At 30.3% G+C, this 72,089-nt stretch overlaps 4 protein-coding genes across 9 annotated transcripts in view; 3 read left to right on the top strand and 1 right to left on the bottom strand.

Moving 5' to 3' along the window:
* Positions 1 to 3,352: 3,352 nt before the first annotated feature.
* On the bottom strand, positions 3,353 to 6,856 carry CPN60A (chaperonin-60alpha). Its single transcript, XM_020359074.3, has 8 exons — positions 6,697 to 6,856; positions 6,421 to 6,601; positions 6,202 to 6,323; positions 5,898 to 6,105; positions 5,604 to 5,749; positions 5,028 to 5,334; positions 4,287 to 4,738; positions 3,353 to 3,892 (listed from the first exon to the last, which is right to left on the bottom strand). Exons 1-8 carry the CDS (start codon positions 6,751 to 6,753, stop codon positions 3,605 to 3,607), a joined length of 1,761 nt encoding a protein of 586 aa, XP_020214663.1. The 5' UTR covers positions 6,754 to 6,856; the 3' UTR covers positions 3,353 to 3,604.
* Positions 6,857 to 30,276: 23,420 nt separating this feature from the next.
* ABCG28 (ABC transporter family protein) lies at positions 30,277 to 37,125 on the top strand. The gene is made up of 14 exons (XM_029269583.2): positions 30,277 to 30,742; positions 30,869 to 30,945; positions 31,257 to 31,532; positions 31,786 to 31,849; positions 31,934 to 32,080; positions 32,282 to 32,316; positions 32,704 to 32,777; positions 33,219 to 34,108; positions 34,487 to 34,783; positions 34,938 to 35,432; positions 35,502 to 35,650; positions 36,042 to 36,331; positions 36,413 to 36,549; positions 36,636 to 37,125. The coding sequence occupies exons 1-14, from the start codon at positions 30,525 to 30,527 to the stop codon at positions 36,790 to 36,792; spliced, it is 3,306 nt and encodes a 1,101-aa protein (XP_029125416.2). The 5' UTR covers positions 30,277 to 30,524; the 3' UTR covers positions 36,793 to 37,125.
* A 6,571-nt stretch (positions 37,126 to 43,696) lies between these two features.
* Positions 43,697 to 50,113, top strand: LOC109790068 (electron transporter, putative (Protein of unknown function, DUF547)). Its single transcript, XM_020349165.3, has 10 exons — positions 43,697 to 44,195; positions 44,744 to 44,794; positions 45,782 to 45,898; positions 46,351 to 46,800; positions 47,392 to 47,831; positions 47,968 to 48,067; positions 48,191 to 48,250; positions 48,648 to 48,737; positions 48,822 to 48,941; positions 49,590 to 50,113. The coding sequence occupies exons 1-10, from the start codon at positions 43,815 to 43,817 to the stop codon at positions 49,896 to 49,898; spliced, it is 2,118 nt and encodes a 705-aa protein (XP_020204754.2). The 5' UTR covers positions 43,697 to 43,814; the 3' UTR covers positions 49,899 to 50,113.
* An 18,690-nt stretch (positions 50,114 to 68,803) lies between these two features.
* Positions 68,804 to 72,089, top strand: part of LOC109790062 (uncharacterized) — a 7,436-nt gene continuing 4,150 nt past the window's right edge. Inside the window, exons 1-3 of one of the 6 annotated variants that reach the window (XM_020349157.3) lie at positions 68,804 to 68,959; positions 69,161 to 69,286; positions 69,947 to 71,202. In XM_020349157.3, the coding sequence (XP_020204746.2) occupies positions 70,003 to 71,202 (1,200 nt within the window). In that variant the 5' untranslated portion in view covers positions 68,804 to 68,959; positions 69,161 to 69,286; positions 69,947 to 70,002. Of the gene's footprint in view, positions 68,960 to 69,160; positions 69,513 to 69,946; positions 71,203 to 72,089 lie in introns of all 6 variants that reach the window. The other 5 variants (XM_020349155.3, XM_020349156.3, XM_020349159.3 and 2 more) reach the window with 5 other exon arrangements.

The following is a 72,089-nucleotide window of genomic DNA, read 5'->3' as shown; positions in this document are numbered from 1 at the left end:
ATTAAATAATGCCAACGTAATTCTAAATTATCTATCATAAATGTAAACAAAATCAGAACGTGGATGGACTTGTCATTAGATCACCGAGTTTAATCTGAAGTGAATTGTTAATATATTATATAGTTGAATAAACTAATGGAATGATAGTCTAAGATGATTTGATTTTTTAAAACATGGTACAAATATATGATCAGTGTCAAGTGGGTCTCAGAACTTAAATGCACCAATAATGGAATCTCGTGGCATTATATTCAAATGGGGACGACGACCCATCAACGTTGTTCACGTTGACATTCTGGATATTGGGTTGGGCCTATGATTAAGGGAACATTTAACATGGGAAAGTAAAAAAGAAAAAAAAAAACTAAAAGGGAAGATAAGTAATTTTGTAAATTATTGGGTAAAAAAATAAAATAAAAAATTAACTATATACATATATGTGAATAAAAAATAGACAAAAGTAAAGTATTTTGTTCAATACCATTTTCTTCCCATTTTAAATGGAAAAGGAAATATGTGACTTCACTTTTTTTTTTTTAAAAAAAATTATCCACTTGTCAAGTAAAATAAAAGAAGAAAGATGATTTCTTACCTTTTCCTCTACTTCTTTTCGAAAGACACCTTAATGTAGAAGCATATTTTTGTTTTATGTTACATTATATAATTATTGGTCAACTTAACTGCTAATTTTATCAAAAATTATAAATTTAACTAATTAATTTGTTATTAATCGAATACATTGTAATTTTGATCTTTCTATTTTTGTTAGTTCATAATTTTGATTCATCGAATTTAAAATAAAGATGTAATTTCTTTATTTTTAAAAATACAGAATTTTAATCTTAATATTAATTTTATGTTCATTGATCGTTGAATTTTGACATTTTTAATTGTATCTACTTTAACAAGTGATTAGTATTTATTTGTTAATAAATTTTATTTATATTTTTTTAAAAAATTTTATTTTTTTTATGTTTAAACGTTAAAATTTAATAATTACTTGATGTTAATTTGATGAAAAAAATCAAAATTTGACATTTTTTAAATCAGAAAGACTAAATATCTTTATTTTAAAATAAAAGATAAAATTATAGATAAAAAAATAAAAAAGACCAAACTTATTAATTATATATTCATTCAATTATAAATTATTCGATATCAACTAACTTATCCACTATTTGGAAGTTTTTGTTAAATCAAGCTTAAAGTACAACCCACAAACTTGACTACGACTTGATTAAGAAATTATGTCACTGTCACTTTACATAAAAAATAAAAATCAGAAAAGTATACTCCAGTAACTTGTAAATTTTATTCTTCGAAAAGATATAAAAGAATTCTTGCAAAACCTTAAAAAATATCAAAAGAAAATTTCAACACATTCATTTCAAAATTTGCTACTCGACTATGCTTAAATAATTTTTTTTAAAAAATATTTTATAAGAAAAAATATAAAATAATTTTTTTGTAAATTAAAAATGACTTATACGTGAGCTAAAATTGGTTTAAAAAAAACTAATAAAAAATATTTAATTTATGTATAAATTAATTTTATTTTCTCTCTAACTATTTTTAAAAAATATTTATAAAATTGAATCAGATTCTCTTATAGCTGTTGGTCTCTATAATGAAATTGTATTGAGTTGGTATCCATAAAGATGGCACCTAAATAAAGAATCTGATTGTGTTCTTGCCTCTGCGTACACGCCAGAATTATAAGAGATCAACCATAACAAAATAACAAACCCAACATTTTTGGAAACCTTTATTAAGACTATTGTCACAATAAAGTGTAATCAATCCTACTTACTTGAAATAAAATTCTTTCAAAGTTTTTTTTTTTTTTTTCTCAATATATGTTGCTTTCCTGCAATTTATCTTCGTAGGTTCTTTACTTTTCAAATCACATTTCTTCTTCTTCTTTTTACTTCTTTCTTTAATATCGATTCTTTAAATTCATACATTTATATTTTCAAAACATTTACATTTTTTGTCTAATTTAGATTTACGCATATTTACATTCCAAATTCCAAGTATTTCATTTTAATTTGCATTCTTCTCTTTATTCTTCTTAAACTTTCTTTTAATTTGGATTGCTTTTAATTTCCTTACAAAAATTTACGTTTTTATCATTGTAATTGCCTGAAATTTGATTGCTTTTCTTTAGATTTTTACATTTACTTTTCAAAGTTCATTTACATTTACCAGTATATGATTTATTTTCATTTTATCATTTAATTTCAATTGCATTTTAAGTTTCACTTTCGATTACAGCAAACAGTTTATCTTACCAATTTTTGTCAATTAATGTTGTCAATTTGACATGTAATTCAATTATATCAAAATTAAATTGAATAAATACTTTGTTAACAAGTATTTATATTTATTCAAAACAACAGAACAGAGTTAAGTCTACAATTGAAAATGACTACTCAATAATCAAATCAGATTTTATTATTTATTCTTATTTGTGAATCTAAAGTCATGGTCAAAATATTGAATTATGTTTTGGACTCATACTCGTATGACTCAACTAAAAGTTAAACACTCATAATCCAAAATAAATTTTGATTTCAAGTCTTGAATGCTACCATTTTGAATTTCAAGTCTTCAATACTATCATTTTGATCAAATAGTGAAAGTTTTCCTAGACTTCAGGTAAAAATACATTTCTAAACCACACAAGTCTTCGAACAAAAAATCTAATTGCCTTCTGGGGTTGTGTAAACGCAGAAACAAGAAGGACGTTGCGTCGCTTATTTTGCTGAAAAATCAAACTCTATTCAAGGCCGAATGCAGAGAAGACATCAGGAATGAGAGTACTGGGCTACACTGCTACTATCTAGTTGAGACACCAAAAAATCTAATTAAGACACTAATTATTCGACAAAAACATCTAATTAAAACACTAATTTTGGCACCTTTAGGCCCTGGAGTTAATTTTACAATGACATGGTTTATGATTTGAAAACTAAACGTTTTTGGAAAATCATACAGACACCATCTATTACTCTCTATATAGATCCATGTATTACTTTCTAGAAGCACAATGTTAATATATTTCAACAATAATTTCATTAAACTGCACTAATATTTTATGAAAACGATTTCTTTAAATTAAGACATGAAATTATCTAGTTTTTCTTTCAGAAAAACATGCTTCTACTATTTGTGCAGTTTGAATAGCTAGGTACTTCTTTTATCTAACCGTGATAGTTGATCTCACCATGTTATCATAGAATCGTGTCAGCTGCCATATCATATGAAAATACCATAATTGAGGACCAAGGTAAATAACATTTTTCAAAATGAGAGACTAAATGCGATTTTAACCAAAAAGAGAAGACCCAAATAACCAATGCTTACAACATTAAAATTTAGAAGAAAAATATCAGAAGACTACCTTATTTCAATCGTAAACCATACCATGACTAGGATCCAATGACTTCCCTTTTCTCACGTGAAGCCGAACAAATCTAAAACTATGTTTACAGAGTAAATTTTTTTTTTTCGATTGAACAGACATTACGAATACTAATGCTCTTCGCTCTTTGAATTTTCTGCACAAAACTGTTCTTCGCCTTAACCCTAGTAGCAATCTAAATCAAACAGTAATGCCTTGTGGGGCAGCAGCAACAGGTGCCTTGGGCTTAGGCTTTTCCACCACAATGGCCTGCGTGGTCAACACCATTCCAGCAACTGAAGCAGCATTCTGCAACGCACACCTTGTTACCTTGGCAGGGTCAATAACTCCAGCCTCCACTAAATTCTCATACCTGTCTACCATTGCATTGTAACCAACCTCCCATTCACCATTCTTTATTTTCTCCACAACAACTTCACCTTCTATTCCTGCATTTTGAGCAATCAATGCTGCAGGAGCTACCAGTGCCTGCATATATGAAGGCAATATGATCAGCTTTAGTAATGTCTTCTACATTCATATCACGAGATTCTAAAATAAACATAAATATAAAATACATTGGCCCAAATTATGTATACGAGGGGCAAAGACAAATTACAACTTGCTTGTGTATCACAGTACTTCAACTTTTGGTAACACTGTCAAATTGGCCACCCAATTACAATTTTCCACGAGTTATTGAGGCCAGAAGGGATTTTAAACAGTATCCAAGCATGTATTTTTAAGGTCGAATGGGATTGTTGCTTGACATTTGACTTCGTGTAGTGCAATTTCATGTTAGTATAATTGTGGAACACGTGCTATGAAAGCAAAAATTATACCATACTAATCAAAATACGAGTGAATCGATCAGTATCCTCACCTTTTGCACAATGTCGGCTCCAAGCCTCTCATCTGCATCCTGGAGCTTCTCCTTGATTGCTGGGACCTGAGTAGAGAGATGAACCAGTGCAGTACCTCCACCAGGTACAATACCTTCCTCAATGGCGGCAAAAGTTGCATTCTTGGCATCTTCAATTCGGAGCTTACGGTCCTCGAGTTCAGTCTCTGTAGCAGCACCAACCTTGATGACTGCAACTCCACCAGACAATTTAGCTATCCTCTCGGCCAGTTTCTCAGTATCATAGATCGAGTCTGTCTCTGACAACTCCTTCTTTAACTGAGCAATCCTAGCTTGCAACTCATCCTTTGTTGCGGCATCAGCAATGATGGTGGTAGAATCCTTGGTGATGGTCAATTTTCTAGCCAAACCAAGCTGCTCCACTGAGGTGTTTTCAACAAGCAGCCCCAGATCACTAGCTTGGAACTCAGCACCTAGCAGTTAATTGTACAAAGTTGTCAACAAAGTGTCACATGAAGCAACTGAATAATAATACTACAAACCCGTGTTTCTCATTTAGAGATGTACTTTATCATAATCATGGAAGATGTACCATTTCATCAAATTGAATGAAAAAATTTCAAGGGTAACTTGACAAATGAATACTACACACCTCAAAATAAACTAGAGTAAATTTTAATCAGGACTAACCTACTTTTAACATGACCAACACTACGCAAGTTGTTCACATTAAAAGTAAAACAGACAAGAAAATTCACATACCTGTCAATATAGCAATGTCTTGAAGGAGGGCCTTTCGCCGCTCACCAAAACCAGGAGCTTTGATGGCAGCAACATTAAGGATACCACGCAGCTTATTCACAACAAGGGTGGCCAAAGCCTCACCAGTGATATCTTCAGCGATGATAAGCAAAGGAGCTCTCAACTGAGTGGTTTTCTCCAACAGTGGAATGATATCTTTTATTGCTGAAATCTTCTGATCCGTAATCAACACCCTCGCATTCTCAAACTCAACAATTGACTTCTCTGGGTTTGTAACAAACTGAGGCGAGATATACCCTCTGTCAATCTGCAAGAGAGCAATGCCACACAATTAGACTCAGAAACTAGACAACTCTTTGTAGCCTTGTTCAGATAAACTTCTCAATAAACACAATTTAAAATAAACTTAGGCAACTCAACTACAAAAAAGTTAACCGAGATAGCTTCTACAAAATCTGAAGTGTATGAGCTGATTTTAATTCATTTTACCTTCTTATTTTGTTTAACTATAAATATATATCCAAACGGGACCTTTATCTCTTACACTACAACCACAATTCTGCATAGAACCCATACCTCCATCCCTTCTTCCACTTCTACCGTGGTCTCGAACGAAGACGAAGACTCAATGGACAAAACACCATCAGGTCCAACCTTGTCAATCGCCTCGGCAATCATTTGACCAATCAACTCATCATTCCCAGAAGAAATAGAAGCAACAGCTGCCACACCACCAACAAACAAAACCCATCAAAAAACCTCACCCACCCCCAAAAAACAAACAAACAAACAAATCATAAACCGCAACAAATAGTCTTACTCTTACATCAATATCAAATTAACTAACAACAAAAACAACAATAGTCACACCTTTGATATCATCTCCACCCTTAACAGGCCTAGCCTTCTTCTCCAACTCCTCCACCAAACCCAGCACAGTTTTATCAATCCCTCTCTTGAGAGAGACAGGGTTAGCCCCAGAAGTCACACTTAGAAGCCCGAGCTTAATTATCTCGCGCGCAAGAACCGAGGCCGTGGTCGTCCCATCACCCGCAGAGTCATTCGTCTTACTAGCAACCTTAAACCAAACATAATTTCAAAAACACCATCAATACACAAAAAACCAGACAAAGCTGCACAAACACAAAACAAAACAACATTAACCTTCACACACCTCTCTAATAAGAGCTGCACCAGCATTCTCCATAGCATCGGGAAGCTCAATAGCGCGAGCAATGGTGACACCATCGTTAACCACTTTAGGACTTCCAAACTCGTCCAACACAACGTTCCTCCCTAAATAGAAAAAGAAACATTGATAAATAATAACGCTTAATCTAAGCGCAGAATAAGAAGAAGAAAAAAATCTGGAATGGCTAAGGCCCAGGCCCACCTCTGGGCCCAAGAGTGAGGCCAACGGCGTCGGCGAGCTTGTCAATGCCGGCCTGCATCGCGGCCCGGGAATTCTGGTCGAACGCAATCTCTTTGGCGGAGGCCTTGACCGCGAAACGGTGGTTCTGTTGGCGGTAATTGACTCTTCCGTTGTGGTTCACTCTTCGGGTGAGACTCTGACTCTGTTAAGAGAATAAAAAAAAAAAAAAGGAAAAGAATGAATGAGACGCAAATAGAGAAATTGAGATGAATTAGGAAGATGTGTGTGTGTGTGTACCTGGCGATTGGGAGAGCGAAGAATGGAGGCTGAAGAGAGAGCGTTGGTGGAGGCCATTGTGAGGAGTGGAAATGGATAAGGAAATGGAAACAGAGTGAAGAAGATTAGGGTTTGGGCTTTTATGGAGAGCCTCGGGGTTCTAGAAAATTCTAACTATTCCAGAACCCTTGAGGTCCTTTGTCTCATCAAAATTAATTTATTTTTAGTTTTTCTTTAAGTACTTTTCTTTTTCCATGTAACATTTTTTAAGACAGTTTTATTGTAACAGGACCATCTAACTTTTTTTGTATGTCGCAATAATCATAGTTTAATCTTTTTATATATAAATTAAAAATAATAACAATAAATATAATATTTTTTTAATAAATATATTGTAATGGTTGAATAATTTATGAAATAATAATTTAAAAAATAATTAATATCGTATGAGACCATCGTTTATTTTCAAACATTTAAATTTTAAATGTTAAAACTGTAACAAGTGTGACATGTATAAAATAAAAGTTACTGTTGTGTTATGATGGTTTATAACTTTAATTACAAGAAATACTTCACCATCTTAAAATAAATGTAATTTTACCGTTTAGTTTTTTTAAAATAATTTAAGTTCTCCGTTTTTAATGAAATATTATTTTTAAAATTATTTTTTATAAATTTTTCAACTATTACATATAAGATCTATAATTAAAACAATACATTTATAGGAAAAAAGTGAAGCTATTAAATTGTATAAGAAAAATTGTTATATTTATTGTTACTTTTAACTTGTATATAACTTAAAATTATAGTTATTTTAAGATAAAAAAGTATTATTATTATAATTATTATAAAATACATTGTATATTATATAATATATGTTAGTATCATAATATCGTATAGTTATTAACGGACTTAAGACCTTTAGTATGTAGGGATAATTTATTTTAAAAATAACTATTATTACATATGAAAATAAAATTTTTAGATCAAAAGATTATTTTATATTCCTTAGTCATAATGTTGTAATAATAATAAACATAAATATTTTGAAAAAAGTTTTTAAAATCATTTAATAAGAAGAATGATATTTGTAAGACAAATGTACTAAGACAATCTATTATCTTAATATAAGAGCCTAATAAACAAAATAATTCATCTGCAAGGCATTTATTTTAAATTAATATTATTTATGATGTTTAATAATTAAATCAATCTTTGTGTATAAATATTTGTTAACAAATTGAAGCAAAACAATTTTACTGGTACCTATAATGACAAAAGAGAAAAAAAAATGTGTTTTCCGTTAGAAGAAGACAAGTGGATCTCATGAATCACAAAAATCTTAAAAAAAAAGTTGTTTTGAATTAACACATGCATAACTCCACTTGTCCAATACTTAAAAGGTAATAAGTAATTTTCTTAATCAAATAAAAAGTAAATGCACCAACAGACACTTCTCTCCATGAGAAACAAAGATAATTAAAGACAGACAAAACAAGTTTGTGAAAAATCCTTAAGGATTTGCAATAGTTATCTTCATTAAAATCCTATAAAATGAAGTTTGAACTTTAGAAAGACAAAGAGATCAATTTATTGTAAAAATCATATTATTTATTTTTGTAAAAAGTTTCTACACTTAATTGGTTGTATCACATCTTGATAGTAAGATGAAACAACATAGTTAGCTTACCCAACTTTAACTTTGTGTTATTACTTCAAACATAGAGAGACTTGATTGTAAAAAAATACTTGTTTACTTTAAGCCTAAAAAGACTTGATTATAAAAGAATACTTGTTTGTTTTAAGCCTAAAAAGGTTTGTCTGTAAAAAGAATACTTGTTAGTTTGAGCTTCAAGAGACTTGTTTATAAAAGAATATTTGGTTGTTAAGGTCTTGAGAGACTTTGTGTTGAAATAATACGTGGATAGTTTGTGACACCCTCTACCCCAACATTAATACACAATAAATGTAAACCATAATTTTCTGAGTGAATAAAATCTTTCATAGATAAAAACAAGCGTCTCAAATATCATAAGGTAGGAGATTCACATTCATAATTCATAAATCATAACTCCAATGCGAAAATTACACAAGAAAATAAACTAAGGTTTTCAAAACAGTTTAATGGAAACAACATCCTAAACTAGTCCTATCTACGCCCCGATATCACATATCTTATCAGAGCACGCCCAACTGAAGGCCAAGCTTCGTCACCAACATCCTCATGCTGATGGTCACCTGTAACACAATAAAAGACATACATAAAGCAAACAAGGGAGTGAAAATCATCTCACTTGGGTTCAGGTGTGATAATAACTGTTAGATAATACACATATAATCATAACAAAGCACAACACAAGTTACACATCACTCAAGCACAACTCAAGTCATACATTCACTAGTAAAACATACACAATTACTCATCATGCAATGACGTCATGGACTCGACTCATAAATGCATGCATGTGGCACCAATCATGTGTCTCATCATATATCACTGGTGTGCTGTCGAAACAACACACTTGGAGTAGTATAGGAGTACATGTAAGGAGCTACTCATACACTCTCAACTAGAAGGATGCACTGTTAGGGTCTCATTGGGATAGGGAAGCTATGCAAGTTATGTCTCGTGCACACAAACGAGGAAAATCGAGACATCCAAATTACAATATCCCCTTGGACTCCCCCAAACTCAGTACTAGAAATTTGCAAAATAGCGACTGAAATTTATCAATCGCTATTTAGCGACCGATTCTGAATAATCAAAATAGCGACTGATTTAGCGACCAAAATAAGTCGTCGCTAGAAAATCGGTCGCTATTTCGGTCGCTAGCTACTAAATTGTAAAAAACGTTGCGACCGAATTAAATTTGGTCGCTAAATAAGAAATTTTGATTTTTTTAGCGACTAAATTGAATTCGGTCGCTAAATATTAGTTAGAATTAGCGACGAAATTGAATTTGATCGCTAAATATTAGTTAAAATTAACGACAAAATTTAATTTGGTCGTTAAATATTAGATAAAATTAGAGAAGAAATTGAATTCGATCGTTAAATATTAGTTAAAATTAGCGACAAAATTGAATTCGGTCGCAAAATAAAACTTAAAAAAAATTATAAATTGCTTAAAAGTGATGATAATATTGTTGTTGAGTATCAATCCCATTTTCTTTTTTTGCAAGAGCAAGACATTAATTTATAATAAAAAATATATTTATATGCACTCTTACATAATTAATACCAATAGTTATTTATGTGAAAAAATATTTAGAGGTTTTTTTTTACGATTGGATTTTTAGACATTTTTTTAATTAGAGATATGAATTTTTTAAAATTTCTTATTTATTTTGATCCATATTTATAATATATATTTCTAACTTATGATAACTTTATTTTTAAATATATTCTTATATTTAAATTTTATTGATAGAAGAGATGTGATATCTTGAGGAAAAAAAGAATTATAACATCATCTTTCTTTCTAATAGGAAGCGTGTTGAGATTTCCGTTGAAACACTTTTGTTAATATTTGTAAATTCGTTTAATTCTATCAACGGTCTCAAACACGGCAAGTATACCGGCCGTTCAAGTAGTAAAAATATCGTATCCACAGGGATTAGAAGGTAAAATAAGCATTTATTGACTATTTGTGACTAAAGAATAATTCCAATTTCATAGTTTGTCATGTGAATTCAAAGTTGTGACTATTGGAATGAAAGCTATAAATAAATATTGGTTTGTGAGTGGAAAAGGATAAAAATGGTATAATGGTTTTGTGAGGTTGTGGGGGTTAGATTTCACCAAACGTCAGACTAATGAATCCTTAATCTCTTGTTACACTACAAGAAAAATGATAAATTGCGACGGGCAAATTGCGACGGTTATCTAGAAATCGTCGTCGCTTTGATATTGCGACCCTTCATACGACAGTTTTTCAAAACCATCGCAAAATTGTTCAACATTGCGACGGTTTATCGTAAATCGTCGCAAAATTTGTTTAACATTGCGACGGTTTATCATAAACTGTCGCAAAATTTGTTTAACATTGCGACAGTTTATGATAAACCGTCGCAAGTTTAACATTGCGACAGTTAATCATAAACCGTCGCAAATTTAACATTACGACAGTTAGTCATAAACCGTCGCAAAATTTTCAGCATTTTTTTTATTAGAATTTAAAAGTTTTTTTTTTGAAGTATTATGTATATTATCTTAATGAACTTATATTTTATTAACAATTTTATATATACTTTCTTTAACATGAGGTACACGATTTTTTTTTCTTTATATAATTTCAAAATCGTGACTAGAATATAAATTTATCTTTCAACAAACTTATGAATTTATCTTGTATGTAAGATGTGTTAGAGTATATAAATAAGTATAATTATCATTTTATAACTTAATTTTTGAGTTATCACATCACATATTATTGAATAATTTATAATGTTAAATTTTATAAATTTTATTTTAAATGTCCATCTTTTTAACACTATTAAAAATATAAAAATAAATATGTTAAATTTTATAAAAATCCAGTTTAATTTATTTATGATATAAATATGTTTTTAATATTTAATATATATTTTTAGATGATAATTTATTTTAAAATATATCTTATAATAACAATTCTAAATGGAACATAAATCTTCTGATTTTTCTTATTTTGATTTTTTTCTTCAATATATACAATTTTACTATTTTGATTTTTTCAATCAACGTATACAATAAATAAAAAACACAAAAGATAAACATGCATGGTAAAAATTTTATTTTATCAAAAAACTTTTTATTTTAATATATTACATTATATATGTGAATATTAAGACATATATATATATATATATATATATATACAAATATATATTATAATTAAACTTTTTTTAAAAATTAATTCATTATTAAGAAATTTTTTTTATTACATGAGAATTAATTTCTTTCAAAAATTTGACAAATATAAAATAAATAAACATTTTTTCTGAATCTATATTTTTATTTTATTAGAATATAATTTTTATTTTTTAAAATATATTATTTTTTTAGATAAAAAATTATGTATATGTCAAATAGTAGTGGGGCAAGTGCCCACTATTCCAAACGTACATCCGTCCCTGTATATATATATATATATATATATATATATATATATATATATATATAATATAGGGGGTTATAATTATACCAATAACTTTTATTAAGTATTATGCTGCTCAATAACTTTATATTAAATGTGTATTTTGTAAATCCAACCGTTAAATTGAAAGTTCATATCACTTTATAAGTGTATATCAAATTTTGTTAAAATTGAACAACAACTGGAAGGTAATCAAATTATTTATATTTTAGTGTATTTTGAAATGAATATATTACATCAATTTTGTTTTATAAAAATGAAGTATCAAATCATCTTGGGTTAATATAAAGTTTTGTATATATAATCTATGAGAGATATGAACTTTCAATCTAACAGTTGGATTTACCAAATTCACATTTAATATAAAGTTATTGAGCGGTGTAATACTTAGTAAAAGTCACATTTAATATATATATATATATATATATATATATATATATATATATATATGAGGGGGTTTATAATTACATCAGTGTAAATTTTACTAAGTGTTACACCACTCAATAACTTTATATTAAATGTGAATTTTGTAAATTTAACCGTTAAATTGAAAATCTTTTACTGTTATATCATATATACAAAATGTTATATTAATCGAAGATGATTTCTTATAAAAACAAAATTAAATCTGTCGAAAAATTTATATTTTCGATGAGAAATGTTTTGTAGGAAAAGCTATATTATTGATGGAATATTTCAGAAAAATTTATATTTGTTGAAAATGTAAGAACTAGTTTTAAATTTGATATGAAAATATTATGATATAATTAGATAAAATTTTAAGTTAGTATTTTATTAATGATTGATAATTAAAAAATAAAACAAGGATAAATACATTTTTTGAATTTTATATGTTTGATTTAAGATAACTTACAAAATAACTCTTGGTAAAGTTATTCCGCTCAATAACTCATCGTGTGTGTTGAATTTCATCGATCCAATTAATTGTTAATTTAAAAATTATTAAATTTTACTAATAATTAATATAAAAAAATTAATTAGTTTTGGAATAAATTATTTTCTAATTAACAATATAATTGAAACATTAATTATTTTAAATTATTTAACTAAAATCTTATTGACAATTTACTATATGATCTTAATATTTTTGTATAACTAATATCTGGTTTTAAATTTGATATGAGAATATTATATATAATTAGATAAGATTTTAAGTTAGTATTTTATTAATAGTTGATAATTAGAAAATAAAACAAGGATAAATAAATTTTTTTTTAATTTTATATATTTGATTTAAGGTAAATAAATATATTAAATTAATTAATAATTTATTTAAAATATTAAAATTTAATTTATAAGTATGTAATAAATAAATATTTATAATTTTATAAATTATATTGTCATTATAAATTAAAAATTTTAAATAATTTAAATTATAATTTTAAATCGAAATAAGTAGATGTTAATTATAAAAGTAAGTACATATAAATAAAGAATAACTAAATATATTATTATTATTATTATTATTATTATTTGTAATATAAAATTATTATATATTATTATTATAGTACAAATATGAGATTGTATATTTGAGGATGACTTAAATGAATTAATTTGTACAAGTTATACTGACAACATACATATACATTTCGGTAGCTTACTCATCAGAACTTCATAGTTAAGCATGCTTGACCTGGAGTAGTACAGGGATGGGTGACCTTCTGGGAAGTTTCCCAGAAATTGCACAAGTAAGGATAAAACATGCTAAACAGTGAAATATCGTGAAATAAAATCATTGAAAGGCCAAATATGAGGATTGTTACATTAATAAATTTATTAAAATAAAAAAAAATTATAATTTCCGACGGGTAAGAAAAGGGTTGTAATATTAATTTAGAGGCAGTTGGTGCGACAGTTGATGAAAGGGTCGCAATGTTAATATAGAGGCATTTGGTGCGACAGTTGATGAAACGGTCGCAATTCCAATTTTGCGACGGTTTGTGCAACGGTTCTGATAACCGTCGCAAAATTGCCTGGTGACGGACGATTCTGCGACGGTTCCCAAACCGTCGCAATGTTGTCTTTGCGGCAGTTCTAACCGTCGCAATGTAGGCCATATAACCGTCGCAAAATCGTCATTTTCTTGTAGTGTTACATACATTGCTTAGTCAACCCATAAGTTTACTCAAACCTAATCCCTTAGAGAAAGAGCCTAGGTGCGGACATTGAATATCAATCCCTTGAGTACCCAATATCTACACCCGCATTACGGGCTAGGGTTTAAGACTACTAATGCGTCAAGCTCTATCCCTAGATACAATCTCCACTAGGCATATGTTCCAGAACTAGTTTCAATGGTATTTCCCAATACTCAATGGAACCTTAAATCATGCAAAGGGTGATCAATCCAAAGCAAGCATTAAACGTAGAAACGTACACAACAAAGAATGAAACAATACATATATATATCATTAAAAACGTAAGGATTACAATAGAGTATGTTGGTTACATCTAACCCCACAAAAATGGGTAGAACCACTCAACAATGATGGTAAATACAAAATAGAGATGAAAGGAGAAGTGAAGAACCGAAGGAAAGATCCACACACGAACGTTCCCAAGCTCTGAGAATTCCTTCTACAGCTCCATGGAGGCGCCCCTGCGTGAATGAGGGTTTCTCCCTCGAAAATGGCTTCAAATACGAGCTTGGGGAGATCAGATTAGGGTTTCGCGCCTGGCGCGTAAGTCTTCGCGCCCGGTGCAGGATCTTTCAGAGACTCTCTGCCTTAGGACACACGCCCGGCGCAATTCATTTTACGCCCGGCGCGATGGCTTCCATAGGAGTTCTCTGTCTCGATCACGCCCGGCGCAGGTAATGTTGCGCCCGACGCATTCACTCTTCTCTGCTCCTTAGCTTCTTGGATTTCCAATCCTATAGGTCTTCAATCCTCAAGTCTCTAGCTCAATACCTGCACAAAAATGAGGTGTATTAAGGTATTGTTAGATGAATTTGGGTTAGTTATATCTGCATACAAAATGAACCAAAAAGAGAACAATTATATTGGAATGGTTCAGAGGATGAGTGGAATTGTTCAATAAGTCTCATCCAAAAAGAGGTAAAATTGAGACTTAACAACTCCCCTAAACTTAGAACCTTGCTTGTCTTCAAGCAACAGGTAATAAATCTAGCAGATAACAAGCAATGCATGTGTGTCCAATTCTACATCATAGTTCACTTGTACTTTCCTTTCGCAAGCATGAACCTAAGATGGATCTTCAGTCACAATTATTGCAATGGAACATGACAAGGTGCAAACAAAGGTTTCAAAAGAGATCAAAGAGCTGAGAAGAGTAATGACTATCTGTGTATGCCTCCTCACTAGGAAAGTGTTTCTCTCTATGCACACTAGTGTATCAGGGTGAATGTTTCTCTCTAGTCTACTACTCACGCCACATGATTCAACTTTGTTCTTCGTTTCCAAATGAAACCAGTGGTAAAACAAATGCAAGCACTTATCACAAGGTCTTTATTAGGGCAAATCTGGGTTAAGCAGTAGCAATCTCATGGTATCTCATGGTTTTTCAAGGATTCAAAGTAAAGGTTATGGTTAATTTTTCATGGTTTGGGACAAGTGGAAGGTGTGGTGTTTAGGCTTAGGAAGGTATGAGTCAAGTGAAAAGTGAAAATGGCTTTTTGGCTTACAAGGTTAACAAAATAAGGAAAATATGAATGCCTTGATCACATAAGTACACAACATAAGCAAACCACCAGGGAAACTCAAGCAAAGTTTATCATGCAACTTAAGCGTAGTTCGCTCATCAATATTTAGGCTCAAACCTCACCCGACTATGCATCCACAAACTATCAAACTCAGCTCAGTTTTATGATCAACATTGAAACCCGTATGCAACTAGTCCTGAATTAAAGATCTAACGTGACTTGAAAATGTCTAAGGTACACGTACCACAAACATCAAGCAAACCACAATCCAGAATCGACCACAAGCAAAGCGAGTATCAACGAGATTAAAAACCGTGCTAAAGCAGACTATTCACAAAAAGAACCAACAGAGTAATCATCAAAAAAGAACTAAATATAATAATAATAGAGTTCAAACACAAGAACAATTAAACAAACTAAAATAAACTGCAACAAAAACATAAAAATGGCCTAAGGCAGGCTCCATATGTACCCATCACGGGGCCTGATCATCATCATCAACAGCTGGTACTCCATCCTCCTCAGTAGCATCTGCAGCAGCTCCACCTCCCCCAAAGAAAGGAGCCTGGTCCCCAGGCCAGCTAGTATAGGCATGATAGTCAGCCGTGGTGGGGAACTGGTAGCCGGGAGCGGAGTGCAGGGAGAAACTCCTGAAGGCATCCAATATGAACATCTGCCCGCGGTGGAGAGACTCCATCTGGCCTTCGTGCCTCTGCATAAAGGTCTCCGGGCGGCCCTCCAGTGCGTCAAAACGCTGAAGGATAGTGAGTGGAGGGCCTGGAGCAGCAGCATCGTCCATGGGCACATCCTCCTGAGGGGCAACGGCATGAATAGGCTCGGGGGCAGGGACGGCCGGCTGGGCGCAGTCCTGGCAATAGGCAGAGATGTATCTGCTATCAATGGCCCTGCCAGGACCCTCAAACGGAGGCGAATGGACATCCACGCCTGCAAGCTGGCATAACTGCGTGATGAGCGAAGGATGTCCAAGGGCGGAGCCAGGTGTAGAGTTGGCGCAGCCAGAGATCTCCATACAAATGATGTCGCCCAGGTCCATGGTCCTCTGTGTCATAATGCAGTACATGAGCATGGACCGAGTCCAGTACAGGTCTGAGACATGTGAGCACGGAAGGATGTTGGCATGCACCAAGGCAGACCAAATCCTGACCACTGGAAGGAGATCCCGGCGCTTCACGTGGAGAGGCTGCTGAGATCGGTTCCTGTGGAACCCATGTCCAGGCATGCAGATAGCAGCCTCTACTACTACAGGATCCATCGTGTCAATTGTGTAGTTGCCATTCTCAAACACCTCATCAGCCCTCAACTCAGTCCCCAAAAATTGATTAATCGTCCTTGCATCATAGGGCACTCGCACACCCCTAACATAGCTGGTAAATGGCGCAATGCCCTCCTCCAGTCTTAGGGCATTGGCACAGAACTCCTTAACTACTGCTATGTTGGCCAGGAGTGGGTAGGATCCAAGCTTGTCCCATCGGCGCCTGTGTAACTCTGCTTGGAACTCCGGGGCCTCATTTTCTTCTAATTCAACCCTCCGCTCCAAAATGAACTTCCTGCTACTGATAGACTCAAAATGAGTCTCATTCCGCTCGGTGAGGAAGAGGTTGGAATAGGGCTGATTGGGCTTGCGGGGAGGTTGACCCGATTTGCCAGCATGGGTACGTTTGCTAGAGGAGGCCATCTGCAAAATTAATACAAGAAGTACTAGGTAGCAAAATGAGCATAACAAGATAGACCAGGATGACCAATTCAGGTAACCCAAAATGAAAACTAGCCTTAGACCTAAAAAGAAATAAACACAACAAAAAGAAAGGGTTTAGAGGTGATTCGTGCCGGGCTTATGAATCATGCACCTGGCGTAGAGAGTATAAAGAACTTTCTGGAGTAACTCACGCCGGGCGCAAAACAGAATTGCACTGGGCGTACGACACATAAAAAGCTCTCTGGAGCTTGTCGCGCCGGGCGCAAAACAGAAATGCGCCGGGCACAAGTAAACTGATTTTAAAAATTGCCACAGAAAGGGCTGTTCCAAGATCAGAACGGGCCGTTCTTAAGTTCGAAACGGGCCATTCTGGAATTGGAACAGGCTATTCCAAAGTCCGAAACGGGCCGTTTTGGAATTGGAACAGTCTGTTCCAAGTTCCGAAACGGGCCATTCTGGACATGGAACAGTCCGTTCCAAAGTCCAAAACGGACCGTTCTGGAATTTGAACGGGCCGTTTCGAAGCTTCATTCAAAGGCACCGCGCCTGGCGCGATTGCACCCCAATGGGGGTTAACAGAAACCCCATGAAATCCCAAAAAGAAGAAGAAAAAATGCAGAACCAGATATAACAGACAAGAAAACGTTGAGTGTGAACCTACTTGAGTTGAACTGTTGTAGAGGAGGAGAAATGGCACGCGTGACCTTGAGATGGAGAATGCTGAGAGTGAATGATGAAGAGAAGTTGAAGGAGAAGAGGTGGGTAGAATGAATGGGAAGATGAAGAGTGTGTGAGAGGGAGTTCGGAGTGGGAAGTTGAGAGAAAGGGGAAGGGAGTTGAGAGGGTTAGAGTGAGTGGGAACGTGGGAGAGGAAGTTGAGAGGTTAAGGCATCTGCAAGGTCGCGCCGGGTGTGAAATTACCCACGTCGGGCGTGGTATCAGTAGAAGCCCAAAGGTTAACCTAATCTGGTGTGGCGCCGGGCTTGGCAGATACTCGCCCGGCGTATTTAAGGCTCAGACCTACCAGTAGTTAATGCACCCGACGCCCCAATAAATGCGCCGGGCTTGGTCGTTCCAGGGACTTTAATGAAGGCTGGGCCGAGCGCAATTAAAAATTGCGCCCAACGTGGGTCTTGGTAGAGGCCCATTTACTCTAGGTGCGCTAGGCATGGCTAAGTCGCGCCCGGCGTGGTTAACTCTGTGAAGCTTCCACCTAGATTTTTCCACTCCTCACACTCTTAACATATTCTAATCTATATTAACCCACTCAAGCAAGATTCACACGATTAATACCTAACACAAAACACATATAGCACAACACAATACAACATACATATCACAAAACATAAACAATCACAAAACAAGTCCCATAAACAAGTATAGCATACAATTATAACACAATCATAATAAAAGCTAAAACACAAGTAACTGAAAAACACATAAAAACACAGTTCAGATCTCTGGGTTGCCTCCCAGGAAGCGCTTGTTTACTGTCCCGAGCCTGACGGTGACCAACTTGAGGTGCTCTGATTCTCCTTCTCCTCCTGTTGCTCTTGTTCCCCTTTGCCTCGTGTTCAAACTCATGATTGCTCAACAACGGCTCAGAAGGATTGGTCAGTCTAATTTGAACAGTACCTTGCATACAAGAGAAAGCTGAAGACTAGAGTACACAGGTTAGCTCCAACAATTCATTGCTAACATAAAAATAACAAAAGCAATAAAGGATTAAATCACAAATAGCTATAAATACTAAATTGCCTTGCTAATCCCCGGCAACGGCGCCAAAAAACTTGTTGAGATTTCCGTTGAAACACTTTTGTTAATATTTGTAAATTCATTTAATTCTATCAATGGTCTCAAACACGGCAAGTATACCGGCCATTCAAGTAGTAAAAATATTGTATCCACAGGGATTAGAAGGTAAAATAATCATTTATTGACTATTCGTGACTAAAGAATAATTCCAATTTCATAGTTTGTCATGTGAATTCAAAGTTGTGACTATTGGAATGAAAGCTATAAATAAATATTGGTTTGTGAGTGGAAAATGATAGAAATGGTATAATGGTTTTGTGAGGTTGTGGGGGTTAGATTTCACCAAACGTCAGACTATTGAATCCTTAATCTCTTGTTACATACATTGCTTAGTCAACCCATAAGTTTACTCAAACATAATCCCTTAGAGAAAGAGCCTAGGTGCGGACATTGAATATCAATCCCTTGAGTACCTAATATCTACACCCGCATTACGGGCTAGGGTTTAAGACTACTAATGGGTCAAGCTCTATCCCTAGATACAATCTCCACTAGGCATATGTTCCAGAACTAGTTTCAATGGTATTTCCCAATACTCAATGGAACCTTAAATCATGCAAAGGGTGATCAATCCAAAGCAAGCATTAAACGTAGAAACGTACACAACAAAGAATGAAACAATACATATATATATCATTAAAAACGTAAGGATTACAATACAGTATGTTGGTTACATCTAACCCCACAAAAATGGGTAGAACCACTCAACAATGAGGGTAAATACAAAATAGAGATGAAAGGAGAAGTGAAGAACCGAAGGAAAGATCCACACACGAACGTTTCCAAGCTCTGAGAATTCCTTCTACAGCTCCAAGGAGGCGCCCCTGCGTGAATGAGGGTTTCTCCCTCGAAAATGGCTTCAAATACGAGCTTGGGGAGATCAGATTAGGGTTTCGCGCCTGGCGCGTAAGTCTTCGCGCCCGGCGCAGGGTCTTTCAGAGACTCTCTGCCTTAGGACACACGCTCGGCGCAATTCATTTTACGCCCGGCGCGATGGCTTCCAGAGGAGTTCTCTGTCTCGATCATGCCCGGCGCGGATAATGTTGCGCCCGACGCATTCACTCTTCTCTGCTCCTTAGCTTCTTGGATTTCCAATCCTATAGGTCTTCAATCCTCAAGTCTCTAGCTCAATACCTGCACAAAAATGAGGTGTATTAAGGTATTGTTAGATGAATTTGGGTTAGTTATATCTGCATACAAAATGAACCAAAAACAGAACAATTATATTGCAATGGTTCAGAGGATGAGTGTAATTGTTCAATAAGTCTTATCCAAAAAGAGGTAAAATTGAGACTTAACAAAGCGTACAAATGTATTTTCTTAACTATTAATATTTTTTTATTGTTGTGTGCTAAAGTTAATTATTTTAAATTATTTAACTAGAATCTTATTAATAATTTACTATATATTTTGATATTTTTGTATAACTAATATCTGGTTTTAAACTTGACATGAAAATATTAGGATATAACTAGATAAGATTTTAAATTAGTATTTTATTAATGGTTGATAATTAGAAAATAAAACAAGGATAAATATATTTTTTAAATTTTATATCTTAGATTTAAGATGAATAAATATATTAAGTTAATTAATAATTTATTTAAAATGTTAAAATTTAATTTATAAAAATAATATTTTAAAAGAGAAGGGTTATAATAACATCGGTGTAACTTTTACTAAGTATTACATCGCTCAATAACTTTATATTAATTGTGAATTTTATAAATTCAACTGTTAGATTGAAAGTTTTTTACTCTTAGATCATATATACAAAATTTTATATGAATTCAAGATAATTTGATACTTCATTCTTGTAAAACAAAATTGACGTAATATATATATTTCAAATAAAATATGAGCACTTTGATTACTTTCAAGTTGTTGTTCAATTTTAACAAAACTTGATATAAACATATAAAGTGATATGAACTTTCAATCTAACGGTTGGATTTACAAAATTCACATTTAATATAAAGTTATTGAGCGGTGTAATACTTAGTAAAAGTTATACCAGTGTTATTATAACCCTTCTCATTTTAAAATATATAAATAATTACTTAAACTTTTAAATTTATAATAAATAATTTAAATTGTATCATAATATTAATTTTAAATAGAAATAAGTAGATTGTTAATTATAAAAGTAAGTATATATATAAATAAAGATTAATTAAATACAATATAATTATTATTATTAGTAATATAATTATTATATATTTTTAACGGTCCTGATACACAAAAATGAGAAGGATCCAAAGATAGTATAAGTATGAGATTGAATAGTTGAGGATGACTTAAATCAATTAATTTGTACTACTTATACTAACAACATGCATATGCTTTTCGGTAACTTATCTCGTCAGAACTTCATAGTTAAGTGTGCTTGACTTGGAATAATATAGGGATGGGTGACCTTCTGGGAAGTTTCCAGAAATTGTGTAATTAAGGACAAAACATGCTAAAAAGGTAAGTATTGTGAAATAGAATCCTTGAGAGGCAAAATATGAGTGGTTCGTAGCGACCAAATTTGCGACGTCTATAAAATTTAATAAAATAAAAAATAAATATTTAGCGATCGATTTATTCGATCACTAATTTGGTCTCATACACTTCAGCAACCAAAATCATTACAACCGTTTTTGCAACCAAAATTTTCGGTCGCTAAATAGCGAACAAAATTTTTTTCGTCGCTAAACAGCTTTGCGACTAGGGTTTTAGCGACTGCTTAAATTCGGTCGCGAAGGTAAATAGCGACCGATTTTGGTGGTCGCTAAATGCCATTTTTTTTTGTAGTGACAATTACATAAGGAGGGCCTTTTCTAACAGTGTACTCCACATTGTGCCCGTCACATAAATGCACATGATGCATGCCACACATTCAAAATACATAGACTCATCACTTTGCTTGTCACAGAATCTCATGTCTCATATCACATTGTCACATTTCGCATTCTCATATCATGTTCACATGGTCATATATACATAGAATTTCTCATTGTCACATATCTCATAATAACACATAGGTCATACTAGGAAAACAACCGGCAACATTCACATTCGATACACAATTCATATCATGCAAGACATGAAAGTCATAGACTAGGGTCACGCCTGACACGCCCCAGTTCGCGCCTAAAACGTTAATTGTCACACCAAAATCGAAGTCTCACGTCTAGCACGTCCCTAAGCGCACCTGACAACTTTAATGGCATGCCTAAAGCGAAGAAACTCGCCCAACGCAGCTCTACACACGCTTGGCCTAGGGCCTTCAGGGACTCACCACGTGCCCGACACAAGAGTCCTTGGGAACCTAGTTCCGAAACCCATGAATTTGCGCCTGACCAAAGAATTGCATTCAACGCTAACCTGTATTTCCAGAATTCACAATCACGTGATTTTCACACTCTAAGGAACCTGTGTCAGGCGGGACTCACCACCTACCCTGTGTAAGAGTCCCTAGGAACCTAGTTCCGAAACCCATGAATTTGCGCCTGGCACGAAGAACCGCACCCAGCGCCCTCGACGCAAACCTACATTTCCAGAATTCGCAATTATGCGATTTTTCACACTAAAGCATGAAATCATACAATTCAAATAGCAAAAATACTTCATATAACACTTAAAACATGAATCTATACTCAATTTTGCATAAAACACCTCGAATCTCATCAAAAGATCATATTTGTAATTGTTCCTCATAGGGTTTTCCACAAAACTCACAAAGCACTCTAATTCATATAAAAACTTATATATTTTCAAAATTAAACATATATTCACGCATCGCCTCCAACAAGGGACACAATAGAAATCTCAGACATCAAAACAAAAAATATTCATATTTTCCTTGTTCTTAGAAACATATATCAGGCAAGGGATTGGTGGAATTTCAAATATAAAATTATTTATTTTAAATTATTTTTTTTAGTATATTTTGTAAATTAAAATATAATCTCTCTAATCTAGATAATAAATCTTATATTAAATTTTAATTTATTTTAAATAAGATTTTAGGTATGATTTTGCAATTGAAAGAAATTGTGGTTAAACAAGAAAATCCTATTAAAAGTGATCAATTATATTTTTTTTATATAAAAATCAATATTCGATCAATATTTTTAATTTTGGACTAGTAATTGAACTGATCAATACATTGGTTCAATGTTTAATAGTTTACAAAAAAAAATTAAAATAAAACATTCTTAACTTTTAAAATACATCTAAATTCAAACTAAATGTAACATAATATTTAAGTTTAAATTTAATAAAATATAATAATGTAAATTAAGAATAATGGTTTACAATGAGAGTAAAATATAATAATATAAAAATCAATATATAATTAAAGAATTATAAAATAATTTTACACTATCATCTAATTATATTTCATTATAAATAAAATTTGTTAACTTTTACAATGATTACTTCAAAATATAAATAATTAAATTATATTTTTATAAGAAAAGTATTAAAAATATTTGATTGCAATTTATTATCCTTATAAACATGTGTTTTTTTAAGAAAAAAATCTTATATATATATATATATATATATATATATATATATAATACCGACTTATAAATCAATTTTCTACATTGATTTTGAACCAATTCTTGATAGATTTCCATATATTTGCCTTGATTTTAGGATGTCTCAATTTTTGTTAGTTAATAAATCATTCTTAGGATGATTTTTTATTGAATTAGTCGAATCAATCAATTCAATTTTCCAAACAATATTATTAATTGAACTTGTGATACTTCATACTAATAAAATAATTATAAAAAATATTAAAATGTCGGCATAAGTTATGAAAAAAACTCTAATCTTAATTAATGAACTATATAAAAATAAAAAGAACTTTCTCAACATACATAAATGTGTGTAAACAAAAGTCAAATAAAATACTAGATGCATCATTATTTTTATGTTTATCTCTTCATTACATCATTTGTTATATTTATTAATGATAGTGAATAATAGAAAAAAAATGATGTTATACAAATTATTCTACAAATTATTGTATATGTATCATTTCTCTAATAAAAATTGTTAAATTTGAACACAAGTATGAGTCACGGCCTTTACATTTTTTCCTTTTATTTATTTATTTATTTATATATCTTGCCATTTTCATTTTTTTTGTAACAATCATGAAGAGAGGTTATCGATGACAAGATTTACGTTTCTACTTGAAAATGATGAGAGCAAGAGTAGACTATGAAGCATGTCTTTTTGTGAGTTCTTACAAGTTTTCCCTACTTATATGTATGATTATGAGTTGTCAACTTGGTTTTTTACGTGCCCTTAAGAAAAGACAACTAGGATAATTAAGGAGTGGAAACGTTTAAAACTCTTAAGTTGTATCTCGCATAGAAGACAACTAAGCATTATGCTTGAAAACATTTAAGAGAAATTCTACGGTACCCATTATAATCGTGGGGTACTGGAACAGTCATTTTATTTTTATTTTTTTATTGTACTTACTTCTTTTATTTTTATTTTAATTTTAATATTTTTAATAATTTATCTGTATAATTTTTTTATATCTTTATATTACTTTTATTTTTTAATTTATATCTTAATGTAGCATTTATTATAATTAAAAAGTTTAATATTAATATTTTATTAATATGTTTTAGTTTTTCTTTGATGATAATTTTTTTGAATTTATAGTATAAATTAGTTTTTTAGTTGTATTATTTGTTTTTTTTTATTTTAATGTTTTTATAATATTATTATAATTTTTTGTTTTTAATTTTTTAATTTTATCACATATAAACAAAATTTGCTATGAAAATTGACCTTTTGATTTTTTTTTAATTAGTCTTTTTGATTGATTCATCTTATACAAATTTTTAATTTAAAATTTATTTTATTTTGAATTTATTTTTTAAAATTAATTTATTCACATAATTTGATGTACCAAAACTCTTCAATTTTCATGGGTACTATAGCAACTTGTCTAAACTCAAGTGCTATAAATCTGACTACAACTTAATTGTCATCATGACTTCTGCACTTGCATATTTAACAACACAAAAAAGAGAGTTAATATTACTTGGCTTCTAAAAATGCACATGCTCTCCTTTGAATAACAACAAAGATTGGAGTCAATTTCAAACCTTTGAACTAATAACACTCAAAATGCTTATTTTGCTAAGGCTTTATTTTTTCCTTTTTGGCACTATGGGAGGAGGCATTAATGGTTTTACCATATTTAGTCATTAAGCCAGAAATTCAAGCTCAAATCAAGCACATACCTCTTCAATTAAAACTTAATTTGATGGCAAAAATATCGTGATCATCTTCTATCTTATGAACATTGGTGTGTTTAATAAAATTAGTTTATAAACTTATCGAAAATTTATAAATTATAAGTCAGAAGTTGTAAAAGTTAGAAGCGTATAATTAAATTAACTAATTAAATTGAAATTATTTGATGAAATCGATTGATAAGCTAGTTAATTAAAATAAAGTGATATATTTATTTATTTAATAATGAGAGTGAGAGAATAACATGCAAACAAAATAGGTTCTAATTTGAAAAGAGTAAAAAATGATTTCAAGTAAATTAATAAAAATAAAAAAGTAAAAAAAGTAAGAGTTTATAAACTATAAACTACTTCAATTAGCTTATCAAAATGATAAGCTTATAAAATAAACTTGTATAAATAAATTTATTTTAGTTAAATTAATTTATAAGTTATTTAAAGAAGTCTATAAACTATTTAAATGTCTTGTTAAACATATTTTTTTAATTTTTTTTCTCTTAATTATATAAGTTGTTGTATAAGTTATTGTACATATTATCGTCGTTGATATTTAGTACCAAATTTTATTATATGAACCGTTGTCCTAAAATCCAAATTTGCGTAAATACCTATTTGAATAAATTTCTCTAAAAATACTTCTAAATAAGAAGAAAAATTAAAGTAAATTTTTTCGTATGTTAAAACTATTTTATACATGAGTTAATTTTTTTTGAAAAAACTAAATATAAAATAGTTTATATATAAGTTAATTTTAACTTTTAAATAAATTTATTTAATTTTTTCTTCCTATATTTTCTTTAAAGGTAATTTTACAGAAGTTTATCCAAAGCATTGCAACGAATACCAAAACAATATACGTGAACACTAAACTCTAGTTTTGTCTTATTAAACAACGTTACAAAGCAAGGGCCTATAAATATTGTTACAAAAAAGAGTCTATAAACAAATCGTGCTTGGTGTTGATCAGTGAAAGATGGTTCAGTCCACATCTTGTAATCCTAATTCTCTTGTGAACCATGGAAAAGCCATGAATTCTGAGACCCCTTCCCCTCTTAAAGCCACAAGCACAAAGCTACCACCTCAGAAAGGCAACAAAGACCGTCACACCAAGGTTAATGGAAGAGAGAGACGTGTTTTGTTGCCACCTTTGTGCGCTGCACGTGTCTTCCAACTCACACGTGAGCTTGGTTACAAGACTCATGGTGAAACCATTGGGTGGCTGCTACGTCAGGCTGAACCCGCCATCATTGCTGCCACTGGTAATGGTGTATCACTATCATCTTCCATGGTGGCATCCACATCATCCTCTGAGGGCAAAAACATTGCTGGTCCACGTGAGGATTCGCTTGGCAATAATGCCAGCAATAAGTCTCAACAAGACTCTCTGCCATTGGATTTTGATTTGCTGGCAAACTACAATCTGGAGTTTTCTGCTAATGAGATTGCAATGATCCAATCGTTGATGACTAGGTTGGCTTGAAGTAAAAGATTTGGATGAAATAAAAGATTTTATTTTAAGTGTTTCATGTTTGTCTTAATTGTTTTCTAGTTATCTATTGTATCGGTCCATGGTATTAGCATAGATTGTTGATTTAGGGTGTTAAATTGTGGAAAATCCATGGTTGTCTTCATTGTTGAATAGGTTGTGCTGTTCGATTGGGATATTAGTAAGTGTTTGAATTGCAGTTTATAAAATGAACTTAATTTTGCAAATGGAAACTTAGTTAAAAGTATAGATTTAGTGAAACTTGATTTATGTTTGATTACTTTTTTTTTTTTTTTTTTTTTTTTAATTTTAAAAGTTTTTTTTTTTTTTTTTTTATCGAAATGAAACTTGTTTCGATAATTGTAATTAAAATTATTTTCAAATATATAATTATTAAGAGTATGAATTTTATAATATAATATTAATATTATTTATTTCATTAAATATATTTAAATGAATTGTATGTTACTAGTATTATTATCATTACATTTTTTTTTTTATAAAAATGTGATGCTAATTTTATAAATTAAAAGTAATAAATCTGAAAAACGTATACACATAAAAATACAATTTTAATTAAATTCTACTGAACATGGATTGCTTCCCGTTAGTATTAAAATAATGACTGCAATTAGAATAATCGCTAATTTAGAGAAACTATTGTCCCAACATTAAAGTAACGTGTATTTTAATTTAAATATAAACCATGCGGTTATTGTTTTCAATTAACGTTCAATGTAAAAGTTTAAATCCAAAGCTTTAGAATCAAAGGAAATTTTGATTGAAATGTTATCTAACTCAACATGAAATAAAAGTATAGTTAAGTCAATTCCCTGCTTCATGAAAAGTAAACAATAAATCAAACACACTTTTAATAATAGAAAATTCATGATCATGTTTTAATATCTTTTTCCGAGTAAATTATGCCACCCTCAGAGAAAAAAAACATTACACTATACTTTTTTTTAATAATAAAATATATAATTTAATTCACTTAAATACTTAACTAAATAAAGTTAATATAAATTATACTCTCATTCTCTTCTTTGAGAGATATATAAATACAAATATTACATTATTCATCTTTCATACATTAAATCAAATAAATTACACTTTTACTTCTTAGAGATATAAATATTATGTCACTACAACAAAATTCATTTTTACCGACAATTATTTACCGGCAATAAATTAATTGTCTTTATTTTATTATTTAATAAAAGTATTAGTGACTAATATATAATGGTCACTAAAACTATATTTATATCACACTAAAATTTATTATTAGCGACAATTATTTATTAAAAAAAACTTTAGTCTCACATCGACTAAAAATAAAATAATTAAAGAGTATATAAATGAATAATAACGCTCACCTTACAAATTTGTTATGTAAGATTGAGTTACAACTTATTATTCTAAATTAGTATGAGATTACTCACTATTATCAAACTCAATAATCCTTAAACTTAAGGGAGTCGACTATTGATCAGAAAATAATATATATATATATATATATATATATATATATATATATATATATATATATATATATAATTAGAAGACAACCTTCATCTTAAAGTCTCACATCAACTAGAAATAAGGTAATTAAAAAGAATATATAAATAGAAAGACAACTCTCATCTTACAAGTCTCACATCAACTAGAGATAAAAGTCTCATATCGACTAGAAAGTAAAAAATGTCACAAAAAGATATACACTTTTTCGACCATTATAAGGGTTTTTACCAGCATTTTGAATAATTGTCGCTAAATGTTTTAGCGACACTGCATACAATAGATAATGTGAAAATGCCAGTAAAAAAATTTGTAACAATTTTTATTGCCAATAAAAATCATATTAAATGTCACAAAAAATATATTTTGTTGTAGTGTGTTATTACTCTCCTATTATATTAATTTAGAGTATTAACTTAACATTGTTAAAAAAAATATTATAAAATTTTAAAATATAATTTTAATTTAATTATTACTAAAAATATATATTTTAAATTAAATTTTATTTTAAAATACTTTTATTTCATTGTCATTCATTCACTAGATTAAAAAATTATAAGATATATAATTAAATTTAAATTAATATATTAAAATAATAAATAAAATAGAATCTTTAAACTAAATTATATATGTGTAATATATATATACACACGTGCACGTATACATCAATAAATATAAATGTAATATAAATTAATATATATATATATATATATATATATTAAATTTTAACATAAATATATTTATTTAAAATTTATATATTTAATATTCATATTTTAGCCTCATATGAATTAAATAAAATAAATAATAATTTATCATAAAACATTAGTTTATTTATAAATTATTAAAATATTTTATTAGTAACATCAATTAAATAGTACCTTAATACTTATATATTATCTTTAATATATAATACAAAAATAATTATCATGTACTAATATACACCTTATAGTAATATAATATGTCTTACTAAAAATTAACTTTTTCTACACCATAGATATAATATATGTTAGTATATTGTTAAAAAATATATACTACAGTGACACATAATATATATTATTAAATTTCATTAAAAATCAACATCAAAATTATGTATAACAATCATATGTGAAATAGATTCTAACAATAATGATAGTATATTTGAAAAAGTAGTGTATTTAAAGAGTGTGCTTCCAACACTTTATATATATATATATATATATATATAAGGTTTTTAAATTAAAATATATTAATAGTTAAGTTATAATACTAAATATTTATATCTCTAAGATTATTTTTTTCTTTAATTATATTAATTTCTAAATTATAGTGATGAATATATGTATAATAACAGAGATAAAATATTTATATGAAATAATATAAAATAACGAGAATTATAACAGTGTATTAAAATAACGAGATTTTTTTTACATGCAAATGTAAAATTTATACAAAAGGCACTAATATTTAAATCACAAGAATAATAACTTTTACATACAATTGAAAATTTAAATGAAATCATATTATTATTTAAATGATATGATATATGAAATGAAAACTTTTACATGATAGTTATTATTTACATTCTATGTGAACAAAAACTTCAAATTAAAGAAAACTGAATCATGCACGAATAAAACTTTGCATAAAATATTAACATTTAATCTACAAATTTAATAGTCATATAAAAATAAAATGTATATATAAGTCGCGCATTGCAAAAAAAAAAAAAAAAAAAAAAAAATCTAAGAAGGTTCAATGAAAATGTTAAAATGCTTGTATCAAAGAAAAAAAAAATGGTGCACTGTGAAGTTGCAAATATGTCATATGTCATTTAGAGAAACTAAGTTGTGGGTGTGACACTTGTCCTAATTGCATCATAATCCTAGTACCAGTGCACATGTTTTGTATACATTAATTTTCATTCGTTGATTTATAGGCTATGTAAAATTTATTCAATTTTTTGATAGTAGTATAAGTAAATGTTGTTTCCCTATACATCGCCAACTCTTCCTCTTTGTCACCATTTCTTCATTGGAAAATGCGAATACCCAACTCTTGCGCTTTCTTTCTCTCTCTCCATTTACTATCTGGTTCCAAATCCTTCATTGTCATCTCATCCTCTCTTTGTCATTATGCTTATTTGCTCGTCAATCCATTTTCATCATGAATCCAACCCGTTGTACCTATAATTTTTTCCCTTGGTGTTGATATCAATAAACCTTCCATATTGTAAATAAATAAATATGGCGATGAATCTTCCTAACAAGCCAGGGAAGGTTCCTTTTGTTGTAGTTGTTGTATTAATAAGCATTATTGTTGGGCCACGGCCAGTTTTTTGTCAGAGTAGTAGTGGTGCTGGCTTTGAAATATTTGCCCAAGAAATTTATCGCAGCTTGTCAAATTATACAACTTTGTTCAAGAGTGCAATAAAAAAAGAATTGGGTTATTGCATAGTTGATGTGTGAGTCCCATCATTAACATTTTAATCACAAACTATGTACAAAATACCTTTTTTCTTGTTTTCTAGTGTTGATTCAAATATATCGCATACTTGATGGGTATCGTTTTTCTTTCTTTCTCCCTTTAGCGATGCTGATTGGAATGGGGCGTTCAATTTCACCAAAGATCTTACCTTTTTGACTATGTGTGCCCAAGAAATGAAAGGTACTTAATTACTTCCATCATTAAAACTGACTCGAATTTAAGGTATTTCTATATTGAAAAATGATAAATATACAAGAAAATGCATATATACAAAATATTAGCACATATAGAAAGATTTAATATGATCATATCAACATTGATGATTAATTGTGTATGAACATACGTAAAAAAAAACATATGTGCAAATGGATGTGTGTGTGTTTTTTATTGTTTATTTTGTGATACCACCATGAATCATCGTTCTGTTCTCATGTTTTTATTTATTTATTAGTTTTTGGGATAATTTGTTTTTATTTTTTGTGACACTTTAGGAGATATTACACAACGCGTATGCACAGGAGGGGAAATGGAAGCTTATGCTCAAAGTTTTGCAAACGGAGACAAGTCAGGAACCAAAAGCTTCTTGAAGCCCAATAAAAATTGTAACTTGAGCTCATGGGTTGATGGTTGCGAACCTGGATGGGGTTGTAAAGCTAACGAGAAAGTAGACATCAATAGTAACAAAAAGGATATACCTACTAGATCTATCGAATGCCTACCTTGTTGTGAAGGTTTCTTTTGCCCTCGTGGTCTCACATGCATGATACGTAAGCATTTATGCTTATGCAACAACAACCATCTCAACACTAGATTTCTTTCATTTTTTCTATGTATTTTTCATTCACGTACGATTGATTATGTTCTATAGCTTCTATTCTATCATTAATTGCTTTTATCTAATGTGATTGACTTTGATATCTTCAAACAAAAGAGAATTTTTATATATGTAGTCATGTTAAATAACGTGTTTGAATGTTCTAATTTCTTTCATTTGTTTCCTTTCTTTGTTTACTATTGAAGCTTGCCCATTGGGCTCTTATTGTCCACGTGCAAACCTTAATAAAACTAGTGGAGTATGTGAACCGTAAGTCCTTCCTTTTTGGTTTTACTTGTTCTACGTTTTTGTTTTTGGCATACTTTAATATTTATCAACAGAATCAATATGCAGATATCGTTATCAACTACCTCCTGGAAAGCCTAACCATACTTGTGGTGGGGCAGATATCTGGGCAGATATTACGAGTAGTAGTGAGGTATTCTGTTCAGCAGGATCATTTTGTCCTTCTACAATCGTAAAAAATCCTTGCAATAAGGGGTATTAATATCTATACCTAAACTTTTAGTTTTAGAACTTGTTTAAATTTATATCTAGTCATTTGGTTTCTCATTGCCTCTATGATGCTTTTACTTATATTCTTCTAAAAATCTTCCAACATATTTTTGCTTATTGTTTATTCTCATGATAAAAGCCATCATCTGTATATTACTCTAAACTACTTTTGTGTATGAATTTTAGGTATTATTGCAGAACAGGTTCTACTACTCAGGAGCGTAAGTTCTTCTAGTTTATTATTTGATTTCTATTGTGAATTGAATTTAATTGCAATCACATTCTTTTTGTGGTCATTTTCCTTCTCTATGTTCTCTGGTTGTATAATGTGAATGTAGGGGTGAACTGTTAGGTGTTTAATTATGTATTAACTATTAAGTAATCTCGTATAAAGGACTTGAATAAATGTTAAGATGTTACTCTTAAAGATACTTTCTTTTGTTATTGCTTGATGTATCTATTATTCATTTGATAGTCATTATGCTAATTTTATATATGCAGTAGAACTAAATATTTGTTGGCTACCATGGGTGTAAAATCTGGTATAAATGGCGTAAGATAATAATTCTAATGAACATTACTCTTTTCTTTATTTTTTTCTTCACCAGGGTGTTTCAGGCTGGCAAGTTGTGAGCCTGAGTCAGCAAATCAAAACATTACTGCATATGGTGTATTGGTTTTTGTGAGTAATATTTAAAAGTTTCATTGCTCATGATTAAGTTATGTAACTATTATATACATACAACAAACAACAATGTCACTGTGAAAAGTGAATCATGGTTTTGTTTTTTTGTCTTATTTGAGAAAGACTTTTAAGTTTCTCTCTTCATTTTTGGTTGTACGCTACACCTCTTATATCAAGGGGACTAATTTAACTTGGAATAGGTTAGTTTATTTTCTACCTCTAAACATTTTTTAATGATACACCTCTTTATTAGCAGTTTTTCAATGACAATAATAGAATTTACTTTTTTTATATTTTTGAATTTTAAGGGTAACTTTATGTATTTTAGAGGCAATGAATTAAGATCATTGCAGAATTCAACTTAGAATTGTAGCATGTTTAAGATACAGGTCTGTCTCTCATGGTCCAATTAAACTAACTCTTAAATTTTCAATACAGGCTGGCTTGTGTTTTTTGCTTATTATCATATACAATTGTTCTGACCAAGTTCTTGCAACTCGGGAAAGAAGACAAGCAAAATCAAGAGAAAGAGCTGCTCAAAGTGTAAGAGAATCACAAGCACGTGAAAAATGGAAATCTGCAAAAGATATTGCTAAAAAGCATGCAGTAGGATTGCAATCACAATTATCACGTACATTTTCTCGCAAACCTTCAAAGAAGTCAGATTTGAAAGGTTTTGGTTCTAAACATTCAGATTCTGCCTTACCACCTGCAACAACAGGAGGTATGGGTGCAACAAAAGGAAAGAAAAAGGACAAAAACAACCTTTCAAAAATAATAAATGATATTGAAGAAAATCCTGATAATCCAGAAGGGTTTAATGTTCAAATAGGTGATAAAAATGTCAAAAAGCAAGCACCAAGGGGTAAGCAATTACATACTCAAAGTCAAATTTTTAAGTATGCATATGGTCAAATTGAGAAGGAAAAGGCTTTAGCAGAACAAAACAAAAACTTAACCTTTTCTGGAGTAATTTCAATGGCCAGTGATATTGAGATAAGAAAAAGACCTACCATTGAGGTTGCTTTTAAAGATTTAACCCTCACTTTGAAAGGGAAAAACAAACATCTATTGAGATGTGTGACTGGTAAATTATATCCTGGTAGAGTTTCAGCAGTAATGGGTCCATCTGGGGCTGGTAAGACAACATTTCTTTCTGCTTTAACTGGAAAAGCAACTGGATGTCACACAACTGGCCAAGTTCTTGTAAATGGTAAAGAATCATCTATCCGTTCATACAAGAAAATCATTGGCTTTGTGCCACAAGATGATATTGTGCATGGCAATTTGACAGTGGAGGAGAATCTATGGTTCAGTGCTAGATGCAGGTATAATTATAATGAGAAAATCTAACATCACATATATAATCTGACACACTTATATACATACAGTCTCTAATTAATTGAAATTTATTTAAAAACACAATTTTTTGAGTTCTAACAATTTTATATAGTAATTTTATAATTTTCAATAAATTATAATCAATAAAAGTAAGTGTGTTAAGAAAAATGTGTTATAGAATATATTCCTAATATTCTTCGATTATAATATATGTTAAACATTTTATTCTCTGTCATGAGATTTCATGTTTAATAAGTATGTTTTAACATCCTATAGATTAAAAGGTTATATAATTATATTGAACAAATTTTCTTACTATTAACTTTTTCCCTCTCACTTTTTTTAATATATTTGTGCTATTGTAGACTTTCTGCTGATCTACCAAAAGAAGAAAAAGTGTTGGTGGTTGAAAGAGTCATTGAGTCATTAGGCCTACAAGCAATAAGAGATTCCTTAGTTGGAACAGTGGAGAAACGAGGAATCTCTGGAGGTCAAAGGAAAAGAGTAAACGTTGGATTGGAAATGGTTATGGAACCTTCCCTTCTAATTTTGGATGAACCTACATCTGGTTTGGATAGTTCATCTTCTCAACTATTGCTTAGAGCTCTTAGACGTGAAGCTCTAGAAGGAGTAAACATTTGTATGGTCCTTCACCAACCGAGGTAATTTCATTTTGCAAAGTTACTAACTAAACAAAGGTTTAGAAAAATTCGGTAACTAAAGTGGTTGATGCTTACTAGTTTAATATCTACCACACAGTGGACTCACTTACCGAAAATAATACATTTGTTTTGTTCTTTTTTGTGTGATCTTTAGTTACACCTTGTTCAAGATGTTTGATGATTTTATACTACTTGCAAAAGGAGGTCTTACAGTGTATCATGGACCAGTAAACAAAGTGGAAGAGTATTTTTCTAGCATGGGCATTAATGTCCCTGATCGTGTCAACCCTCCAGATTACTTCATTGACATTTTAGAAGGAATAGTAAAATTAAGCCCAAGCTTAGGAGTGACCTATAAACAACTACCTGTTAGATGGATGCTTCATAATGGGTACCCTGTACCCATGGATATGCTACAAAGTGTTGAAGGAATGACAACCCCAAGTGGTGAAGGTTCATCACATGGAGCAGCATCTCTTCCACAAAATGATGAAGAAGCACCTTCATTTGCTGGAGAACTTTGGCAGGATGTAAAGTGCAATGTTGAGATGAAGAAGGATATTCTTCATCTTAACTTCTTAAGTTCAAACGATTTGTCTGATCGGATAACACCAGGAGTGTTCAACCAGTATAAATACTTTCTTGGAAGGTAAATTACCAAAAAGAGGAAAATAGTCAACTATTTGTCATTTTTTTATTTACTCTTGCTTCCTTGCAGAGTTGGTAAGCAACGACTAAGAGAAGCTAGAACACAAGCTGTGGATTTTTTGATTTTGTTACTAGCTGGCCTTTGCTTAGGAACACTTGCCAAAGTGAGTGATGAATCATTTGGAGCAACTGGTTACACATACACTGTAATAGCAGTATGTAAGTTTCATCTAAATTTGTCATGTTTTTTTATCCTTATAATATAATCATTTTATGGTTTTAGTTCCTATAATAACTTTTTGCTTTTGTTTTGTTCCTATAAAATTTACAATTTTAATCTATTCACCAATAATGTGACAAAATGATGCATTGAAAAACATATTCGTATTTTTTTTATAAAAAATAATAGACTAAAGTGAACATCTAGAGGGACCTATATGAAAACTTAGCAATCTTGTAAGGACTAAAAAGATAAAAAATACTATAATAATAAAACAATTTTATAGAAACCAAAACTGAAATAATTTTCTTATAGAATTTAAACTATTTATGTTATTTGTTATTGTTATCAAGTTACACATTTTGTGATCTAATAATGTTTTATTTTCAGCACTTCTTTCTAAGATTGCGGCTTTGAGATCATTCTCATTGGATAAGTTGCACTACTGGCGAGAAAGTTCCTCAGGGATGAGTAGTTTGGCTTACTTTCTTTCAAAGGATACTGTTGACCATTTTAGCACAATTATCAAGCCATTGGTTTACCTTTCCATGTTTTATTTCTTCAATAATCCAAGATCCTCAGTCACAGATAACTACATGGTTCTATTGTGTTTAGTCTATTGTGTCACTGGCATAGCGTATGTGTTAGCAATATTTTTTCAACCAGGTCCAGCCCAACTGGTGAGCATTTAAATCTTGTTCCACTTTAGGTGATGTTTTCATGTCTTAGTTACAAGTTAATTATTTTGTTGTATTATGCAGTGGTCAGTGTTACTTCCAGTAGTTTTGACTCTTGTAGCAACCTATAATAATGAAGATAGCAAATATGTGAAATATCTATCTGACCTGTGCTACACAAAGTGGGCTCTCGAAGCATTTGTAATATCAAATGCTAAAAGGTTCGACATGTATTTATCAATGCATGTTGATTTATCTCTTGATGTTTTCATAGGCTGATTTTTTTAAGATGATTTTTGCCATGCAGATATGCTGGAGTTTGGTTGATAAGTCGATGTGGTGCGCTCTATTCTTATGGCTATGATCTTAAACATTGGTACCAATGTTTAGGCCTTCTTATCATAATGGGAATAATTAGTCGCATGCTCGCATTTTTTTGTATGATAACCTTCCAGAAGAAATAGTTTCAACACTTCAATTGCTCTAGTTTCTTTTTTATGTTCTTGATGAGAAATTAAAGATGGAATGTCCAAAACTCTGGCTAGTGCTACAACCTATGGTCTGTGCTCCACAAGTGTGTTAAATAACATGACATTGGTTGTATCTTGGTATGGACAACAGATTATTAGAGCAAGTTTTGGTAATTGTTAGATGTGGATAATGTAGTGTTATACTTGCTTAAAAGATACCTCTTCTCACCAAGTTGTCATTTTCAACATAATTATTAGTTTTGAATATGTTTCAATAACAATCTGTGCATATAAGGCTAATCTTCAACAATTTTAAGTTTATTATCATTCATTACTTCATAATTTGATGTGGCAACAAAATCATTTTTTTTTATGATATTAGTAGGAGAAAGAAACACTTTGTACTTTTATAATCATTCTTGAGAGACTTTAAGAAAAGATCATTGTAAAAAAAATCAAGATTTTAAATTAAGTAACCGTATTGTGTGTGTGTGTTTTTTTTTATTGCAAAGAATGAATAGTATAAATTTAGGAATAAAAATGTTGGAAGTGAATGAGTTTATAGTAGTTTGTAAAATTTTGAATAGTTCTATTTTTCAAAAATTCTTTATTGGATGCAATAAATTGTACGTTAATGCTATAGTATGAAGTTGTGAACACATTTCAGCTCATTTCGTTAAACTAGAAAAAAAAATTGTACTATTTTTTAAAAAAGTATGTAAGTTATTTATGGCACCCTATGTAGTTGATTTTAAAAGTTAAAGGAATTATAAACCATATAAATGTTCAACCAATGTCTTTATATGTTTACAATATAAGCCATATTCGTGAAATTCTTAAATTATCTATAACGTTAGTTTTAGCTTTAAAGTTTATTCCCAGCGAATTTGAAAGTTGAGACGCCTGGAAAGTGGTATGTCTATATCCACTATGACACTTACATAATATTATTTCTATTCTTTTATAATAGTCCTTTAAGATTGTTTATACAAATTAAGAAATGTAATAGATTTTTTTTTCTTAGAATGATTTTAATATTTTTTACTATATTCTCTTTTACTTTACTTTATAATGAATGCATATTAATTCTTATATATAAATTAATTATTAAAAATTAGGTGAGATGTAATGATATAACTGATAATATAATAATTAATATTATCTTAAAATTTAAAAATAACAAATAAATAAAAATAAGTTTTGACAAATAAAAAGGAATGGAGGTTGATTAAGGTAAACAACTTTTGAATCATTGTACATAATTTCATTTGCATACATTTTATTCTACGCGTATAAAAGCAATAAATAGACAACAAAATTTTATATGTGATTTTACTCTAATCCTATTTATGAGCAAGCTTGTAACACCTCGTTTTTTCATAAAATATAATATAAGTATTTTATTAATAATTTTAGTATTTTTATTTTTATTAATATAAGTTGTTTAATATTTATTTAATCATTTGGTATGTTTTGATATATAATATAGTGTATTTTATTAAAAGGTTATAATATTTTATTAAAAAGGAAGAAATTTGTAACTATAGTTAATTCTTTTAACTATGAGATTAAAGGGAGGTTAGGATTTTAAAAAGAATGATTTTTGATCGATTTTTACGCTTCCCTTTTTTTCACGCACATTTGCATTTCAAAGTTCGGAGAACAAGAGAAAAGGAAATCACCCCGTAGTTATGTACTCATTGTCTAGTGCTTATCCAAATAATAGGAGAGTGAAAAATCTCGCTTTGAGTGTAGGAATGTATGTTAGGTAGTGGAATTGACTTCCAATCATAGCTACATGGTATGTCTATGTATGAAGGAGTTTTCCCCAAATGTATCGTTATCTTCTCTGTTTCTTCTTGTATGTTCAGATTAATGTAATTAGTATGAAGGTATTAGTAATTTTTGAATTTGACTTGTAATTGTTTATTTTAGTGCTCCTATGAGTTCCTGTGAGAAACCCTAAGGGAATGCATTAATGATTGTATGAGGAAATAGTGTGAATAAGTATTTATGTGTAAACTGTGTCTTTTAGAAGTGTAACATAATCTATGAAGAGTTCTTACTAATTGAATTTGGGTTGAAGATGTTAGTCAATGGTGTAAGGAAGGTTAAAAACCCATAAACAATGTAATTTCACATTCAAGACTATCATATCCCGCTTTAAGCAACCATAGTCTCGCTATATCTTGCTTCAAGCAAATTCAAGCTCACTCAAGCGAGGCCTAATAGAGAGTTTCGGGTGGTACTTGCTTCAAGCGAGTTTTATCTCGCTTCAAGCTAGTTGATCTCGCTTGAGTGAAAAATTGACTTACTTAAGCAAGTAGATGGCCGAATTGGCTTTTATGGTCTTCATGAAAGTTGTAGTCCTGGATATTAGCTTTCAAATTTCATTGAAATCACTTAAAAAGAGGTCTAGAACTCAAGTTATGATCAAATTAGTGAGCGAAGATCAAACTGTTACATTTATGCTAAAACATTGCAATTTTGTATTTATTTAAAATAGTAGATAACATAATTAGCTCTTGAAATCAACATAGACATTGAAAATAATTGTTTAGTTTTCTTATAAAATTAAGATAAACTTAATAGCATATATAGCTCTAGCTAAGGTGTTTAGACCACGCGATATCGTAGAAGATTAAGTTATGAATGTAGTATGTGAGTGTGTTGTTGATATGCTTGTAAGCTATGTATGAGTTATAATGATGTGATCTCTTATGCTATTGATTACTAATATTTAATTGATACAATTGAATTGTTAATTGCTATATTGAAAATTGTTGATGATTTTATAATATGGGATTAATTGACAGTGAATTAATGAGGTCATGTAAAATGTTATACATAGAGTATGTTTAACATGCATCATATGCATAAAAGTGTTTTTTAAGGACACGATATGAAATATACCACCAAGAAAGGTCCATTGTGTAAAAGCTTTGGAGTCAACTTTGGGGATAACTCGGTTTGGAAGTCTGAGTCCTACCCTTGTGAGCATGAGATGTATCTTATGCGGCTTAGCTATCCCAACCAGATCCTGGTACTATGTCCTTCTAGTGAAAATGTGTAGAGGGTGTGACCCGATCGATATGTATTAGTAGACTACTTTAGTGTGTTGCTAGCGACAATGCAAACTATGATATGCAATATTTTTACTATAACACCACATATATGATAACATGTAATTTGTGTTCATTACATATGCATTTATTCTTACTTGTTGTTGCTTACTATGCTATGAATGAGTTAAATATAATGATGTGTAATTATGTATGTTATATCTTATTATATGTGATTTTTGTGTTTGGCTAGTTGGTTTGCATTCTTGCATTGTGAGATAGGGTGAAATATTTCCCATTCCTTTTATTTTTGTGTTGTTTTCTTGTGAATTTTGTTGGTGATCATCAACATGGTGTTGAGGATGTTAGTGATGAGGCTTAGACTTCAACATTAAATTTTGCTCTGATAGGATACGTGATACTAGAGATTAGTTAGGACTAGTTAGTATTTGATTCATGTTATTTAGTTTGAGTAGTTCGATTTTAATTCCCTTATAATTTTATTATTTTTGTCATGTTTAATTTGCATTAATAATGTGATGTTTTTTACCTGAATGAATTTTGAGTTCATTTATTATCTCCAGGTTATCTAATTTTACATTATTCTTATGTTATGATATATGGAGTAAAAGGTGTCACATATCTTCCCTCTAATTTAACACGAAAGTCCTCACTTGACACGCAAAATTATGTGAATTAATTCATGAATGAAATTGTGATTTTAGAAGAAAAAAATATGCTAAAAGACATGTGACAATAGTCCATCAGCCAAATCCCAAGCATCGAAAGACTTGGGATGACACTAAGCCAATCACTTTTAGGTACTAAAAGACATAATGACAATTGACAAACTCAATATATATGTTCGCCATCCGATTGAGTTACCGTCCACGCCTTTTAGAATTAACCAATCAAGCAAGTTTCCATATATTTTAGGCTTCATGCTTGATGAGTTGTGATTTGTTCAATTTAGGACGAGTGAACCTCTAATTAATTCTTGGGCATGATATGATAGTTTTTAAATGACATATCAATAAATAGGAGTTATACCTTTGATCATATCAAGTCACACACGATTACCACAAAAGAAAGAAAATCAAGTCACACATAGGTTTCTTAAATATTATTATCTGTGATTTATCCGGTATTTGATATGTTTAGGTTGTGTTGGACTTCTCGGTTTAATCGACATTCAAAGGATAACCCTCAGCCTATTCGAACACCAATAATGACGAGTCATTCTATGGTAGGTTCGTTTTGGTTTGAGCAAAGGTTGTCCTTTATTCCCTATATGTTTGTCTTATTGTAATCATCTTGGATATTTTGGCTGTTGTCGGGGCCAAGGCTTATCTTCGCATTGGACCTTGGTAGTTGTGCCATTTTTGTCTTTGAAGGTTTTTGTATGGATTTTCTTGCTATTTTTTTTTTCACTTTCATAGGTTCTTGGTTCTTAAAGATGAATGAAACTCTTGATACCATATTAAAAATATAACATAAAAAATAGAGGTATATGACTAAACAAAATATAAAGGTTCAAATTAAAAAATATGTAGCATCACACATACAAAAGGACAAAAACTTATATGATATATTTGAGTTATGAATTTAATTTTGTACACAGTAAAAATACTTATAATAAGTGTTTAAACATTAATTAGGTAAAGCAAACAATATAATTTGACTAAATTAATAAGCAAACATCACTTATCTACACAACTTATTTTTTTTAATAAAAACAAACCAAATTTACCAATAAAATAAAAATATATAAAAACTTTAAAATATTTAATTATGAAAATAAAAAAAAATCTCAAGCTCTCAACAATAATAACCCACCCCCCAAATCCGGTCCCGTGCATCATTACAGCGTCTTGACTAAGCTTAGCTTATTTTTAAAGTAAAGAAAAATAGAGTAAATTAGTCTTCATAAAGCAGTCAAAAAGAGTATTTGTATCCTACTCATAAGCACTAACATTAATTCAGTTGGTGCATCAAAATCTTCCATAGTTTCTCCAAAAACGTGTCAACGTATAAAGACAGCCATATTACAATAATGATAATTAACCCAGTTTCATTTTAACCTTTATTTAATTTGGAAAGAAAAAAAAAAAATAGAGCCTGCAGGACAGTCACAGATGATAGGCCAAGGTTTATGAAATCATCACATACTCGGTGATTAATTTCAGTTTTATTTTTTAACGACAATCAAACGATAGAAATAAATGAAGTATATAATTGTCAAAAGAAATTATAGTCTTATAGATGTATTTATCACTTTTTTGAAGGAATGTATTTATCTCTTGATTATTGATTGCAGTTAGATTCTTTTTACTGCTTTTAATTACCTTATATAAAAAATGTGAAAAACAGTTAACCCTCTCTAAACTTAACAGATAAATAAAAAATAAATATTACCAGCATAGCCAGGTCTGCTATAGCATGACGAAACAAAATAGAACATAGCATGGTCCAGATGTGAGGGATTAAACAGTGTGTGACACGAGAGCATGGGCACCAATCTCTCATGAGTGGATTATTTTTTCCCCTTCATTCCCTAAAAGCAGCTATTTTTCTATAGGTGAATGGGAGTGAATGAAATCTCTGTATATATATCAACAAACCTAACCAAAAAACTGGATCCAATTGCCTCTCTAATTTGGAAAACTCTACGCTACCCTGTTTTATTTTTATTTTAATTTACTATTTTTAATAATTTATTTTTATAAAAAAATTTATATTTTAAATTATTTTTATATTTTTTAAATTTTATCTTAATATAGCATCTATTATAATTAAATAATTTAATATTAATATTTTGTTAATACATTTTAATTTTTTTAGTGTTAATTTTTTTAATTTATTGTATAAATTAGTTTTTCAATTATATTATTTATTATTTTTTTTCTTATTTTAATATTTTTATAATATTATTATATTTTTTGTTTTTAATTTTTTAATTCTGTCACATATAAATAAAATTTGTTATGAAAATTAACCTTTTGATTATTTTTTTTAAATTAGTCTTTTTGATTGATTCATCTTCTACAAATTTTTGATCTAAAATTTATGTTATTTTAAATTTATTTTTTAAAATTTATTTATTTACATAATTTGAGGTACCAAAACCCTTCAATTATCATAGGTACCATAGCAATTTCCCTCTAATTTTACTTCTTATCGGTTGATATATGAAACAACATAGGAGCAACACAATAATGATGTGTCTTAATATATGTAATCGGTACATTTATCATTAGATTTATGTATTTAAAAGGACATTTATGATTAAATAAATTTTGTGTACATTATACCATCTAAATTTTGCTACTTTATTTTGTACATTATAACATCTAAATTTTCAAAATTTACAAATTTTTTTATCTTATTAATTAATTATTTGATATTACTAATTGATCGATCGTTAATATAAAATGATTATTAATATGATATATTGACCATAATTTATATATTATGTTGTTATCAATATATTACATTTGTAGTTAATTAATTATGTTAGATGATCACCTAATAAGAAGATTAAATTTGTAAATTTTTTAATATGACAAAATATGTAAATTTAAAAGTTTAGTTATAAAACTCGTAAAACCATAAAATATAATAATTAAGAAAGAAAGAAATAGTAGAAAGAAAACTATCCTTGCAATTGTGGTGGGGAATATATATCACCATAATTTGTCACTTGTTAATTAGTGTATGAGTACAAACTACAAAAGGAACCTTTACATCAACCAACCAACCAAACGAGAATTATATAAATTATAAAGTAGAAACTGAGGAGGCTACCTTTAATTGAAGTCATGTAATTAGAAAGGAACTTAGTATGGGAATGCACCAATAGCAGGTCATCACCGGTAGCTAACTCTCAAAAATCAAACCAGAATTGCAAGCTACGCCAAGAAACCAAACATCACCCTCTCTTTTTTTTCTCTGTGCATGATGTCCCACTCCCACCAGCATCCACAACCACAACAAAGACGGTTATTATCTCACTGCCTGAACCAACTTCATGAACACCCTGCTGAAAGCTCCCTCTCATCTTCTCAATCACACTACAAAACCAAAATCCCCTTGTGTCTTATTCACTCAGAAACTCCAACTCCAACATCAACCCCTAGAACCTCTTTCTTTAGCCCCAAGATTGTGTCATCACCCCCTCACCAACACTACTACTATTTCCATGAACCTGACACCCCCTCATTCCCTTTTTGTTTTAATGTCTCTTCTAGGCGTTGGAGTCCCTTCAAGCTTGGCTGCACCTCCATGGACCCTCATGTAGAATTCTCATCATCACTTCACTCTCCCTCTGAGATCATTGTAAGTCTGTTACATGGTTCTAATAGTTATGGTTGCGGTTGTAGTGTAATCCGTTGTGTAATGTGGTTTGCAAACCGCAATTTAAAACCATATGTTAATTATCTTCATTACCATCATCGATCATACATGGTTTTAACTCTTCTGATAATTAATCTTTATTAATGTATAGTTGTAAGAAAATTGTTCCATATGCATAGGCATGCATTGCTAATATTGTTGTTTTCCTATATGTAAATGTCATCTATTATATATATTATATATAAGACAATTAATCCAATCAGTACATGCATGGCATATAGTATTTAGAATGAAGACATATATGTGGATTATTCGTTTTTGTTTGTCTTTTTTCTTAATTCTTCTTGTTTTGGTTGGTGAGTGAAGGGGGGTCGTTTTTCTAGTTTTATTATTACATGCTTCGTTTGTCTTCTTTGATAAAGCAATGCAGTTGTTTATATTCAGTTCCTCCCCCGTTCAGGATTTCAGATAACAAGAAATGTGTGCACTTTGCTAAAACGCTTTTTCTCCTTCTTTTTCTTTGCTTGCAGAGGAAAAAGAAAATTACCGGGCGGCAAAAGAGAGAGGAGCTTGAAAGAGAGGTAAGCATATGTATTTATACGTACTAAACAATTTAGATGGCAAATTCTAATCACCATGTTGAATGAATGTACTCTCCCTTCACACACACACTCACGAACGATGAGAAGCTAGCTCTTAAGTTACTTAATTTCTCTGGAAAAAAACCTATTAGAGTTTAACTCTACCTTATAAATCATAAATTCTAAGTTCAAAAACTGTCCATACTTATATGTAATTGTTGCATGCTCATTTTTCTAAGTTATGATTCATTTCAAAGATCTTGACATGAATTTTTTCTTTATTTGATAAGCAAAAAGTAATATATAACTATATTGTTATGTATTAAAAGTCTCACATTTAATAATATGATCAAAATAGAATATATGTAAGTAAAAAATAATTCTCAATTTACAAGTGATTTTATAGGCTCAAGTCTATGTTTTTATTAATTATGATTTGCACAAGAAATAGCAAATTCTTGATCTACCTATTGGGACTAGTTATCTTGATGCATGCTATTTAACGTCACCCATAACCAAAATTATGAACTACATTATTCTTTTGATCATCGTAGAGCATGGTTCTCTATAGATTTTAGGCATACCATTTCTAAGATGATTCTCCGCAACTGCAACCAATACTTTTATTAGTCAATCAAGATGGGAGTGAAAAAGTATCGCTCTCGATCCTTTTGAAAAAGCTATTGGGTGTTCATGATTATGTCAAAGTATAGCAATTCTTTCGTACAAACTTTGGAACTATAGGTTTCCTATTTTCGCCAATGGAGAGGACGGGCAGTGAATGAGAACCATACCCCTCATCAAAGGCACAGCCTCAAATGGGAAAATTTGTGCATATTCATATAGTTTAGATATTCAACCTTTTTGACAATTTAAGTGCATATATTTAATGAGGAAAATTTTGGGAAATACATGTTCTGTTCACGGATATACGTGACATTTTCCACTCATTGAGAAAATTACATAATTTTTTAATTTGATAAACAGGTCGCTATGCTTCAAAGGTTGTTGGACCAAGAAGAAAAGGTTCATGAGATTTTGGAGATGGTTCATAATAGACCAAATGGGTCATCGATATCAATTCCCAATTTTCTTCCACCTAAGGTAATATAATCCCTAACTCGATCGATCGCAATTTGCTATTTTTATTCTAGAGTGCTAGACCTCTTTATTCAAATTAATATCATGTGGTAAGTCCTATGGGTTTATCCGTTTGCTTTGGAAGTATCGAGCTATGGATATGGGCTTAATATATAGAACAATAAGTCAAATGCACCACACATGCATGATGTATGTGGGTGGCCTCTCAATTATAAAAGTCTATAAAGTTAAAATGTTTTAATTTATCTCAATTAAATACTGTGCTGCAGCACATTTAGTTTGTACAAAAGTTTAGATTTTGAAATGAGGTGATATATATAAAGTGGGAAAGTAATAAAAATTCATAACTTTTTCTCTTTGTATATATCTTCTTACTTCAAATTCATAACTTAGATGGGAAATTTTTAACAAAGTTGGCACAAACATGGTTTAACATTAACTATGCAATTGTTCAGATGAGAGAACTCTTAGCTGAGCTAGTTATGGTTGAGGGTGAGATAGCACGACTTGAATGCCAAATAAGCCAACTCCAAGCTGGTTTGAAACATGAACAAGAAGTTACTAAGGAATCAAAGCCTAAAACGTGGAATCAAGGGAATTTGAGCAATTCCAACAATCATTTATCAACTTCACCGGTTCCAAATCCTAGTCCTATTCGGAGAAGTGTTCAAGAAAGGATGGCATTTGAAACCAAGGCCTTGCATTTCATAAGCAAAGCTATAAAGGGCGATTATAATCTCAATGACTTCAGCCTTAATGACAAAACGGGATTTTTCAAAACTTCTGTCGAACAGAAAGAAACTAAGTTCCAAGAAGATGTGAAATTTCAAGAAAGACTTCCAAGAAAAAATGGCATAGTAAAGCCTCCCTCACCTATGCGTGACCCCCGCCATCCATCACCCAAGGTATGTATGACCATTTTCACATTCATGTTTTTAGCTTCATTTTCCTCAATTAAAATTTGTTTTTGGACATATGCTTAGTATGAAGAAACTATTATATGGTTATTGGTTCATGACTAGTATGTGTCTATGGTTATGATAAATCTCCATGTGTTATGTAATTTAATTAATAAATAAGACTCAACTATTAAGTTACATATCACATATTAGTTGAAATCATGAACACGGTTATTCAAAACTATATGATAGTTTTTTTCCTAGTATGAAACCGTTGTAAAGAGAGAGAAAAAATTTTATGCTCCTTATGGAGACTTTCAAAATAAGATTAATTGGAGAGCTAAAGAGTTATTAGTCCAAATAAAATTAGACTTGATCCAGTTAAATAAGATCTCATATTTAAGTTTTGTAGATAGAGAAAATGTAATTAATCAGGTTCTTTAGTAAAGATTAGAAATGAACAATACCAATAATATTTAACACCAATGGCATGGTTATCTAAGTCAATCAAATTTAAAAAGACTCGACGTAACTTGGAATGGATATTGTTGCCAACAGTGTGAACCTGCTAATTTGCAATTTCTTTACTATTTTCAGCTGAGAGAACGCAATCCAGAGATGTACTTGGATCTCCCAACTAGATCGCTACTGGATCCACTTCTGTCAGAAGAGAATGACCTGAAGTGGCAACCCAACAAGCTATCTGAGAGTATCATGAAGTGTTTGAATTTCATCTATGTAAGACTACTCAGAACATCAAGAGCAATGGAATTGGAGAAATCAGGGCCCGTTTCTAGGTCTGTGCACTCCTCTTTAAGCTCAAGAAGCTTCAGGGTGGACACTGGATCAAACCCAAAACCAAGCCTCCTGTTGCAAAAAGAATCAAGGCAGCAAGACCCTTATGGTATCTTTAACACAGAAGAGTCCATTCCAAGGGACATTGGTCCTTATAAGAACTTGGTTATATTCACCTCTAGCTCTATGGATCCCAAGTTCATCTCGAGTCCGTCCTCTATACCATTACTGAGGAAGTTAAGGTACGGCATGGATGATGTGTACATTTATGAGAAGAACGAAAATATTGACAACTATGCAAGTTCAACTAGACAATGAAGTGGTACAAGGGAAAGTCTACAAAATTCAGAGTAACATTTTGTTTCTTGTGGTCTGCAGGATCTTGATGAGCAATCTTCAAACAGTTGACTTGAAAAGCCTTACAAACCAACAGAAGTTAGCTTTCTGGATCAACGTGTACAATGCTTGTATCATGCATGTATAGTAGAAATTTCCCTTTTCCTTTTTAAGTTTTCTTTAATTATCTTTGTTGTAACATAAGATTATGACCAATCTGATGACTGAGATTTTAGCACAATGATTAATGTGTTGTTTGTTTCAGGGATTTATCCAGTATGGAGTGCCATCCACCCCAGAAAAATTACTTGCGTTGATGAACAAGGTAGGCTAAAAATCTTGATATATTTGTTACTTATCTTGTTTGTTGTGTCTTGGTCTCTGTCCTGATCTTGATAGTATAAAGATTTTAAGGCTTAACTGCAGTTTTCGCCATTGACAAGCTTTCGAATTTTGTTGTCAAATTTTTAAAATTGTACATTTTATTACTTAATTTTAAAATTTTCACACATTTTTCATTCTATAAGTTATTGTTTGATGTAATATATAAAAGATGTAAATAATCGATTGAGTGACAAAATATGTAATTTTAAAAATTAAGTATTAAAATTGTAATATAAGTCACAAAAGTGCAATTATGCAAATTTTAAACATATCTTTTAACTAAATATTTTCTAGGATAAACCAGACGACACTTTAATATTCAATTTGCTTCTGTGCAGGCCACCCTCAATGTAGGAGGCAACACAATAAATGCTCAAGCAATAGAGCATTTCATATTGAGGAAACGAGATATTTCTAACATGAAAGAGGTAAACAATAAACATAGTCTGTTGGTTTCTTCTTGTTCTTTTAAATACAGAAACAATTATTATATCTCCAAAACTATGTTTTAGGTACAGCGAAAGGGTGAATGGGAGGAGAAAGAATCGGTTGTCCGTGAACTTTATGGACTTGAGTTTATAGATCCTAATGTCACATTTGCTCTCTGTTGTGGAACACGTTCTTCTCCAGCTGTAAGTCCTTGACCTCAAGATCACATCTATGTGCTTCTTCCCTCATAATAACTACCAATAACACTATCTATTATTATTATTAATTTAATTTCTATAAACTCAGTTAAATTGTCCACAATAATAGAGAATATATATACATCAAGAAAGTTTGATACCTTTTGATGTATATCCGAGTTCCTGAAACATGTTAAACTAAAATAAGATAGTCAAAACCTCGTTTAGGATCTCTACTTTCAAAAGGGTATATAGGATAAACCATTTTTTTTTTTAGATAATGATAAAACATATCTCTGGTGTATAGAAAGGAAGGTATTAAAGAGAATGTGTGGCTGACTGATAAAACAAAAAGAGTAATAATAAATGCACACTCATTTTGGGATGTACAATTGGAAAGAAGTGATAGAGATAATATAAAAGAGAAATAAAATGATGAATGTTAAAAATTTCATATTAACCAGTAATATGACATAATGGTCTATTCTCACCTCTCAAGTCAAGTTTGTGAGATTGAATTAGATACATAACTATATTTTTTTAAGATGATATTAGAGCCTATAATTACTTGACCATCAGGCATCAGCTATGTTTTTTGCAAACTGAAAATTATGCTTTCAATTAAAGGGACTGATATATATGCACTTCGTGCAGGTAAGGATATACACAGCAGATGGTGTTACATCTGAGTTAGAAAAATCAAAACTAGACTATCTTCAGGCCTCAATTCTTGCGACTAGCACCAAAAGGATAGCGTTTCCAGAGCTCCTCCTCAGAAACATGCTTGATTTTGCAGCAGACACAGACTCACTGGTGGAGTGGGTATGCAACCAGTTACCTACTTCTGGGACTCTAAGAAAATCAATGGTGGATTGTTTTAAAGGCCACAATAATGTCAAGGCTTCTACCATTATTGAAAAGATTCCCTATGACTATGAATTCCAGTATTTGTTGACAATATAAATGTATATTTCTCTTTGTTGTTTTTAATCAATCCCCTATAACACTTCGAGTGTACAAAATATAGAAGGATTAATTCTTGAACCATGACAATATCCCTTTCCTCTCCATTTATTTGGTAACTTTGGAGAGCCACCACAAACACAATCATGTAAATTTCATTCTTATCTTTCAATTAATAAGTTGGAGGTGTAAAGATCACCTTCTTATAGTCAGCATATTACCAAATATTGTAATTAAATTGAAAATGTAACTAAATTGAAAAATCATGATAAATCATGTCAATTTGTCATGTAAATTTTCATTACTTATTAATTATGTTATCAAAATTGGATCAAACCGATCGATTTGACCAATCAAATTAGGAATCGATCAATTTATTGATCATAAAAATCACAAAATTAGATTATAAAAGAACTAGTCAAGAATGGGATGAATTGACTCAAAATCAATAAATAAAAAAATAAAAATAAAACTAGTTAAGAATCAGTTCAAAAAACAGGATTGAACGGATCCTTTCAAAAAAAATATTTTCTAAAATTATTTAAAATATTTTATGATAAGTAAATAAAGTATGTTATTTATTATTTTTAATAATTTTCTTATAAACATATAATTTAATCATTTGTATTAATTTATAATTTTTTATATCATGATATTTTATATCTTATATATATTAATTTGAGATTTGTTTACTCTAAATACAAAATTAATATATATTATTATATTTTATTAAAATTTAAATTTAAATATTATATTTAGACTTTTCCATATACCTTAAAAAATAATATATAAAATAATATTTTATTTTAACTTTATTATTATATAACTATGATATTATATTTATGTAATATTATTTATATATTATTTAAATATTATTATTTTATTAATATAGGTTTGACCAAAATTAAATCATTAAAATTTGAATTAGTGTCTTGATCGACTGTAAAAATCGATCTAATTTTAAAAATTGTTTATTAACCTACTTTTTTATGTTGAGAAATATATTCTTTATTAAGTGTTACTTTTGGACAATTTTGCAGAGGTCCATATTTTTAATTTAAATATTATAATTATAATTCAACTAGATGTGAAGTTATGCAATTGGAGCAGCGAAATGTATTACCTTGATTTACCCAACCAGGAAAATGCTATCAATGTATTCTTTGTAATATACATTTTCATATTTCATTTTTAATTTATCAAATATCTAGCAAATTCATCAGCAATACTTTTGAGCCCAACAAATAATAGATGACATGACAACCCATGAAACGCACAGAAAGAGTAGTTGATAAATTGATAATCTATCAAACCCTATATTTGGGCCTGAACCCACCACCGATATTAACGGCCGTGGATAAGGCCCATTATTTCCTTCATTTGGGTCTGGGCTAGAAGTTTGGGCTATTATTGATGCATTGTGCCGTTTAGACGAGGATTGACTCATGATATATACACCTCTTTTTTTTTACAAGTACACTTTCTTCTTTTAAAAAAAATTATAAAATATTATAATTTTTTTTAAAATTTTTAATTTTACACTTTCAACTTTTAATTTGCTATTTTCTTCTTCTTATTCACACACTTTTTTTTTCTCTTTCAATTTTCACATGCTACCAAAATAGGTGGGGTGAAAGAAAAATAAGGGAGTGCATATAAAAATTGAAAAAAGGAGGAAAGATATGTGAAAAAAAGTACTAAATTAAATGTTGTGGATGTAAAATTAAAAAATTTAAAACAAAAAATTAAAAATATTTTAAAATTTTAATTATTTTTTTAAAAAGGAGGTGTATATATCATGAACCATGAGGATTTCTTAACAAACCCTCTGCCCCGCGTTTTTATTGTAAATTTTAAGTTTTATATATTTTTGAAATTTAATTTCTGAAGTATTGAATGCTATCAATTTTTCAGAAATTAAATTTTAGAACTATGTAAAAATTTCAAATTTTATCTTTCAAAAATCATTTTTACTTGATAAACTTATTATTTATATTATTATTATTGGCTAAACAATTATACATTTAAAGTTATTAGATAAATAAAATAAAAGAGTCATATACTACTTAATTAAAAATAGAGTCATATATATATATATATATATATATATATATATATATATAATAGTACAAATACAAGTCAAATACTGAAATAAAATTCAAATGCCCGATAAAAAAAATTGTAAAACGGAAGGCTTAGTTTCCACACTATTTAACAAGGTTCATGATATCTATACACCTCCTTTTTTTAAAAAAATAATTAAATTTTTAAAATATTTTTAATTTTTTTTATTTTTTTTATTTTACACCCACAACATTTTATTTAGTAAATTTTTACACATCTTTCCTCTTTTTTCTTTTTTCTTTTTTTCAATTTTTACATGTACTCCCTTACCTTTCCTTCACCCCACCTATTTTAGTAGCATGTGAAAATTGAAAGAGAAAAAAAAGTGTGTGAATAAAAAAGAAAGTAGCAAATTAAAAGTTAAAGGTGTAAAATTAAAAAAATAAAATAAAAATGACAATATTTTATAGTTTTTTAAAAAATAAAGGAGGTGCACTTATAAAAAGGCTCATGATATATACACCTCCTTTATTTTTTAAGTACACCTCCTTTTTTTTTTTAAATTATAAAATATTGTAGTTTTTTTAAATTTTCTAATTTTACATCTTCAATTTTCAATTTGCTACTTTCTTCTTCTTTTTCATACACTTTTTTTTTCTCTTTTAGTTTTCACATGCTACCAAAATAGGTGGGGTGAAGGAAAGATAAGGGAGTGCATGTAAAAATTGAAGAAAAAAAAAAGAAAAATGTGTGAAAAAAGTACTAAATTAAATATTGTAGATATAAAATTAAAAATTAAAAATTAAAAATATTTTAAAATTTTAATTTTTTTTTTCAAAAAAGAGGTGTACTTATAAAAAAAAAAAGAGGAAGTATATATATCATGAACCATTTAACAATGTTGTTTTCATACTCCTTAATGGGCCCATTAGGGTGCATAGTAGCCCGGTGTAGCCAACTAGGACTAACTCTTTTCAACCTAATATAATAACAACAAAATATGAAAGTTTCTTCAGGGAAAAAAAATATAGCAATCACCTAATTAAGCATAATGCTAAATATATTAAGATTTGCATTAGTTTGTTTCTTCAAACATAGTAGCAATCTAAACTGAAGAAATTTGATAACCCATTAATCAAATGCTAACTACATCCACAAATAAATTGAAATTTAATCCTCCATGATCCGAAAACACTTAATGATATCGTTTTCTTTTTGAACAAATTAAATATCGTTTTAGTGTCATCCTAATGAGAGCAACAGGGAAACATATCGTTGTCCTTAATTGGAGATGACCATATAGTGAAAGATGAGTGCCTCACGTAGGGTACCAAGTGTCTCTCCCACCACGTCATTGCTAGCCATTGCGTGTTAATCTTATGCCCACTTCATTGGTTGAAAAAGCATTAGGAATCTCAGTAATTGTATAGGAAGTATATCATAGACAAGACTTATACATAGTACGTACTTGTGTATTTGTCACTTCAATAACTCATGCATGCATGTATTAAAGGTCATATTAAAGCATGTACATAGTACTTAATGAGACTATCCCATGTATAAAAAAAAGTATATATTGTAACCAAACTCTAACTTTGGTGACTCTATTTATTTTATTTATCATTTATGGTTAACACAAAAAAAAAATTATCTCAAGAAAATATTAATTAAATTTGAAAATTTTAATTAAATTAGAAAATATATAAGAAAAATAATGACGATGCTACTAATAATATATTAATTTTATCATCATTCACTATTTATTTTTATCAAAATCTCTATCTTAATTTATTATTTAGGATTTAATGTTTAAAATTGACTTAATTTAAAAAAATTGGGATAATATATATAAAATCTCAATCTCTTAAGTTATAACAACACTTAAGGTAGAAGGAGGATTTAAGAATAGTTAAAATAGGTTTTCTACATTAGTTATATAACCATTGTAGATACATTTGATGAAAACAAAATTGATATTTAACTGATACTAATTTTAATATATTGATGTTAAAATATATTATAAAAAATAATTTTACAATGGTCATCAGTTATTTTCCTTCTTCTCTCTTTTTTCTTATGTAAAATTTTTCCGCTAAGAATGGAAATATGTCAGACCTTAAACATAGACCCGTGGTTCAATTTTTTAAAGTCAAATCTAGTCTAACCTGTTTAATAGAAATGTTAAGTTTAGACTTTTAAAAAAGTCTCTCTCTCTCTCTCTCTCTCTCTCTCTCTCTCTATATATATATATATATATATATATATATATATATATAAAGGTCAAGATTAGACTTATAAAAAAAAGTCTATTAGTTTTGATAGATCAGTCTATTTATTTATTATATATTAATATATATATATATATATATATATTATTAAAAATATGAATAAACAAATAAATTTATAAAACAAAAATAAATTATCAATATTTAAGATATTTTTTATACAATTATTTTTTTTATTATGCGGTTTATAAGTTTATGAACTGTGTATAAATGTACATCAATATATATGGCTATGCATGAATTGCCCCTTCAACAAAAAATAATTTAATTTTTCTCTTATATTTTTTTAAAATTTAAAATATTAATAATATTGAGTAAACTATATTTTAAAAATAATTTTGTTGATTTTTAAAAATTAAGTTTATTAGTCTAATTAACATTAATGATTTGAATAGGCTAATAGGTCAGGTCAAACTTTAAAAAAATCAAACCAAACTTATAAAAAAAAAGTGTGATAGATAATAGGTTAGTCTTAGGCTTTAATTTTGTAAAACAGACGCAACCTATATATTCAAAGTCTGGTTTGACACCCTGCCTATTCTCATCCCTACTCCCACCACATCACTTTCCTTCTCTTCACCCCACCTCCTCGCTCCCCAATGTGAGTGTGCCACCCAACCTCCTTACACTTATCGTCGTCCAGATCTAAAATCTATCGCACATATCTTTCTTGCATCTCTTTGTCCATGTCCATGTACATTCATATTTGAAATCATTTGCATATATCTCCCTTCTTCACATCTCCTCATGTGCATCCTAGTTCATATATGAAATCATAACTCTCTGCGGTTGGACATTTTAACTAAGAGATCTCTTACAATACATGTGAGTAGTTTAAGTGGCTTGGTCCTACTGAGCTAACTTAACAACGCGATCTTTTTGGATTGGTTAAATCAACAACAAATTTGAATATCAATCCACAACACAACATGATTTCTCATATTTCATCAGATAGATTAGAAAAGTCCAATATCTTTGTCAATAATAGGACAACTTAGATGTGGATCTATCACGACATTAGTATACATCAACTAAGCCTATATAAAATTCATCCACCGACTGCCTTCCATATACTGCACACCTTTTCAGTAATCAATTAATTGTTTTAACCCTAGACTTCATACTTCACTCAATTGGTTCCTATACTCAAGAAAGGTTTTCCAACGATTGACTCTCAAAGCGCCACAACACATATCTACACAATGGGATATTTCAACTTTAAAAACAACTTTTCTCCTATAGTCATAAGTTCACAATGCAATTCAACATCATGCATCATGCATATCAATACTACACATATATTGCTTCCCATGCATCAACAGCACAACTCACAACAATATATGTAACACATACATTCAACATACTCACACTCGACGTGATCAACCCACTCCCGACGTCAACACCTGGCGCCACTTCCTCATGCCTAACCCAACGTTGTTAAGGCCGAAAGTCATTGCCTTACCCACATCCAATGTTACACAAACCACGTTTGGTGTCATCAAGGCAAAGAGTCACTACCTTACCCACGTCTAACACTACACAACTTGCATTTGGCAGCGTCATCAAGGCAAAGAGCCTTTAACTTGTGGATGCTTGACTCTACTCATCCTATGTCTAGTGTCATCAAGCTAGAGAGCTCTCAACTATCACGTTAGGCGCCTCTTGACCCACGCCTAGTGTAATCAAGTCAAGGAGCTCCAAATTGACTCATGCTCAATGCTACTCAATTTGTGCCTGACTCTAGTGAGATAGAAAGCCTCTGAATTGCATCACATCCAACTCCATGTAGTTGCACCCAACGTGAAGGTGATTTCTACACTTGGTAGAATCACAATTTTGCTCAATCAATTGCGTTTCTCCATCAAATCCAACATGATACCTTCATTTCAATACATTTATAGCATATGCAACTTAGGTTCATCATAATATACCACATCCAATCACATAGGACTCCAAAATCAACATTCCACTCTCAAAGCATCATATCAACCAAAAACTAAAACATCAAGGTTTTCCAATTCTCAATTCAACAACACAATTACAATTTGATGGTTTGAAACACATGCAGCACAGCAAGATCCAAATTTAAGCTTCTCTTACATCGATTCTTCAAGAAAAGAGGAAGAAAAACGAGAACATGACTCCTTGGGTTTCTGTTGTATGACAACTCCAACTACGATTCTCAACACTCCAAGCTTTGAATCACTATTCAACTCCTACAACTTGAGCTTTAAGAAAGATTATAACAATTTGTGATCAAAGAGAAGAATGATTTCTCTTTGGCTCTAGAGCCTATTTCTCCAGTTTTTCTCTATAATTCTTAAGGAAGTGAACTTACGAAATTCAAGTCTTAAGAAAATCTTATATATCTTTCTTTGAACTTGATCAGCTTTAATCTTGACTCAAAACAACTCTCTAACAAATAAACTTACAAGGATTCCTTAATCCTTAAAATTTTGAAGCAATAAAATAACATATCAATAATCATTTAGTTAAATAAAATAATTAAATAAACAACAAACTACAACATAATATTACAATTTACGAATATGTCATGTCAGGAATTAAAAGGAAATTTTATATGTAAATTCATGATGTTGAGCTTGGAACTTTGGATAATTATATCGATGTTTTTATATGAATGAGAAGTATGCAAGATAATGAGTATGTATGAATGTAAAATGGTCCTCTTTGGACAAAGAATAATAATAACCTTTTTTTTTGTTCGTTCTTGAAGTATCCACCGCCGATAGCAATGACTAATCTCCTCGCTACATTAGAGGTACTTCAAAAGGTGGAATAGTTGACCCCAAGATTTAACTCGACTACATACATAAGGCAGGATTCGAACCCCTAACCTTACTTAAGCGTAGATCAAATCCCAAAGGATCATAAAAGATAAGACAATATTTTTTTTAGAAAGGGAAGAATACTTGTCTCGTTTGAATTCCCATGAAGTAATATATGACACTTTTTTTTATATGGAAGGGTAGTAAACCTTCGAATCCCCAAAAGATGTATAGCGACATTTATTATCTATTAATTAGGAGTATTTATTCATTGTTTCTTTCTCCCATATATTGTACAACATGAGGATTACGTTTTATTTTTCTTTAATGTGCATTTGGTAGAGAGAGAAAAAAAAAAGTGAGAAATAGAGTTGAAAGAAATAAAAAATGAATAAAAATATGTAAAAAGTATAATAAAAGTTTAGTTGTTTGATTTAAGAGAAATAGATAAAAAATTTGTGAAAAATAAAGCATATATAAGATAGAATAGATAAATAAATAAGAGAGTGGAGCTTCCTACCTTTTAATTTCTCACCCTCTTATCTTTTTTAACCAAACAACTCTACTTATTTTTACTCTCAAATTTCTACTGTCCTCACCTTATTTCTTATCTATTTCTCCTTAATCAAACAACACATTAAAGTTTTAAATTGTCATTTTATTTCCTCTTCGATAAAACTAATTAACATGAATTTTTGTTTTTGAGATTATACATTTCCACATAATGTCTCTATGTATGTACAAAAGTAATCGCTTGCCACGGTGTTACAAACAACACCTTCTGATACACTTCACACTTCCTAGTTGCTACTCTTCTATAAACAAACGTCCAAATTTCTAACCGTTTATTATATTTATATTTATTGTTAATTTTTTTCTAATGTACTAAATTAGAATACATTTATGAAAAATTATTTTAAATTTAATTATTTTATTCTAACTTAGTAGGTTTTTTTTTTTAAATCCAAATTCAATTTTTTATTGAATTTTTAATATGTAGACCTTTTGTTTTTATTTTAATCGAATTGATAATCTATACCATTTTATTAAATGAATCAAAGATGAATTATTTTTAATGAAATTTTAATAAATATAAATGAATTGTTTTTGATACATCTCTGAATCAAAATTTATTTATACAACTATTTGCCGCTCCATCAAAAGATCATACATAGATAAGTGCTTTTTTCAAGTGAAAAAGCCATAGTCACTCGCACAAAACCTTTTTTTCTAGTAAAAGAGGTAAAAAAATTTCTTGGTTAGGGGAAAGATCAAAAAGTATACATAACGGAAAGCGTTCATGCACCGATCGATATCATTTTTTGAAACCATCCATGAATTGATTGAGAATAAAGTAGTGATTAAGCACGAAAGAGGGACCAAGGCATTTAGGAGAAACACAACGCATGCTGTGATGCTGGCGTTTGATCAACATGCCTATGTTACATAATTCTCTTTGGTTATTAGGTTCGTGATTATGATTCGCAACCCTTTGTAATCGATCTTAATTATTATTATGTGAATTGAAGTGTGACTGTACCTTACAAGTTGAAAAACAGAACATGTTCCATCTCAGAGAGACGTACCCCACTTCTTTATATGCTTTCATGTCATTAAGCAAATGAATGGTCAATGTGACTGATAAATCATCCAATGTACCTATTTGTGAAATTTCATCTCTATATTCTCGCAACTATGTGCATATATTTTGTGTAGACCGTATTCGCTAGCTAGCTGTACATCAGAATCTCATCCCTTTCTCTTTTTTTTTTTCTTCTTGACTACACATGTGCATGAATATACTTCGATTTCTCACTTTTCTCTTACAAAAGTAGTAAAACGTTATAATCACAATTAATCGCTAATGAAACATTCATCCACTTTTTCAAACTTAATGCTCATTGGTCATTCCACTCCACTCACACGTATATATGTTGAGTTAGAAGAAAAAATATTAGAAGAGAACGCAAAGCCCCTTTTTTTAAGAAAAAAATTAGTGTGATTTTCATATTAAAATATGCTTCTTTTGGTCATAAATCAAACAAAGCGTAAAAGGACTATTCTTCTATCAATATATACCACATTAACTTGGTAAATGGTAGTGTGATGATTAATTTCTATTAAAAAAATCTGATTTTTTATTTTATTTTTTCATTTAGGAGATTGAAAGTGAAGTGAATAGTATAGTTTTATTGGTAAAAAGTTAAGAAATGGTTAGTGAAATAAAAAAGAGAAGGTGCATGTGTTAGATTTGGGTTGGGGTTGGCGAAAATGCATGTAAGGAGAGAGTGTGGCATTTTGCAAAAAGTACGAGTGTAGAGTGTTGAGTGTTGAGTGTTGAGTGTTGAGTGTTGAGTGTTGGTGAAAGGACATGGCATCACGTCGAGAGTAAAGGCAAGGTGGCAAAAGAGAGAGAGAGAGAGAGAATAAAAGAAAAGAAAAGAAAAGAAAGAGTGATGGTGACATGCACTGAGCACACGCAGGCAGGGCCTGAAACTGGAATGGATTTATGAGGCTACAGCCACAGCTTTTTTTATTTTGTGGTCTTACACTGCTCCACCCTGCCGCAACTATAGGGTTTCTGTTCTGACGTGATACCATGACCTCACTCCATTCCACTTTTATATATACTCTACAATTTTTTCTTATATTTCCTTCCCACTAATTAAATAAATAAATACAAATTACTTTTTTAATTCAAAATAAATAATAAAGTGATATATATAATACACAAATGGTAATTGAGTTTGCTAAGTCGACATACAAATGTTACGACCATGGGCATCAAAGTGTGAAACATATGGAAATTGAGATCATAGCGTCGTCACAAAATGTTTGCTGACACTATTCATAATTAAAAATAAATAATAAACAAGTTTCATGCGAATTATGTTAACAACGTCATCGATATCCATTTTTATAAAAATGTGTATCACCGTTAAATTCTTTACAAAATACAAAGTGTAATGTTATATGATCCATAAAAATTAGATCATGAGAAGTAAAATAAATATAAAGTGTGTTTGGATAAGCCGCGGCTATACTACTAAAAGTCTAAAACCATGTAAAAGTGTGGCTTTTCTCAGAGTAATTATGAGTTGTTTCACAGTCACCGAAAATTAACACGAACTTCATTCACAACTTTTGCACCAAATACTCTAACTTGATTTGGTACATGAAATAGCAAAGAAATAAGTTAGAGAAGGAAGAAATAACAAACAAAAAAAAATCACATATGTTTGATATCATAGATTTGTCAGCATAGAAATTATAAAAAAAATGAAAATCTCAAACTATTTTATTTGATCTATAAATCGGCATGAAAATAAATAATGCACGTTTAAAGCTATTCGTATTCGAATTAAACATATTTACATTCAAATCATACTTACATTCAAATCTATTTGTTTGTATTTAACAAGATCAATCTTGTAAATTGAGACTAAATCAAAATAAGACAATAATGAATTAACTTGATTTGATAATTCAAACATTACGTGTATTTAAATTATAAAGTAAATTATATAATTATAATTACAATACATTTTATATTATATTTTTTAAGATAAATAGTAGTAATATGAATATAATATTATGTTTAAAAATATAATTTATTATATTAATAAATTATATTATTAATATATAATTATTTAAAATATATTTATCTAATTTAGTAAACCAAAATTGAACAAAATTTTCTTTTCCAACGAGACCGGTCGGGTGAACACGTGGCGTGATAAACACCCTATTCTGAATGCACCGAAATTATATTATTTGTACACTATTATTTTTTAACCAATTCATATTATCTTTACTTTTTTATGGCTTAAATAAATTTTTACTCTTTTAGATTTAAGGTAATTTTTTTCTTTTCTCAAATTTAAAATTAATTTATTTAATTCCTGTAATTATAAAAAAATATATATTTTTAATCTTTATACTTAAATTCTATTAAAGAATTTATCAAATATTATTGTATAAAATATGTTCATCGATATTTGTGTTAGTGAAAATATCATATTAAACTTAGTATATTTTAGCTAATACTGCATAATTGTATTAATTTGTCACTTTTAAATATAATATTTTTTAACTTAGATATGAATCTATCACGATATTAGCTTAAATAACTAAGTTCCTTTTAGATTTAGTCTATTGACTACCCTCTAAATATTATATTTTTCTAATACTCAATTAGAGATTTTAGTCACCAACCTCATACTTTATTCCAATTTGGTCGCTTTATACACGTGTTTTTGACCTTATCTATATACGAATTAACATTGGTCGCTTTATAATCAATATAACTCGACTTAACTCCTATATTGTGATCGCTTATATAGCCGGTATGCTTCGACCTGGCTCACATACCCCATCAATTGAGGTCCTAAAGAAGACTCAATTATCTATTTCAAGAGTCAACTACTTAAGAAGGATTTTCAACCACTTGGTTCCTAAAAGACAACGCTAATATCTACACAATGAGATATCCAATTTTCGAAAATATTCTATCCTCTAATCCTAAGTCGATTAACACAACACATTCCAATGCCTAAATGCCTAAAGTACTCTTAACATCATCACCTAGAAAATTTGACACTTAATCATTTATATACATTATCCCATATCAATGTATTTAGAATCAACAATATACAACCATTAATAAATCAATCTTCAATATACAACATCAAATAGATTTAACTAACCTAAACATGTTCACTATTTTTCTCAACCAATCAACGCATTCTCATAAGTTTAGGGTTTAGGGTTTAACTAACCCACCCTTAGTGTCATTTGTCTTGCACCTGATGTCATTGAAACAAGGAGTTCTCTATCTTATCCACATCCAACGCCATTCAACCTACACTCGGTGTGAAAGCGATTAAAGAACCCCTAGGACAACTATGCTTGACATGGCTAAACCCACACTCGACCCCATTTTGGGTATGGACATTTCTCTCTCTTCATGCCCAATGTCACTTTATTAGCATTTGACATCAATAAGGTAAATAACTCTGTCTTGGTTACGCTGAGCATCACACAACTTGAGGCTTAAACATGCATTTCACTCAAAATTCATCAACATACCCACAAATTTACGTGAAATCCAACAACACACAACATCAACAATTAACAAAGATTTAGTTCAAACTTTCCATACCTATAAATCGAATTGAAACGATGTAAGAGAAAGCAGACAATTGCCTCAAGCTATTTCACACCACCACCACCAATGAATTCCATTCTCATCCCCTGAAGCTTAGAATCATCAACCAACTAATCGACTAAGATCTTCTACTCATTTGTGAAAGCTTGAAAGAAGAATAAGTTGAGAAAATAATTGTTCCTCTTACTACTATATATTTGAGATTTCTTAATAAATGAATTTATGAAACTCAAATTTTAAAATAAACCTTATATATCTTTCCCTTATGATCAAATTGGACATTTGCCTAAAGAAATCTCATATATAACTAAAAACTCATAAAAAAAAATTTAGTTTCAGAGTTTTTCAACATAAAAACAACAATTATTATAACAACATATTTTAATAAAATCAACAATTACTAAAATATATAACATTATTGGTGATCTAAAGGACTAAAACAAATTTTTTAATAATTATAAGAAATAAAAAACAACAATTTAAAATTAATTTGAGAGATAAAAATAAATTAACCCTAAATTTAAGAGACCAAAAACATATGAAATTTTTTTTTTTATTATAAAAAACAGAGAAGTCAAAACATTATGTACATTTACGTATTTAAGGAAAAGAGATGGAGTTTAGCTTTAGCATAGTATACGAGGCGAGGCAACTGAAGCTTACGTCACTCTGGATTATACCCTTACCCTGTCTGTCTGTCACAGTGAGAGTTTTTTGTTTTTGGGGTCGAACTTTGCATCCTGCACCTGCACCTGCACCTGCCGCAGATCTTTTGCTTAACGGCAGTGATCATATCTCCATTTACCGATAAATTGAAAAGCCGGTCACACAATTCTTATTCTTATTCTTATTCTTCTCCGTTGCGTTGAGCTTACCGCAATCATTACTCAAATTCATAAGTATATATACTTAGTCACCATTATGTCACCTGTGGCTGTATTTCTATGCTTCAATCATCATATCACTCACTTATTACTCTTATTAACACCTTGGGATTTGTAACTCACACTGCAACTTCATAATTTTTCATTTTCATTTTCTTAGCCTAATTTTAAATCCCTTCTCCAAAACAATATATAATTTATTATTTTAGTAGGAAAATTTATTTGTATATTTAAAGTCGCCTCCTAAACAATCCACTTATTTCACAAATGACTTTTTTCTTTTTCATAAAATTAATTAAAAGTGATAAAAACAATATTTCTCACACACTATAAATTATCGTTTTCATGTTTATTGTATCTTTATATTACTTCTGATAATATTTTATATTGTTAACAAAACAAAATATAAATAAAAACAAATATCAATATTATTTTACCATTCCATTAAATATCTGTTAAAATCTTATTTTTATTTTTTAATTCATTTTTGACCTTTAAACTTTTATATTTCGATGATTTAATCTCTTTAAGGTTATGATATTTTTAATTTTAAGATACAATTTTAAATAAATTTTTAGCTGATTTAAGACATTAAATTTATTTAAATAAAAATTATGAAATTTAATTGACTTTTAAATTTAAAATAGCAATAAACATAATGAAATTCGTATAAAAAAAATATTTCACGAATAATTAAAAAATAATGAGACTATATTTTTAAATTTTTTTAGATTTTTTTAACTAGTTTTATATAATTTTTATCATATTTATGATAATTTTTTAAACTTATATTTAATAATGTTTATATAAATAATTTTAATGAGATAAGTTTCAAATTTTGAATCACATCTCAACATTTAAAATGATTATTAATTAAAAATTTAAATTAACCTAACTTTATAAAATAAAATATAAAAAAACATTTTAAAGATAAATCTTAAAATATAAGACAAAAAATTATAAGTATAATTTAACTTTAAATATTTTTAAAAAATAACTCAATCATTTATGATAATCTTATTTAAATAAAATATGCTTTCAAACATTAATGTTATGTTTAATTGCGGGAAAAAGTGAAATAAAAGAAAGAAAATAGAAAAAGAAGTGAAAATTGGGATAATTCTATTAGTCGTTTAGATGAAAAAATAAAATGTTTACTTGTATAAAATAAGTGAAAAAGAAAGAAAATATTAAAATAATAAAATACCCTTAATAAAAATATATAGCTAAAATATTATAATATTTATAATACACAAAATCTCTTTTCTTTCTTTTTATTTTTCCTACCAATTTCAAAAAAAAACTATGCCCTATTTACTTATATTTTTGACATTGCCTAAATAATTGAAAATAGAGTGACATTTTTAATTAAAAAATAAAATAAAAATACGAGTAAAAAAATCCTAATATTTTTTTTTTGTTAAATATTATTTTAACACAAATAATTAAAAATTATATTTTATAATGTTTCATTTTTTTTTTGTTACATTTGAAATAATTTTAAACTTATATTTACAAATGTAACATTGTACTTAGGTAGGTGGTTGTGAGAGTTTAATACAAGTTGCAACACTTGGGAAATTAAAGGAGGGATTGATATCTTATTTTAGCTGTGAGTTCAACATACACATATGACATGAAAACGATTAGGGTTGATTCGGTAGGGTAAACTTGCTTAGATTTCCCTAGTATATTAAGAAATATTTGTAGGTAAATGTATAACGACGCATCAGCAGTTAAATATGCATATGATGTAGTGTGAGTTATGGTTATTGTTCTTATGCACCAAAAGATTACGTTGTTGTGTGATATGATAATGGTGTATGTTTGTTTGCTTAGATGTTTAGCTTTCAAAGGTGATAATTGTTGTTGGATGTGAATCTTGTGATGTGTTTGCTTGATTTGCATGATGAAGTTAAGTATATATGTTTTATTCCTATACTTACTTTGATTTTAAAATATAACTTATCCTTATGAGTTTTTCTTGTGATTAAATTTGCGATGATTATGATTGACATAGGAGTAGGGTATGATTAATTGGAGTTGAGATGTGAGAGTTCCTGCTGGGCCATATATTTTTGATAGAGTAGTCTTTGACTACTTTTGATAGTTTGTATAAACATCACTTAGGATTTTTGTCTTATCTACTTATCGAATTACTATACATATACTTGTGTAGTTCCTTTAGATGTATTTATATTCATATACATGCTATAGTGCACATTTCCTGATAATGTGAGTATATAATTCTAAGTAAATAGTTGTATTTTCGTTACTAGAAGTAGTTGATACGTAAGCGTGATGATTATGACAAGTTGTTATAACAAACATAAATGTAAAAAATACTTAATATATATACTCACTTTTATTTATTTTATTTTCAATAATTTTTCTTCATTTTTTTTATTTTTATTTTTAATAACATCACTTACAATATCTATTATTTTTCTTTCTATTTTTCATTATCTCTCATTTATCTCAATTTATATAAAAAAAATGAATTATATTTATGATTACTGCAAAAATATCTTGTTCCGGCCAAAGGGTGGACTAGAGTTTTTTCCTAGGTTAAGCCTTAGAGCCAGAGCATTCAAAAGTGTAATCTGTCGTCTTAACTTTAGGGTTTTAGGTTTTATACTTTTTTGTTCATGGGCCACTTGGGCCTTGTGAGCGCGAGGATTTCCATAACGGTTTTCCTTGAGAATATTTGATTATCAAATATAGGCTTTTCATCCTTGATTCTCGAACTAGTTGACCCACTCGGACTTTGGCCGACCGTACCCTGGTCGAGCTCATCATGGCCGATCTCATCATGGCCGAGCACACCCTGGCCGATCTCACCATGGTCGAGGACAGCCTGGCCAATCTCACCATGGCCGAGCACAGCCTGGCCGATCTCACCATGGTCGAGCACAGCCAGACCGATCTCACCATGACCGAGCACACCCTGGCCGAGCTCGCCCAAGCCGAGCTCGTCCAGGGGGTGGGTGAGATCGCGATCTGACTGATCTTACCCATGTGAGAGGTTAGATCGCCTGCCGACCGAGAAGACCCATATTTAAGATTCATCGGATCGAAACCTGTAAAGGGTATCAGATCGAGATTCGACTGGGACGGTACACTTACCTTCTAGTCCTAAGCCTATAAGGCGCAAGGACTAAACTGTCTCTGAGATCAAGTCCATATCAGATTCTGACCGAACTCTCCCAAGATGTGGGGCGAGATCGGAATCCTACCGATCTTACGGTACATATCTTAACAAATATAATTGAGATTTGGTGTCATTAAGTGCTACTCTCTGTATTTCAATAATCAAAGCAATTTTAATATTTTAAAAATATCTCAAAATGAACTACATTCTTATTTTTTTTATGTAATATTTTATATACATTTTAATTTATTATTTTTTAATAAAATTTTCAATTAGTATACCTGAAAGTAATATATTAATTAAAATGTGATTATTTTAATAAAATTATATTAAAAATGATGTATTTATTGTTATTATTTTTATGTGTGACAAGTTTAACTTGTTATTGTAAGACAGATGGAGTAATATTAAATTTATTAATGTGAAAATTTGTTCCTTTTTCTAAAAAGAAAAGTTGGTATTTTGGGGTTGAAGTGTGAGGGAGTAAGAAAGAGCCCACGGTGACAGAAACAAAAGACACTGCCCGTACATGAGATGTGAGACGAGACAACGTTTGTTTGTTTACGGAAAATGAATGGCCAGGATGTGGTAGAATAGTTCTAAGTTCCCACTTTTCTGAGTTAAATTCCTTAGCACCATTTATCAAAAAATTCCTTAGCACCAATTTTTTTTTTAAAAGTTCTGAGTTAAATACTGTTACTGTACCGATGATGATTAACAAGCAGTCTGTTTTACTCTGCTCCTGTGTATCGTCTATGTACCTGTAATTATCTTACAGGTGTTTTTCATTTTAAAACAAATTTTAAAATAAATTAGTTCAACTTTTTTTTTTTTGAAAAAACCACTAAATTAAATTTGAACTAACAAAGAAAAGAGTTTAAATAATTTATACGAAGTTGTAAATTCAAATTTTATTATGAATCACCCTCATGATAAAAATTATTCTATTATTAAATAACTTTAATTTAACCGTATTTAATTCTGAATGAGTTGGTTTAAGGGCTGCGCCTGAGATGAGTACAGTAAAAGGCTACAAATCTTGAAGAAGTTGACTGTTAGAATAGCTTGGAAGGCTAGTCTCGCAATAATACACGCCTACATGAAAGATTTATTTTATTTTTTATTTTTTTTACAAGAGAAAGAATTTTAGTTGAAGCTAAAAACATATAAGGAACACCATTATTTGTTTTTTTTTCTATCGTTATAATTACTTTTTTTTTTCTTTTCGAAAACATCTTTAATTTTAAAAATCAAAGATAAGAGTCTATTAGTTTTCTACTTAAAAAATACAAAATAAAGTAAAAGTGATATATTATAAATTATTATATTATAAAAAATTATATAACAAGATAAACTTGAACCATATGTGTTTTAAAAAATAGTTTTAGCAAAATGAATATTTTTGGAATAGAAATTTACTACATAAGTTACAATATTTTACTTCTACCCCAAAAAGTACTTTTGCACCCAAATAAAATGCAAAATGCCAAAACTTTTACCAAATAAAATGCATGATTTTCAACCTCATGTCGCAAATCCGTAGCACCAAGTTTTTATCCAATGCGTACGAATTATTTATATTTTGATTTTGATTTTAATTTCGTAAATATAAAGTACATATAAAATCATCAAGATTGAATAATGATAATTATATATATATATATATATATTAAAAAGGTTTATTAAATAAGTTCTATAACATTTCATATATCACATTTAATAAATATAACATTTAATGATAATGTTCAGGTCTTTTTTATATGCATGTATAACAACCCTTAATATATGATTAGATTAATTTATTTCCACAAATGATCATTCATTTTCCTAACAACTTTTGAAAAAATAGAATAATACTTGAAAAAGATGTTGTTTTTTCCTCCAAAATTATAATGTATTTGAATATTTGGATTGACTTTCTTATTTTGGAGTATGCATGCGTATTCCAAAATGTTTGCCCCACGTTAGATAAAAGGCTAATTTTTGGCGTTTATTAAGATTTTAGTTTTCATAAAGTTTTTGAATTACACATACGTTGCTAAAGTGTGGGTTTTGAAGAGCTTGGGACAAGGCTCTCCATTTCACTACACAGGTTTGAATATCTGTTAATCGATCCTTTTCAGGACTTTAGCTAAATGTTGATTCAACTTCTCTCTCCTTTTTAGGATTTTATTATTGCATAACTTACTTTAAACCCAAAAAGTGAGGTTAAAGTTTTGGACAATAATTACAAACTATTATTACATGATTGAGACCGATATTTTATTTCCTAGATACATACATGTTTCATATGTTGGTGCCCCAAATTTTTTAAGAGACGAGTGAAGGAGACAGTGACAGAATCGGAAATACGAAGAAATAAAAAGGGCAAAAGGAAGAAGCTGTGGAAAGAAAAGAAGAGGGAGAAAAAGGGACCACAAATGTTGGAGTTACACCCCACTCACGAGTCACGAGAGCAGCGTCACATATCACAATTTTTTCTCAGAAGTTTCAAAGCTTAAAAAGTAAATATAAATTATAAATTATAGATTATAAATAATAATTAAAATAGGCGACTTTATGTTAATTTAGACGTTAAAAGTAACGGCCGATAATCGCTTTTGCAATCATTGTAGCAATGCTTAGCTTCACCCTTCTCACTTCCCATTTCATACCAACAACACCTTCTCAACCGGAATCTTCACCAAATCTCATCAACACTTCTTTTCGATCGCACCTAAGGTAATATATACTACCTCGTTTGCCACTAGGCTTGCTAATTCATACACTTCCACTTCTTTATTCTTATTAGTATTATTTTTGTAAGTACTAGTTTCTTTCCCCGTAACTTCAACGTGCTTGTGTTTCTTGTTCTTTGTTAATTTCTATGCACCACTCTCAAGGTGCCTCCTCCTTAAGATGTTTTGTGTTGTTTATTTTAAGGAAGCGTGGGTGAGTTGCTGTTGTTGTTTTGTTGGTCGGGACTTGGAAGCTTCTACTAGATCCGTTGGAGTTGGAGGGTGGATCAAAAGCTAGGGTTTCACTCGCTGTTGTGATTTTACGTGTCCCGTCAGAGCCTTAACTTGTTCTTGTTTTTGGTATTTGCGTAGGTTTTACGGGTTGCGAGTTATGTGAGTTATCATGCTTCATCTTCAATCTTACCGACATATAGATTGGGAGGGTGTTGCACTGTTCGGTGTGGTGGTTGAAATAGTTTCATACCTGAGATGTTTGCAAGCTAGCTAATATAGCTGTCTCTCGTGCTTTCTTTCCTTTTGCTTATGGCTAAATAAAGGTAGTAAATAGAAACGAGCGTGAACGAAAACGAGCACAAGTAGCTTTATTAATTTCATGAAACTGAACTGAATAATAAATTTATCAACTCCAGCTTTATATCAATCGGTTTCTTTATTATCAAATTCATTTGTGTCGTTCGACCCTATTTTGTCGTCTGTATGTAGTATAATTTCAGTTTTCGATTTAATTAATTTTGCGTCGAAATTATGTTCAGTTTCACATTTAAAACTTGTAACCTCATTTAACTGGTTTCAAACTCAGTGCCTACATGGTTGACAATTAATTTCTTTTCCCATTTTCTGTTGAGCTTGTAAATTACAAGCAAACTTCAGTTGAATAAAGTATACACTCACACAAAGACGTATTATTGTTTATTGTTATTTTTAGATATCGTTGTTTTTCTCTCTCTAATGCGTGGAAGAAATGATACAGATATTAACTTCTGAAAGGGCTGCTAGAGTGATCGTTTAGGCTTTTTTGGCGTTGGAATGAGCAGCTTAAGACCGGAATTGCATGTCGCACAACAACTTCGTCGCGATAAATTGAGGATCCAAAACAGTTCCCAAAACTTGCAACAAGATTTCCCCAACAACCTAGAACAAATATCGGGGTTCAACTTGGATCTCCTTCAAGTAAGAAACGTTCGAAATGGCAACATGCTTGACGATGCCGCAGCTCTTTATTCATCGGAAATGATAACCTTTTCAACCGCTTCAAACCCTTTATCTGCTCCCAGAAACCCTTTGGAGTGTCAAGAGCTCATGATGGCTCAGTATGGTTCAACTTCGTTCCCTCATTCATCCCCAAAAGACCAACAATGCGAACCGCGAAACTTGGGTGCTAGTTGGATGGTGAATTATAATGAAGGCAACCACAACACATTCTTCCCTTCCGAACTCAATAACAACGCTTCTGGTGAAATGGCCAACCGAGAAATTCAGAAGCAGTTAGGGGAAATGCATTATCCTCCGGCTGCAACGCCGCTTTACCATAACGCTTTGCAGGACATGGCTTATGGCGTTTGGGGAGGGAATAACGGTGAGCCTGTGATTAATCCTAGCTATGGAACTCAAGGAAACAACGAGTTACGTTTTGGGGGTGCTAATTTGTGGACAAATAGTCCATTTGGTTTTAAAAAGATTAGCGAACAGGAACCAAATCCTCAGACTCTATCGTTGTCACTTTCATCGAACTCAAACCACAATTCCAAGCCTTGTTTTGAAGAGGGGTCAGCATCAGATGACCCTCAATATTCAAAGCCTGAGAAATCCACCATGAAGCTGAACGTTCTAGCAAACAACACTGTATATCGAAATGTTGGTCCTCTTGGTCCTTTCACCGGTTATGCAACGATTTTGAAGAGTTCAAGGTTCTTGAAGCCGTGCCAACAGTTATTAGACGAGTGGTGTTGTCAATCTGGTTCAAAATTTGTGAAGGGAGGGGTTTGTAATGTTCCAGAGTGGGTCTCTAGAGATGTCAGTGCTGCTTCTACTTCTGCTGCTGCTGATGCTCTTAATGTGGAAGAAAGTGTGGCTGCTGCAGAAGGTGGTAGCAATTCGGGTGCTTCATTGTATAGTTCAAATGAAAATACTAATAGCGCCGATGGCGGAGCCGCGAGTAGCTTTTGTCTTTCTTCTCGGCCAGAGTGCCAAAAGAACAAGGCCAAACTACTGTACATGCAAGATGAGGTCGGTCTTTTTTTCACTGCTCATGTTGTAACCCTTGTGGTTGTTTTTGTGTTTTTTACTTTTTTGTTTTGTGTGTTTTTGGTATGGTTGATGTATGTCAGTGACTTACTGTTATAACACAAGAAAAAGGCCAAATGCTTTAAAACTTCCGTGTGCAACAAGGAGTCATTTGGTGTCGGTTACTGTGGACGCATAGCTCTTGAAAAGTTAGGCTGCGAAAGATCTATACATCTAGGTTTTACGTCCAGAGAATGTGAAAGAAAACGTAATTGCATTTTTTGTGTAGGGTGTTGAATGGTTAGTTACTTAATTTCAAGGTGATTCTAATTTTGTAGCTTATGGATTTCTTAACGTTTTATTATTGGTTTTATTGGTTGGTATGTGCAAAATAGTATCAGTTACCCACCTGGGTTGTTGGTAATAGATTAATAGTGGTATTGTTCTTTAACATTTGGATTTTCGCTAATGCTGTTGTTTTCCTTTCATCTACGAGGACCATCTGGTTAAATTAACTTTTCTCTTTTGTTTTGATGGTCGTTATTGTTGCTCTCATTCTGTAGTTTTGTTTTTCAGTTTTCATTGTTGGTATTGTCATTTAGTACTATATTTAAGCCTAAGAGTGACTGGCCACACACTATTAACAGGAATAAAAATTAACTGATAAGGTTCAATACCGATTTGAATTGTTTTTGATTTGTTTTCATAACTTCATATAATATTTGTATTTTGATATTTTAATTATTGAACTTATTATTCCTTTGGAATGATTTGTAGTTCCTTTTTGAACTTTCGTGTGTTACAATTGTATGTTTCTGGCATAGATTCCTATTGTATGTGGTAGTGTGTCATCTATAGGATGTTATTCTTGCCTTCTTCATTGTTGTTGA

Source organism: Cajanus cajan, chromosome 8 (assembly GCF_000230855.2).
Source record: "Cajanus cajan strain Asha chromosome 8, NIPB_CcT2T_4, whole genome shotgun sequence".
Lineage (NCBI taxonomy): Eukaryota > Viridiplantae > Streptophyta > Magnoliopsida > Fabales > Fabaceae > Cajanus > Cajanus cajan.
The sequence above is the reverse complement of the archived record's forward strand: the minus strand, read 5'-3'. Positions and strand labels throughout refer to the sequence as shown.

Excerpts from the sequence above, each read along its gene's own strand:
- CPN60A (XM_020359074.3), bottom strand. The coding sequence starts at position 6,753 with ATGGCCTCCACCAACGCTCTCTCTTCAGCCTCCATTCTTCGCTCTCCC. Across the intron at positions 6,106-6,201 it reads GTGCAGCTCTTATTAGAGAG|GTTGCTAGTAAGACGAATGA; the intron begins GTGTGTGAAGGT and ends GTTTGGTTTAAG. Across the intron at positions 4,739-5,027 it reads AGACATTGCTATATTGACAG|GTGCTGAGTTCCAAGCTAGT; the intron begins GTATGTGAATTT and ends ATTAACTGCTAG.
- ABCG28 (XM_029269583.2), top strand. The coding sequence starts at position 30,525 with ATGGCGATGAATCTTCCTAACAAGCCAGGGAAGGTTCCTTTTGTTGTA. Across the intron at positions 32,081-32,281 it reads AAAAATCCTTGCAATAAGGG|GTATTATTGCAGAACAGGTT; the intron begins GTATTAATATCT and ends TATGAATTTTAG. Across the intron at positions 32,317-32,703 it reads AGGTTCTACTACTCAGGAGC|GGTGTTTCAGGCTGGCAAGT; the intron begins GTAAGTTCTTCT and ends TTTCTTCACCAG.
- LOC109790068 (XM_020349165.3), top strand. The coding sequence starts at position 43,815 with ATGATGTCCCACTCCCACCAGCATCCACAACCACAACAAAGACGGTTA. Across the intron at positions 45,899-46,350 it reads CCAATTTTCTTCCACCTAAG|ATGAGAGAACTCTTAGCTGA; the intron begins GTAATATAATCC and ends GCAATTGTTCAG. Across the intron at positions 47,832-47,967 it reads CCATTACTGAGGAAGTTAAG|GATCTTGATGAGCAATCTTC; the intron begins GTACGGCATGGA and ends TGTGGTCTGCAG.